General features: G+C 34.8%; 1 long non-coding RNA gene across 1 annotated transcript; it reads left to right on the forward strand.

The window, feature by feature from the left end:
* The first annotated feature begins 27160 nt into the window (after positions 1–27160).
* LOC134758264 (uncharacterized) lies at positions 27161–57762 on the forward strand. The gene is made up of 3 exons (XR_010133254.1): positions 27161–27223; positions 53402–53444; positions 57615–57762. It is a non-coding gene; the product is annotated as an uncharacterized lncRNA (long non-coding RNA).
* The last annotated feature ends 14327 nt before the right edge of the window (positions 57763–72089 follow it).

The raw sequence follows: 72089 nt of genomic DNA on the forward strand, positions 1-72089 counted from the left end.
TATGGAAGAACATGCTTGAAAAGGCTAGCAACCCTAATTATCTTATTCCATCTTGTATCTGTTAATGAACAAATAGTAGACATAAATATACATCTATTATCTATGTATATATACATATATATACACATCTATTTACCTATGTCAATGTATAATCATATAATCTACTCATCTAAAAGTAGGATTATATTCTATTCCTCTGTTCTTTGAGTTCCTTCCTGGTTTTATTAATGTTTAATTTTTAGTCACTAAAAATTTTCACTGTTCCATGCTGAAATAAAACCAGACATGATTTTGGCTTAGTAATTTCACATCAGTTACGGTTACATATTGTACCATTTCCATTGTATTCTCAGTATTAAAGCAGTTTTTAGAAGTGACAATAGTGTAATTTTTGAATATCCATTTAATTACACATATATGCCTTAATACATTTTATCCTGAATGAAAAAAAATACATTTGAATAAACACAATAGTTATGTTATCTGAGAAGCAAAGGATTCAAATATTCTTCAAAAAATAAAAACATATGAAGCGAACCTTCTTTCTTTAGTTTGTCCTTTTGACTCTGATATCTACCTGGTAAGTTTCCTAAAGCTAATGCAATCTTTAACTCTGTATTTCTTTTAGCTACAATTCTGATTTCTTCGTATTTTCTGAAAACTTGAATTCTTCCTTTTTTGTAAAGAATAAGCCTTTAAAATTCCCAACTTTCTAATTTGCAAACCAAAGGAATGAGAACTCTTCTGGAACAGCCAGAGAAATTACTTAATACCTTTAAACTTCAACAGAAAATAAAGAAGACAACAGATATCACGTTCCTTTTGGTGCCTGACAGATATTTAACTGGATAATTTCAAAGTGTTCATCTTTAGATAAACAATTCACACTCAATATTATTTTTATTAGATATCAAAATATACATAGGTGCAGAAAAAAACATAAATATGCCACAGAGGTTTCTAAAACCATGTGCTTTCTCTCTGGCTACAGGTGTCTGAATTTTTCCAAGTCTATGTTGTTACATAAATGGTTTTTAGGCTAAGTTACATATTTCTTTTGGTTATTTTTAAGAGTGAAAGTTACAAGAACTGATATTTATTGTGTGCTTATTCAGCCATGTATTGTGGTAAGTGCTCTATATGTATTATTTAATTTAATCTCTACACATTCATGTAGAGGGTACAAATATCATCCCATAGATCTTGTTTTCAAGAAAAATATTCTGGGTTATGGAAGATGTAGACATACAAAAGATTCTGTAAACGTCTTTTCTGGTTTTTTTTTTTTTTTTTCATACGGAGTCTCACTCTGTCGCCAGACTGGAGTGCAGTGGCACAATCTTGGCTCAATGCAACCTCCTCCTCCCATGTTCAAGCGATTCCCTTGCCTCAGCCTCCTGAGTAGCTGGGACTACAGGAATGCACCACCACGCCCGGCTAAGTTTTGTAATTTTTTGGTAGAGACAGGGTTTCACCATGTTGGCCAGGATGGTCTCGATCTCCTGATCTTGTGATCCACCCGCCTCGGCCTCCCAAAGTGCTGGGATTACAGGCGTGAGCCACTGCGCCTGGTCTCTGTAAATATCTTTTCTTACAAAATATTACTTCCAGATTCCAGGTGTCAAAGCATAATTTTCACAAGTTAGAATTACCAAAATACAAATATAAAATGGATGTTTCTCAAAGATTTATTAACTCATTAATGATAGAATGCATATATGTGTAATTAAATGGATATTCAAAAATTACACTATTGCCACTTCTAAAAACTGCTTTAATACTGAGAATACAATGGAAATGGTACAATATGTAACCGTAACTGATGTGAAATTACTAAGCCAAAATCATGTCTGGTTTTATTTCAGCATGGAACAGGGTAAAGTTGTTTCCGAAAGTATTTTGAGGAACTCAGAATTTATAGGGATTTTAAAGTTTAAATATAGAATTGGTTAAGGTCTGACAGAACAGTAAAAACTATATGTTGGAGATTATCTTTTTAAAATGAATATTCCTTACATCTTTATCAAACAATAAGAAGTTAATGTATAACTTTGAAAGTCTGAACTCTTTAATTAATAGTAAAATTCAAACAGAAATGCATTCCCCTACATGATTAAATAATCTTTGAGTGAGCTTAATAAACAATGTTTCCGTACTCTCCTGACCTTATTTTTTTTGTTTTTCATAATTTTTCTTTACACAATTATCAACCCTAACTCTTGGCACCTTGCTTGTGGTTCTGATGTCATTCACACCCTGAGGCTTGCTTATCCTGCAATCTTTCTATTTAAGCCTTCTTCACTTTCTGATATTCTATAATTCCCCTACAAAATATAAGTATGGGTTTTTCTTTATCATTTCTCTTTAGAACTTTCAGGGCCCTTTCAAACTGGGACATCAAATAATCTGAAAAATGTATATTCATTATTACTTTGAGTATTTATTACTCTTCATTTTTATTTCTTATGTTTTTGAAATAAATATGTTATCTAAATATTAGCACTTTGGTTTCTAATATCCCTATTTCTTAGCTTATCTTTTAATCTTTTACATTTTTTAAATTATTTCTTTTTCTGAGAAGTTTTCTTGAGCTGATCTTCCCATTTACTAATACATTTCTCATCTCTTAACCATATAACTTAATTCTACCTATTTTATTTATCTATTGTATATGATATATTCTATTTATTTAGTATTTTTTCCTACTCTTGCTGCATTTTTATATTATCTTCCCATTTCTTTTTTAGTTTATTATTTGACTGGTTTTAAATCTTGATAAATATGTTTTAATAACTCTACTTCTGACAAAACCAGTAGCGTCTTTCTCAAGTGTCTTATTTGTATCTAGGAGTTTATTTTCCCTTAGGAATAAAAGCAACTCTGTCAATGCTTATGGAGGAAAGTCAGAAATCAAGTGTCAACTCCAATACGCTAAAGGAATTTTGAGGGAAAGGTGGATGGATGAGCCCCAGAGGGGAAAACCCCAGTTATCAATAAGCCATTAATAATGGCTGACCCCATTAAACAAATCCTTAGGTAAATGGTTTCACCCTTTGACTCCCAAGAAGAATTAGCTTTAGAATTGAAGATCTCTGCAATAGATACTAATCCACCAATCAGGGAGTTTGAAGGAGAAGGTATAGGAAAGTAGCTTTCCAAATTTATTCCCCATTTTGTCAGCTCCCCATAAGCACAGGATTTCTGTGTTGTTCCGATTTTGTTCTTGAAGATACTTGTATCAGAGCTCTGAATAGTCATAGGTGAGGACAGGAACCTTTTGTTTTAATGTAGTTTCAGGAGAGAAACAGAAGCAGAGCTCCCATAGATACTTTCTATTTTTTACGGGCTGCCTTCTGCCCAATCAAAGCCACCCCCTCACTCTTACCAGTTCAAACTTCTCTCTGTCACCGCAAAATTGTCTGTATTTCCAGTTGTTTTGATTTGCTTTGTATTTTTACTTCTATGGTTAACTGTCATGTTAAATTTAAAACAATACTTTTTATTCCAATTATACTAGTTTTACTATGAAATAAACAGTATAAAGTAAAAAAATACGGTTTAAACACAAAAATTCATTATACAGTTTCTATGAAACAAAATCACAGTTCTTTTAATGGAGTTGTTCTACAATCTACACATATTTCTTTGCATTATTTTAAGTGAATTGCATGGGGGGAAAGGAAAGCCTAAATATCTTTCTATCTTGATTTTTTGAATAGTGGCTATAACCACATTATCATTTGAAAATACTCTATTTTGCAAGGTCAGGAAATGTAGCAAAAATCTTTAACATTAATTTAGAACTAGTTGAAAGGCAGCAAAATCTAGGCCTTTCATCTATTCTTGAATGATTTCTTATTCAAACTCAGCTGGAGTTCTCAGAGCAGAATGTTCTGCTTTCTTGGATCCTCAGTCAAGGAAACCTTTAACTCACTCTATTTCATAATAAATCCAGGTAGAGCCAGTTATGACAAAATACATGATGGTGTGCCCTACTTTAATAGTGGATGGCTTTCAATTCTGCTCTAATGTATGTTCTCCATTCATTGATTTATTTCAAGTAAAAACAAGTAAAACAATAAGCTAACTATATATCTCCTGAATCAATTTTAAATATATTTAAGATATTCTAAGCAATTTTAGGTTAAAAAAACCCCGTCTGCTGTTTGCGAAGACTATGAGCAACTGAGTTACATAGTTATTGTTACAAAAGGGTCATAGCTCAGCTTTTGTGTATTAATTATTTTGCCAGCTATTATTATGACTGGCCACAATGTGTGTATGTTCTTTTTTTCTTTTTTTTTCAGGTTGTAAAATATGCACAGCATGTGGTTATCTGAAAAACTGATATAAGTACTCAAGACTTTTGTAGAAAGATAATACTGTACTTTAAAGTTAAATTTTAATTGTAAGCTCCACATCTTAGAAAATGGAAGAAAGATAAATTAATAACATACTTCTACAGAATTAAATTGGGAAGTGAAATGCATTTGGTATGCGAGACGATTACTACTACCTATGGGAAGACTTGGTTATTACCATCCATAGGATGACAGTTACTGTTTATCAGGATGCTACCCTCTAGAGCTACTAGTTCATTGGGAGTACTGATGTAAATTTTTGATCTTTTCATAACAGCACTAGATGTGTTTCTTATATCAACTCTAGCAGAAGCAAAAAATTTTCCCAAAAAAAAAGATGTGAATGAAAATGGTTTGATCCACAAGTACTTCAAGTACCATTGTTCTTTTGTGTTTCAGGTTATAATGCATGTCCTTAACACACATCCTATTTTTCACATAATGTAATAACAACATTGCAGTTACATAGTGATTGGTATTATAAAATGTGCTGTGAGATAAATGCTGTTATTATGAAAATCCTATTAGCAAGTCCCTATGTACTGTACATGCAGGGCAGATTTATTAACATACCCTCTGTAGTCACTTTCCTAAAAACGGTTTTACCAGCTATGAAATACTGTGCAATAATGCCATTAATAAATGTATCTAATTGCAGTATATAAAAGTGAAACATTGAATAGCTTGAAATGGTTGCTGTGAATGGTGAGATTATTTCAAGTAGATGTACTGAGTAAAGGATAACTATGCTTCCCCTTTTTTATACTGCCACATGTCAAGTAATAGATCATTTAAGTGCATAGTCAGACAGCTGGGCTAACAAGAAAAAGTTGGTTCTTTTATAAAAAGCTGTCAGTAGATGGCAATGTGACTGTTTTATAAGGCATTTTTATTCCATATGGAACTACAAACTTGGGATCATTCACATTTGCTACCTAAATTACTGTAATTTTCCCCAAAAAAAGAGCTCCAAGAGCCCTTTTAAACTATTCTTTAAATAATTGATAGTTACAAATGAAAAGCCAAGCCTAGAATTTCCAAAGTGATCAAAGTTGTTTTAATTTTCCATTGGTCAGGGTTGAATAAAAATAATGTTACAAACTATACCATCAATAACTAGGAATTGCAGAACCTCCATTTCAAACTGAAGTACTTTTAGCAAATCCATATCATACCCTCACTTAAGCACTGCAGCCAGCTATGGCCCAGTGGTGCTGCACTATTAATACAGACCCAGAGGAATGCTGTTGCATTGAGAAAAGTTATTTTGGTATGTTTTCACTCTTTCTTTTATCCTTCCACCCTTCTCCAAATAAATAACCTTTGATGTTTCTAGTGATATGTTATGTAAATACACATGCATATATAATAACATATATTAAATATGCCTTAAAATTTAAAGCATGCTAGGCAGTCTGCATATACTTCAAAGGCCATGGCTTCTGAACTCATTGCACATTATAAAAACTAAAAAGGAATAATAAATTCTGGAGACAAATTCTAAGAATTTTAACTAATGGGAAAATTCTGAGAATGAAAAAATATGTTAAAACTCTTGAATAAATTCTCACAGAATATACTAAGATATTATTCAGTTCTACAGAATTATTTCAATGTATTGAACCTTAAACTTGTGATTCCATTTTGGGTTATGCGAGGAGTTAAGAGATATACAGTAACTCCCCCTTACGTGTGGTTTTGCTTCCTACTGCTTCAGTTACTCATGGTCAACTACAGTCTAAAAATATTAAATGAAAATTTCCAGAAATAAGGAATTCATACATTTTACTTTGCATGCCTTTCTGAGTAGTGTGATGAAATCTCGTGCTGTCCCACTCTGTCTTGCCCAGGATACGAATCAACCCTTTGTCCAGTGTAGCCACATGTGCATGCTCCCAACTCATTTGCCACTTAGTAGCCCTTTTGATGATTAGGTCTACTGTGGTGGTATTGCAGTGTTGGTGTCAAGTAACCTATATTGTACTTAATAATGGCCCCAAAGTGCAAGAGTGATGATGCTGGCAATTTGGAGTGCTGAAGAGAATATTTAAAGTGCTTCCTTTAGGTAAAAAGCTGAATTTTTTTCTTCTTTTTTTTTTCTTTTTTTTGACATGGAGCCTTGCTCTGTTGCCCAGGCTGGAGTGCAGTCGTGTGATTTTGACTCACTGCAACTGCTGCCTTCCAGGTCCAAGCGATTCTCATGCCTAGCCTCCCAAGTAGCTGGGATTACAGATGTGGAACACCACGCCCAGCTAATTTTTGCATTTTTGTTTTTTATAGAGATGGGGTTTCACCATGTTGACCAGGCTGGTCTTGCACTCCCGACCGCAGGTGATCTGCCCGCCTGAGCCTCCCAAAGTGCTGGGATTACAGGCATGAGCCACCATGCCCATCCAAAACTTCTTGACTTAATAAAGAAAGAAAGAAAGAAAAAAAAAATCCTGTGCAGAGGTTGCTAAGAACCTTGGTAATAATCTTCTATCTATAAAATTGTGAAGAAGAATAAAAAAATTTTTGCTAGTTTTGCTGTCACACTTCAAACTGCAAATGTTAAACCAAAGTGCATGATAAGTGATTAAAGATGGAACGGGCATTAAATTTGTGGGGAGAAGACATGAACAGACAACGTGTTCCAATTGGTGGCAAGGTGTTCTTCCAGAAAGCACTGAATGTACACAGACATCAGCAAAGAATTCCCTGAAATGAGTGACACCAACCTAGTTATTGGAAGTAAGGAAAGGCTACACAGATTCAGGAAGAAGAAGAGTCTAAGTACAGCACATTATTTTGACAGAGGGAGAGACCATATCACATAACTTTTATTTTACTATATTGTTATAATTGTTCTATTTTATTATTATGGTTAATCACTTATTGTGCCTAATTTATAAATTAAACTTCATTGTAGGTTTGTGTGTATAGGAAAAAACATAGTATATACAGGATTCGGTACTACAGGGGGTTTCAGGCATCCACTAGGGGGCCTTGGACTCTATCACTTGATAATGGGGATGAGTGTATTATCAGGAATGAGAGTCTATGAAGGGGCAATGTGTATAATGAGGAAACATTATTCAGTTAAGAAATGTAGGTACTAGTCATAGTTTCATCTACAAAAAGTCCATTAAATAATCTGGGTTGCCATTTTATCTGTAAGAAGAATGAAATTAACTCATAGACATCTAATATTTCTTCAGCTTTCATTAGCAACTGAAGGTCTCACCTCACTTTGATCAGTAAGGTACCTAAAAAAAAGATAAATCCTGGGGATCCTATTCAGTTCAGAATCTCTAAGACTTGATTAGATTTCTCCCCAAATGAACTACTCATCAGTTCAAATCTCAGAAATCAATAATTACAAGGGTTGGCTTCTTTTTCCCCCCATAATTCCTTAGCATAAGTCTTCTTGAATATGGTAAAGGAAAATTCATAAACTGCAAAGGATCCTTGGATCCGTAACAGAATGACTTTGACAGTGTTTAAATTAAGAATAGCATTGAAACCACATTTGCAAAATTATAACTGAGGAAATTATGTCAGTGAAAGAGATCAGACCTAACCGACCCCATCTTCCTTTTAACCTCTAAGCTTTCTGTTCATTCCTGGGTGTAGGCCAAACTGGCCTAGGGAAGGAATTTCGTTTATAGTTTAAACTCTGAAACAAAACGGATAATAGCTCTTTCCGGAAAAATCCCATCTTGCCTGGGGACCAGTCTGCCTTTGTAGGACTAACAAGTTAGCTAAAAGACTGGATATCTCACGGGTTGGGGGCCATGCAGCCCCTGGCTGCAAGAGTCTAGAACTCCCCAAATTCCTCCTAGGAGTAACATCACTATTGCAAAACCTAAGATCAGTGCTTGAGATATTTTGCAGACCCTGCATTCTGATGTAGCAGATGACACCACTCAGACTGATAATCTGGCCCAACCAGTTCTGCGATCCCACCCAGAACTCAGCAAGAACTCACTTCGACCCCCTATGATTTCATCTTCAACCCCACCAGTCAGCACTCCCCACTTTCGGAGCCCACACCCGCCGAATTATCCTTAAAAACTCTGGTCCCCAAATGCTCCAGGAGACTGATTTGAGTAATAATAAAACTCCGGTCTCCGGCATAGCTGGCTCTGCCTGAATTACTCTTTCGCCATTGCCGTTCTCCTGTCTTGATGAATCGGCTTGTTCTAGGCAGCAGGCAAGGTGAACGCCTTGGGCGGTTACAGCATCTCTTGTGGAAATAATGAATATAATTTCAAATTTACTTATATTTAAGAATTAAGGGACATAGTAAACTTGCTTTTTAAGTTTGATTTTAATAATTCTTAAAAAATCAGTGCTTCTCTTTTAATGATTTATTTTCAATAAATCTTAGTAGTTTGTATTGTTAGGACAAATGCATACTAAAAATAAGAGGTTTGATTTTTCCTGTTAGAAATGAAAGGTTTTTATCTCTTCTTTGTTTTTTCAGAGCATTTTAGCTTGAAAAAAATGTGTATTTTCTCAACTGTTTGAAATGCATATAAATCCTTTTGAAGACTACATAGGCCTTTGTTGGCCTTTCATGACCCAATAATGTCTTTCTCAAGAGCCTGGGAGCAATCTCTTTAACATACAACCATCCAGGAAGATAGCACCCCTATCTGCCAGTTTCTGCGGATGGATAGGAACCTAACTTTCATGGTGATCACCTTGCCCCAAGTTGCAAAACTACCTACTGTCATAAGAAAATGGTGTGTGTGTGTGTGTGTGTGTGTGTGTGTGTGTGTGTGTGTGTGTGTGTGTGTGTGTATGTACGTTTTCAGGTAAAGCTATTTAGCTAACACAGGCAGGCATTTTAATTACCACGTAAAGTTAAGATGGGTTATGTATGACAAATGATGTTTTCAAGTCCTCTTATTTGAGAGCTAGTTATTGTGTATCTTGAAAACATATAGGTAATGGGTTGTATCTTCTTGGATATCTATTAATAAAGAGTGAGATTTCTGTTTTTATAATCTCCTAGCAGATTGCCTGTGATGCTCATTACAGTCTAGTGTAATGTTTACATATACAACGATAAAAAGGTTTTCTTTCTCTACTACCTTTCTGCAGAGGATTTCTGAACTGGGATAAAATTTTGTTTTCAATTCTATTTCCGAAAAATATTTAACGAGAATTCAGATTTGCTTTTCTTGCTTTGGATTTTCTTCCTATCAACTCAATTCAACCTTAACTATTGCCCTGGGCAAGAATCATATTTCTATACTAGTTACCAATTCCTATTGATACAGTTGCAATTTATCCTCATGATGTTTTATTCTTTATTGAAGGTAATTGTACTCTTTGTAATATGACACTTTCTTGAAAATAAAGCAATCAAGCAAGATATAAAGAAATAAGCTAACAGGGAAATGTTAATACTTTTTAAAATAAGGAAGCAAACACTTTAGATGAATTTTCATCTAAAAAATATTTGAAGTTGTAGATGAAATGTTTTAGTTAATATGAATAGCTTTGTTTGCCGATATTTGTGGCTAAACGGGTGTTAAAAAGAAATGTAAAGCAAATATAATACTAGTCAGAATTCTATCATTCCATTTGTGAAGAAAATTATACTAACCATTAAAAAGGATTTATGCATATTTCCTATTAAAATAGAACTTTCTCTTCAAGGAAAACATGAGAAGAAAGAGACTTTTGGATTTCTTTTGGAAGTAGACATTAAAATAATTAAGATCTATATATTTTAAAGTATCTTTCTTTCAAATATCCTTGAAGTTGGTCTTTAATCAGTAGTTTCATTAGACATTTCTCCATCTGCCATCATCACATGCATATGCAAGTGAGAAAACTTGTTCTGTGAAGTGATACTTTAATATTATTTTTAAATCAAGTGTCTAGATGGAAGGTTATACATCTTCAATTCTGCAAGATTTTCTTAAACACTGACTAAAACACAAAAATATATTTTTGCTGTATAAATGACAATATTTCCACCTTGTAAAAACATAGGCAATTTTTTACTATATTAAATAGATTTTCAATGACCATAAAACATTCATAATATTTTTCTAAGTTTTATTCTTGCTGTATTTGGGGTATAAATTCTATACAGAAACATGAAAGTTCATTGACTCGCCTTTCGTTTTTTTAATAGAGTTTCGATATGAATCTTAAAGCATAGATTTGGTTTTTCAAGAAGAGGGAGTGAAAAGAATAGCATCTATAATCTGGGTATTCTTAATATCTGAACTCCACACTAGCTAGGCCTACTAAATGATTAGTGTTGAAGGTTAGATTGCACGTCATTCAAAAGACAATTTTCTCTGAACTGGCAATAATATCATAGACTGGCCTAAGACCTCAAAGTCATAAGTTATTATCAATCTGTCTTCAGAAGAGACGTTATCTTACAAAAAACCTCTGAAGTTAAAGGAAAAGAATCAACTTGCATGAAACATATATTAACTCCCTTGTTTGAGGGACAGTATACAGCAAATTTTCTATACACTTATTGTTTCTGGACAATTCCATGATGAATCGATTGTGAAACTCATTACATTTTGGAGATTGACATTTAAACTCTGATTGAGACCAAGTATATTTTCTGCATGCAATCAGACTTCATTGATGTCTATACTATTCTAAGTATTATGCCAGGTACTATTCAGATGCTAGATAAAAGACTGTTAGGTTATACCATTGAAAATAAAAGCTTCTTGACTTCTCAATATATTTATTCTGATTTACTTACTTAGATTTTTAGATGTAGCTTTTATATCATACTGAGGAGGAAATATCTGAAGGCTAAATGGAATTGTAATCCTCCAGAGTTGAAAGCATGCTAAGAAACTTTTAGTTGGTTTCTTCCTTCAGTCAGGACTACACTATCTCAGATATGCAAAAATAATTCCAAGAATATTTTTAATATACAACAATTGTTTTACGGTATAAAAACCCTGAATCTAAAAAAATGTGGCTACACAACTAAAACATTTACTGAAGAAAATATTTTATCTTAGATGAGTAGAGTTTTCTGACAGCTTTTTTGATGACATCTAGGACAGTTAAGTTATGGCCCTCAATTTCTGGCTTTCCTATTTGAATAAATACTTTTTTTCTTATGATTTTACTCTTTGGAAGATAAATATGCTTAAGTTAGCTTTAAGTACACATATATGTCAAAATAATATCTTGGTTTCTAATCATGTTCAGGTAAATATATATTGCATTTCTCAGAAATTCATTTAAGCTTTTTAGCTTGTTTTTTGTGACTTAAAGGGTCTTTTACTAAAAACACAAACAAAAAACTAGTATTTGCCCCATTAAATTTTTTTTAAAAAAACTAAAATACTCCAGAGCTTAGGTGTATAGTTTTAAGTTCTGTAAATTAAGATATTATTTGGCAGCAAACATTTTTATTTGTTCAGCTAGATCTATTTATTTTATAACCAGCACTTTTAAATTTATCATTGTTATAAGATTTCACATATTTAAAAATTATTCTTACTCTGATTTATATCCAGAACAATAATAAAATCACTCTTTTTCTGTAACATCTTCAACTAAATTTTACGTTCTGATACTATTTCTCTTTGGAGGACAACTTAGTTTTATGCGTCATCAACATGCAATAACTGGATAAATAATTGTTTATTTAGATCTAACTTACTTCCATAGAAATTGTGGCAAAATAAAGGGAAAATTGGATTGCTCAAATGAAAAAATTATTAGTAGTTTTGTGTGTTGTGAACTCCAAGAACCATTGTGGGGATTATTATTTAGATCCAGTGGTATTTGTGCCTGAGTTTGCAGTGATTTCCACAGTACTCCACAGGGTGGGTTTTTAAACAATTTTATATATTTAATTGTTTCATTTCATATGTATTTACGGTAACAGTTGGTATTTATTAGCAATGGCCAGGTCTCTGTTACGCCCAAAGTTTAAGAATACTTAAACATGGCTGTATCCTTTTTTAAAGTTGCATAAAAAGGTCCTTATATACAGGTATTTGTCCTGATAGAAAATAATTGATTAATAATGTACAAGGGGATAGTAGCAGCTGCATGGTAAACGAGGAAGTTCAGGAATAGAACACTTTAAGTTAGAGAGGAAAACTGTGGGCTTGGGAATTTCTGTGTCTAAAATGAGCATAGATTTTAAAATCTATTCATGTGTTTAAATGTCATAATATTATTGATATTCATATCTTAACCAGATATGCATTCCACAGCTAATATTTACACTATGATTTCATTATTACTTTCACAATTTATATTATTAGGTTGGTCCAAAAGTTATCGTGGTTTTAACCAAAAGAATAGCAAAATGCAATTAGTTTTGCACCAACCTAATATTCATTTTAAAGGTCATTGTATGTGGATTATAAGATATTTTTATAGCTTCCGTTCTGCATTTTGCTAATGCACGTTTATATAGGTGAACAGAAAACATTCTCTCTTACTGGTATCTAATGCTAACATATTTTAATGGTAAAATTTGAGAAAATTAAGATTTTGCACAGAACTAAGATCTTTAAAAACAATATTTTATTAAATGTATCATGAATCTACACTACAAGTACACAGTCTATCATCCACAACTCTGAAATCCAAAAAGCATCAAAATCACAAATCTTTTGGAAAACTACTTTCTTTTTTAACATAACCTACCTTTCCTGAATAAATGTATTGCTATTTATAGTGTTTATCTAGCTTAGAGTGATATGCATACATTTTGCTGCATATATATTAAGGTTTGATTACTATGTGAAGTGCTGATCCTACTGTGAGAATTACACAATACACAATATATGCATCAAATTAACCTTATAAAACTTGACAAATTTAGAATTACTAACATATCTAGCCCCAAGAGTTTTGGATATAGAACTGGGACTTGTGTTATTTAAACCAAGGTGAGATTTTAAAACCCTCTGTTCTGAAGTTGCGTATCTTAAATTATTTGTGCACTATCAATTTGCTGTGAAGGTCATATAGAAAAGCAAATATTAAGGCTGAAACGTACTTAGAACTCATGCACTTCAATACTGCCTTTTTAACACAAAAACATATGGCCAATAAAACAATTGCTTTGTTTGAAATCACACTGCCAATAAGTGAATGATGCAAGGACTGAATCCAACTCTATGTTCTATTATCACCCATTTAAACAAAATTCAGGTGAGCGCTTGTTTTGTTTTGTTTTGTTTTGTTTTTGAGACAGATTCACTCTGTCGCCCAGGATGGCGTGCAGTGGTGCAATCTCAGCTCAATGCAGCCTCCACTTCTGGGGTTCAAGAGATTATCTTGCCTCAGCCTCCTGAGTAGCTGGGATTACAGGCTTATGCCACCACACCCAGATAATTTTTTTTTTAATTTTTAATAGAGATGGGATTTTACCATGTCACTCAGGCTGGTCTTGGACTCCTGGTCTCAAGTGATCCACCCACCTCGGCTCCCAAAGTGTTGGGATTACAGCCGTGAGGCACCACACCTGGCCTGGTGAGCACTTTTATATGCCAGGCATTTCTATATGGGTGATAGTTGACACCTTAAACTCAGCATACCCAACACTTGATGTGCTTCATCTTCCCCAATTCTTAAACCTCCTCTCAGGCTCCATTCTGGTTACAGGCATCACCACCCTACCAGGCACTCATTTTTAAAACTTTCATATTGCTTGTGGTCTCTCTTCTTTCTTTGGGTCCATATCCACTCAGCTGATGAGTACACTCAATTCTATCTCCTTGTTTCTTTCCCTCATTTCTTCTCACTCTTGTTGACATTGCTTCACTTAACACAGGGCTAAGTAGTTTATTGTCTGGATTATTGCAAGAGTGTAAGAGCTGCCTCTAAGGATCCCTACCTACAATCTCTTCATTATCCTCACAGTCATCAACAACTCACATTGACACCTCAGAGAGCAAAATTCTGGCAATGGGTCATCCTTCAATGAATAAGTAGTCATTAAAATTCTACTATATGCAAAGCAACATGCCAGCTATTTTGAAGCATTCAAAGAAAGGTAAGGCAGAATTTCTCGCCTTGTCAGAATTAGCTTAGCATCACTAAATTAGACCATCTACTTTAACCAGCACTCCAATGAATGAATCAATCAATCAACAACAACAACAAATAGCTCTATAGGATGCATGCCTTGTAAAACTACGTATGTGAAAGAAAATTCTCCCATAATACCTGTGGGCTTCTTGAATGAAAATATAGTGGATATTCACAGTGTTTAATTCCCATAAACTAAGTTTACCACAGAAGTCTTTCTCAGAGAAATCGAAATGGCCCAAAAAGTTAAAAAATAATTTTAAATATTTGTATAACTAAGGGGTTGTTATCAAAGGGTAGATATCTCTAGTGTTTTGATTTTTGATATATTGTAATGTACCTAAAAATCTCAGTGTAAAGAAAGAAAGATGAATGGAAATAAGCTTCCATTGCTAATAATAATTATTACTATTATAAAACATAAAATTCTATCTCAGCAGTGGGCAGGAGAAACTGGGCAGACTACATTGCAGTTAGAAAATACTTTCCTTTATGGCTTTTATAAAAAATACAAAAAATAACAAATGATGGTGAAGGTGTAGATAAAAGGGAATCCTGTACACCATTGGTGAGAATGTACATTAGTGCAGCCACAATGGAATACAGTATGGAGGTCTGTAAATACATTTAAAGTAGAACTATCATGTGACCCAGCAATCCATCTGCTGAATATATACAAAAGGATATTAAATCAGCACCTTGTAAAGACATCTCGTAAAGACACCTTGTAAAGCCAAGATAAGAAAACAAACTAAGTGCCCATCAAGGAATAAATGGATAAAGAAAATGTTATGTAAATAACAGAATATTATTCTGCCTTAAAAAAGGAAATCCTCCCATTTTTAACAGCATGCATGAACCTAGAAGACTTTTTTATAAGTGAAATAAGCCAGACACAAAGGAAAGGATGAAAGAAAAAATGATACATGATCTCGCTTACATATGGAATTAAAAAAAAAGAGAAAGGTTGAATACATAGAAGCAGAGAGTAAAGTAGTGGTTGGGAGGTGGTGAAAGGCAGCGAGAAATAGGAAGACATAGGTTAAAAGCTATGAAGTTGCAGTTATGGTGGTAAATATGTCTAGAGACCTAATGTACAACATGAGGACCATAATTAATATATACTATTATGTGCTGGTAATTTGGTAAGAGAGTAGATTTTAGGTACTCCACTGTAAGAAGGGTAACTGTATGAGATGATTAATATATTAATTTGCCTGACTGTAGTAATCACTTCATTATGTATGTGTATGTTAAGAATATCAAAAGACGATGTTATACACCTTAAATGTATACAATACAGAAAGAATTTTTTTAATGAGTTGTCATAGTCCTATTTCTGAGAATTATATTTTTCCTTTAGAAATCTGTGTACACATGCACATGTGTTTACTTGCTTTGTGTTAAGTCCTAGTTAACTTACAGTCAAAAAGAATGAACCTGCATATCTACATTTTTTGGCAGAGAAAATTCAGAGAGCTAGACTTGAAGGGCTTAAGTTGAATAACAGAATAAGCTGCAGCATATACATTCATGCCTAAGGGTGAGCTTGAACTGCAACAACCCTAGGGGTTTCTTTAAAGACAGGTAAAGATTCAATGCGAAGGAATTTTGAAGAAGGAGGCAGTATTTCCATAGGTGGCATAGCTAAAGACATTACAAAGGGCTAGAAATTAATGTATATGTAAGTGCATCTGTTTTAAAGATCTACTTTTTTCCCTTTCAGTTGTTCCCCAAGACAGTCATATTAATAGCCATTAATATGAACATTATGTTCATTAGCATAAAACATTGCCATTCCATGTTTTATTTCTCTTTTGGTAGCTAAACAATTCAGTAAGTCTGATGCAGTCACACAGTCTTTGGGTTTTTACATTTTGGGGAATAAATGAGCAGTGACCCCCTGCAAAGATTGAGACAATAAGAAAGATAAGATTACATAACAGAAAGAAAAGTCATACCTGGGAATGCCTGCTTATTTCTCTTGTCCTGTGGAGGAAGTTCAGAGTCTACACTTTTAATGAATACTGTGCAATATAGCGTTATGATGACTACAGCATTGAGAATAACAATAGTACCTACTTCATAATTATTGCAAAATTACATTCAATTAACACATGTAAATTCCTTAGAACATTTCTAGCATATAGTGAATATTACAACACTAATTATCATTTTAAGTTACAATAATAATATCATTCTCTAATGAGGATTAAATATAATTTAGTGATGCCTGAAAATTACTTAGCCCATTACAAGTGATTTCTTCTTTTTCTTTTTCTTCTTCTCCTTCTCCTCCTCCCCCTTTTCTTCCACCTGTTCCTCCTGTGCCTCCATCTCTTTCTCCTGATCTTTCTTTTTCTCCTTCTTCCTTTATCAGCTATAAAGCACAGTTTAAAAGAGGGAATTAAAATTGGTCCCGTTATGTGAATATAGGAAGATTTAATCTTCATTTGTATCTAAAGTGTCTATCTTCCAGTACTGTGGCCTCATAGTGCCCTTGATCCATATTCTTTGAGTGATGAGAGAGTCAGAGGGATTAAGCACCATCCATGTGTTAAAGTATATCACAAATTGAAAGAAAAATAAATTATTTTACGGTTTTATATGCACAAGACACTGTGGAGGCACATTTTATGGTATGATCCAGTTCAGTTATTCCAGATGTGTCCCTTACTTACAACTCTAGTAACCATGTGAAATAAAAGGGAGATGTGTTTAGTTTAATGCAAATCTACTGTATATTATGAGCATTACTACTACATTTAAACAATTTCACGAAATTGTGTACTACTGTAATTGTAAATATTACATGTCTTGCTAAAGTTGAAAGAAAAAATATCTAAGCCTGAAGAGATTAAATAACTTTTTCCTAAGATCTAGAATCTGACACTACCAAAGAAAATTAAATAAGATGGGAGAGCAAATTAAAAGTATCTGCAGGGAAAAATACTTTTCTTAGTGTGGCTTTAATTTTTTTGGAATAGGGTCAGGTAAAATATTTTCCTTTAATATATGTGTAACTGAAAAGCTTAGCAACTTAGCCTCAAACTGCATTTTCAAACTTTTTTTTCCTTTCGCCTTTCCACCTACCGCTAACCCAGTTTCAAGATGTAGCTCTGAGATAAACCGTACAACCCTGAAATGTTTTCTTTCCCTTCCCTTTTCCACTTTATGTTCCCATGACTTATGCACATTTATTTACCTAGATTTTTTTTTAAGCACACACCATACTCACTTATATAGTCATCTATTTCCTTAGAAGCTTCAAGGGTCAGATCCTGATATGGACCAGACAGTGCTGAATTCTCTCTCCAACAAAAGATTACTTCAATGCGGGAACCAACTCCCAGCTGAAGATTGATTGCAAGATTAGCTATGATTGGCTGGGCACTGTGACTCACGCTTGTGATCCCAGCACTGTGGGAGCCTGAGGCAGGTGGATCACCTGAGGTCAGGAGTTTGAGACCAGCCTGGCCAACATGGTGAAACCTTCTCTCTGCTAAATATAAAAAATTAGCCGAGCCTGGTGGTTCATGCCTGTAATCCCAGCTACTCGGGGGGCTGAGACAGGATGATTGCTTGAACCCAGGAGGCGGAGGTTGCAGTGAGCCGAGATCACGCCACTGTACTCCAGCCTGGGTCTATCTCAACAACAACAACAACAACAACAAAATAAAAAAAATAAATAAATGAAAGATTGACTATAATTAATTTATAACCTGGTTGGACCCATGATGGTGCCAGCCCTTTCACCAGATGGAACAATAACTCAAGATGAGCCATCTGAGCGAGTCACACCACTTGGCACCTCGTAGTACCGACCTGCGACCCTTTCTCTAAAAACCTCTGCATTCCCTCTACAAGTTGAAGAATGGAGTTGTTTTCTGCTCTTCCCCTTGCTAGCACAAATAAAAAGTCTTGCTCTCTCTCTTTTTTTTTTTTTATCACATCTATTATTATTTTGGCTTCTTTCTAAAAGTGGTGAGCAGTCAGACTCTTTGGCTGGTTACATACGGATTTTCATTTTGGAGTTTCAGGCTCATTCAAAACTACAGAAATTTACAAGTAACAAAGAGAGAGGAAATCCATAAATATCTTGATAATTAAAGCTTTATGAAATAAACTCAAGAAAAATATAATTTTAGACCTTCCAAGCTAACTTAACAAGTTTAATTTATTATACTTTTTTGACTCTCAAGCGAACTGTTATAAATAGAGTAAGAGGTCAAAGAAAAATATTGCTAAAAAATTCTTATTCCCCTTCTTGCATCCCCTACCTTGATTAATGTCACTACCATCTACCTGCGCAATGGGGACCAGAAATATGGACGCTCTTTTCATTTCTCTTAAGTATCTTGGAAAATGCCTTTTTGAAATAGGTACTCAATAATATTTTTGAAATGAATGAGCAAATGAATGAATAGAAAGCTACTGAGAATTTACTGTTTTAATTAAAAACTAGAGAAGAAGAGTCTATCACTTTTTAAAATTGTCCTAAAAATTTTGGAATAAAAAGATCCCCAAGAAAATACTTTCTTCTTCAGTTGAGCAAGTATATGAGGTAATCTGTACAAACCAATGGATACTGTCTACACTGCATTCTAAGCTCCCTTCTCCTTCTCTTTATAATGCTTCACTCAGCAAAGTATTGTGATACCAAGATGAATGTAATGACATTTTGTGACATATTGTCAATAAAAATGCATTCTCTGTTGAAGCGACACTATACAAGAACAGTTTAGAGGAAGAGGTACAGACACTTCAAACAAGCAAAAGAAATATAACATATGGCAGTGAGAATATTTGTAACCTTATGTAGGGTAAGAAAATATTTTTTCTATTCTCTATTCCTTTCTTCCTTGTACTAGAACTACACTTACTAAATTATGTAAGTCTTCATATAACTCTTTGAAAGCAAAATCTTAAATATTTTAACAAAATCCATTCAGCTACAATCAACTCTTCTATTTTATTGTTTAATTAGAAGGTACTTCTGACACATGTAATCCAAAGCTCTCATTAAGTACTAGCAATAAAAGCTTTAATGTCAATCATGTAGAAACAATGTGAATTTGACAAATTCTTTTAAACTATCACATAAACATATTAAAAACACAATTTCACGACCAAGAAATTTAAATAAGATGAAACAATTTTTATTTATGTAAACAGAGAAACTACATTAAAAATTAAACACCACCCAAATCATTGTTAACAATGTACTTCGCTTACACATGAACTAAAAGATTACATATTTGTTTTTTTATACCAAGTGTTTATTCATAGAAATAATTTGTTCCTGTCATTTAAAACCCTCAATCAAGTTTTACAATATTTTCTTTACCTAAAGTTTAATTTAAATTGATAAAAATAGTGTATCTAAAAGGAAAACATGGTTAGCAGTAGAATTCAAATTTTAATAAATACTTTTGGCTCTTATTGAAAAATATCATGGAATAAAATAATTTATATCAAATGAGCAATAGCTTCCCACATGTATTTAGTTTATCAATTACATTTGTAGCCCAATAATCCAATCTTGAGTCACTTTGCTAATATATGTATATAATTTAAGGAATTTAAATTATTTCCCTAGTTGCCATTTCAAGATCTGTTACTTTCATGAGTTACGAGATGATTTATTTACAAGAATAAAAAAATGATTAGTCATGGTATGTTATTATATTGTTAAAGTCCTAATTTTAAGCCATTAACTTATATTCTTTTGAAAACTTTCAACATCCATAAAATAGTTCAGATTTAAATGAAAAGAAGATTTTTCTATAGATGGAGCACCTCTGTTTTCAAAAGTTGCCTTCTTCAGACTTAATACTACATTTCCATTCTCTAACACCACATTGTTTTAAGTAGAAAAGCAAATGAAAGCTATTATTTTTAATAATTTAGATTGACTCAGTTTGGGAGTTACTGCTTATAATCCAATCAAATGCTTTGAGATTATTTTAACATTTAGTTTTAAAAGCTAAATGCGTAACTCCCCGCTTCCCTGATATTTGGCTTGCAAAACATAGAGACAATGGAGTAAAATTTTGATAAATGACATGAAAATCAAATTCTGGTTTGTTGTGTAAGAAAAGCATATGTTGAGATTTGGTTTGAGAATTTGGATAATTTCAAATAGTGACTAACATTAAACATGGAACTGTGATTTGTAGCTATAACCATCAGTGCCCATTCTTGTGTACAAAACATTTCAGAGCATATATTCTGTTTTTAAGTAACTTGGTTCATTGTAATCTAAAAATGAAGAAATGCAATCACAATTTCCCAAGATCCAGGAATAGTTTAGGTGCTGGGAACATTACTTCCTCAAAATCATTACCTAATGTGATCATCTATTTACTATATCACATTCAAACAAGTAAAAATAAAAATAAAGATCAATCCTAATAAAAAAAAAACCTTGCTTTGTATTTCTCATAGAAATACAAGTGACTATGGAATCAGCACTGTGGAATTCATGTTACTATTTATTTTTATTTCCCCAAAATTTTGACCTCTGTCCTCAAATTCCTAATACAGTGGAGAAATGGAAATTTCAGGTAGTTTCAGTTTCTCCAGAACATATCTCCTGGCTGCTATTTGGTTTTACTGTAATCTACAACTAAGGTTTTCATGTTGATCTTTCCATTATCCTTATTTTGGCTTTCTAATCTCACAGAATTAGCATCAAAGATTGGTGAAACATTGTTGGTGACATCTTGTCAAGAAATATTGTGGACTGCTTCTAAGGTTTTTATGGTTTTAGGTCTTACGTTTAAGCCTTTAATCCACCTTGAGTTAAATTTTTGCATAAGGCGTAAGGAAGGGGTCCAGTTTCAGTTTTCTGCATATAGCTAGCCAGTTTTCCCAACACCATTTATTAAATAAGGAATATTTTCCCCGTTGCTTGTTTTTGTCAGGTTTGTCAAAGATCAGATGGCTGTAGATGTATGGCACTATTTCTGAGGCCTCTGTTCTGTTCCATTGGTCTATATATCTGTTTTGGTACCAGTACCATGCTGTTTTGGTTACTGTAGCCTTGTAGCATAGTTTGAAGTCAGGTAGCGTGATGCCTCCAGATTTGTTCTTTCGGCTTAGAATTGTCTTGACTATATAGGCTCTTTTTTGATTCCATATAAATTTAAAGTAGATTTTTCTAATTCTGTGAAGAAAGTCAATGGTAGCTTGATGGGAATAGCATTGAATCTATCAATTGCTTTGGGCATTATGGCCATTTTCACGATATTGATTCTTCCCATGATGAACATGGAATGTTTCTCCATTTGTTTGTGTCCTTTCTTATTTCCCTGAGCTGTGGTTTGTAGTTCTCCTTGAAGAGGTCTTCACATCCCTGTAAGTTGTATTCCTAGGTATCTTATTCTCTTTGTAGCAATCACAAATGGGAGTTCACTCATGATTTGGCTCTCTGTTTGTCTATTATTGTTGTATAGGAATGCTTGTGATTTTTGCACATTGATTTTGTATCCTGAGACTTTGCTGAAGTTGCTTATCAGCCTAAGGAGATTTTGGGCTGAGACGATGGGGTTTTATAAATATACAATCATGTCATCTTCAAACAGAGATAATTTGACTTCCTCTTTTCCTATTTGAATACCCTTTGTTTCTTTCTCTTGTCTGATTTCCCTGGCCAGAACGTTCAATACTATATTGAATAGGAGTGGTGAGAGAGAATATTCTTGTCTTGTGTCAGTTTTCAAAGGGAATGCTTCCAGCTTTTGCCCATTCAGTATGATATTGGCTGTGGGTTTGTCATAAATAGCTCTTGTTATTTTGAGATACATTCCATCAATACCTAGTTTACTGAGTGTTTTTAGCATGAAAGTCTGTTGAATTTTATTGAAGGCCTTTTCTGCCTCTATTGAGATAATTATGTGGTTTTTGTCATTGACTCTGTTTATGTGATGGATTACGTTTATTGATTTGCACATGTTGAACCAGCCTTGCATCCCAAGGATGAAGCTAACTTGATTGTGGTGGATAAGCTTTTTAATGTGCTGCTGGATTCTGTTGCCAGTATTTTATTAAGGATTTTTGCAGTGATGTTCATCAGGAATATTGGCCTGAAATTTTCTTTTTTTGTTGTGTCTCTCCCAGGTTTTGGTATCAGGATAATGCTGGCCTCATAAAATGAATAAGGGAGGAGTCTCTCTTTTTCTATTGTTTTGAATAATTTCAAAAGGAATGGTACCATCTCCCCTTTGTACCTCTTGTAGAATATGGCTGTGAATCCATCTGCTCCTGGGCTTCTTTTGGTTGGTAGGCTATTAATTACTGCCTCAATTTCCGAACTTGTTATTGGTCTATTCAGAGATTTGACTTCTTCCTGGTTTAGTCTTGGGAGGATGCATGTGTCCAGGAATTTATCCATTTCTTCTAGATTGTCTAGTTTATTTGCGAAGAAGTGCTTATAATATTCTCTGATGGTAGTTTGTATTTCTGTGGGATCAGTGGTGATATCCCTTTTATTATTTTTATTGTGTCTATTTGATTCTTCTCTCCTTTCTTCTTTATTAGTCTGGCTAGTGGCCTATGTATTTTGTTAATGTTTTTTAAAAAATCAGCTCCTGGATTCATTGATTTTTTGAAGGGTTTTTTAGTTCTCTATCTCCTTCAGTTCTGCTCTGATCTTAGTTATATTTTCTCTTCTGCTAGCTTTTGAATTTGTTTGCTCTTGCTTCTTTAGTTCTTTTAGTTGTGATTTTAGGGTGTCAATTTTAGATTTTTCCTGCTTTCTCATGTGGGCATTTAGTGCTATAAATTTCCCTGTAAGCAGTGCTTTATCTGTGTCCCGGAGATTCTGGTACAGCGTGTCTTTGTTCTCATTGGTTTCAAAGAATTTATTTATTTCTGCCTTAATTTTATTATTTACCCAGTAGTCATTCAGGATCAGGTTGTTCATATTCCCTGTAGTTGTGCTGTTTTGAATGAGTTTCTTAATCCTGAGTTCTATTTGATTGCACTGTGGTCTGAGAGACTGTTTGTTATGATTTCCATTCATTTGCATTTGCTGAGGAGTGCTTTACTTCCAATTATGTGGTTGATTTTAGAATAAGTGCTATGTGGTGCTGAGAAGAATGTATATTATGTTGGTTTGTAGTGGAGAGTTCTGTGGATGTCTATTAGGTCTGCTTGGTCTGGAGCTGAGTTCAAGTCCTGAATATCCTTGTTAATTTTCTTTCTCGTTGATCTGTCTAATATCGGCAATGCAGTGTTAAACTCTCCCACTATTATTATGTGGGACTCTAAGTCTCTTTGTAGGTCTCTAAGAACTTGTTTTATAAACCTAGGTGCTCCTGTATTGGGTGCATATATATTTGGCATAGTTAACTCTTCTTGTTTCATTGATCCCTACACCATTATGTAGTGCCTTTCTTTGTCTTTTTTAGATCTTTGTTGGTTTAAATTCTGTTTTATAAGAGACTAAGATGGCAACCCCTGCTTTTTTTTTTGCTTTCCATTTGCTTGGTAAATATTCCTGCATTCCTTTATTTTGAGCCTATGTGTGTCTTTGCACTTGAGATCTGTCTCCTGAATACAGCACACAGAGGGGGCATGACTCGTTATCCAATTTGGCAGTCTGTTCTTTTAATTGGGGCATTTAGCCGATTTATATTTAAGGTTAATATTGTTATGTGTGAATTTGATCCTGTCATTACGATGCTAGCTGGTTATTTTGCCCATTAGTTGATGCAGTTTCTTCATAGTGTCCATGTCTTTACAGATTGATATGTTTTTACAGTGGCTGGTACTGGTTTTTCCTTTTCATACTTAGTGCTTCCTTCAGGAGCTCTTATAAAGCAGGCCTGGTGTTGACAAAATCCCTCAACATTTGCTTGTCTGTAAAGAATTTTATTTCTCCTTCGCTTATGAAGCTTAGTTTGGCTGGATATGAAATTCTGGGTTGAAAATTCTTTTCTTTAAGAATGTTGAATATTGGCCCCTACTCTCTTCGGGCTTGTAAGGTTTCTGCAGAGAGATCTGCTGTTAGTCTGATGGACTTCCCTTTGTGAGTAACCCGACCTTTCTCTCTGGCTGCCCTTAACATATTTTTCTTCATTTCAACCTTGGTGAATCTGACGATTATGTGTCTTTGGGTTGCTCTTCTCGAGGAGTATCTTTGTGGTGTTCTCTGTATTTCCTGAATTTGATTGTTGGCCTGCCTTGCTAGGTCGGGGATGTTCTCCTGGATAATATCCTAAAGTGTGTTTTCCAACTTGGTTCCATTCTCCCTGTCACTTTTAAGTACACCAATCAAATGTAGGTTTGGTCTTTACATGTAGTCTTATATTTCTTGGAAGCTTTGTTCATTCCTTTTTATTCTTTTTTCTCTAATCTTGTCTTCACCTTTTATTTCATTAAGTTGATCTTCAATCTCTGATATCCTTTCTTCTGCTTGATCTTCGACTACTGATACTTGTGTATGCTTCATGAAGTTCTTGTGTTGTGTTTTTCAGCTCCATCAAGTCATTTATGTTCTTCTTTAAACTGGTTATTCTAGTTAGCATTTCCTGTAACATTTATCAAGGCCCGGCTCTTTGCTTCCTTTCCTTAGGTTAGAACATGCTCCTTTAGCTCGGAGGAGTTTGTTATTATCCACCTTCTGAAGCCTACTTCTGTCAATTCATGAAACTCATTTTCCATCCATTTTTGTTCCCTTGCTGGTAAGGAGTTGTGATCCTTTGTAGGAGAAGAGGCATTCTGGTTTTTGGAATTTTCAGCCTTTTTTGTTGGCTTTTCCTCATCTTTGTGGATTTATCTACCTTTGATCTTTGATGTTGGTGATGTCCAGATAGGGTTTTTGCATGGGTGTCTTTTCTGTTGATGTTGATGCTATTGCTTTCTGTTTGTTAGTTTTCTTTCTAACAGTCAGGCCCCTCTTCTGCAGGTGTGCTGGAGTTTGCTGGAGGTCCACTCCAGACCCTGTTTGCCTGGGTATCACCAGCAGAGGTTGCAGAATGGCAAAGATTGCTGCCTGCTCTTTTCCCTGGGAGCTTCGTCCCAGAGGGGAACCCGCCAGATGCCAGCTGGAGCTCTCCTTTATGAGGTGTCTGTCTACCCCTGCTGGGAGGTGTCTCCCAGTCAGGAGGCATAGGTGTCAGTGACCCACCTGAGGAGTCAGTCTATCCCTTAGCAGAGCTCAAGTGCTGTGCTTGGTGATCCACTGCTCTCTTCAGAGCTGACAGGCAGGAACGTTTAAGTCTGCTGAAGCTGCGCCCACAGCCGCGCCTTCCCCCAGGTGATCTGTCTCAGGGAGATGGAAGTTTCATCTATAAGCCCCTGACTGGGGCTGGTGCTTTTCTTTCAGAGATGCCCTGCCCAGAGAGGAGGAATCTAGAGAGGCAGTCTGGCTACAGCAGCTTTGTCATGCTGTGGAGGGTTCTACTCAGTTCGAACTTCCTGGCGGCTTTCTTTACACTGTGAGGGGAAAACTGCCTACTCAAGCCTCAGTAATGGCAGACACCCCTTCCCCCACCAGGTTGGAGCATTCTAGGTTGACTTCAGACTTCTGTGCTGGCAGTGAGAATTCCAAACCAGTGGTTCTTAACTTGTTGGGCTCCATCAGGGTGGGATCTGCTGAGCGAGACCACTCGGCTCCCTGGCTTTGGCCCTCTTTCTAGGGGAGTAAATCGTTCTGTCTCACTGGTGTTCCAGGGCAACTGGTGTACAAAAAAAAAAAAAAAAAAAAGAAAGAAAGAAAGAAAAAAGAAACTCCTGCAGCTAGCTCGGTGTCTGCCAAAATGGCTGCCTAGTTTTATGCTTGAAACCCAGGCCCTGGTAGTGTATGCACCTGAGGGAATCTCCTGGTCTGCAGGTTGTGAAAACCTTGGAAAAAGCATAGCATCTGGGCCAGATAGCACTGTCTCTAATGGCACAGTCCCTCATGGCTTCCCCTGGCTAGTGGAGGGAATTCCCAGAGCACTTGCACTTCCCAGGTGAAGCAACACCCTACCCTGCTCCTGCTTGCCCTCCGTGGGCTGCACCCACTGTCTAACCAATCCCAATGAGACAAACTGGGTACCTCAGTTGGAAATGCAGAAATTACCCACCTTCTGCATTGGTCTCACTGGAAGCTGTAGACTGGGTCTGTTCCTATTCAGTCATTTTGCCAGCCGCTTGATTATTTCAATTTCTTCAACCAATTCATATAGCCTCCAATGCAAATACACTATGTTTTTGTTTATAAGCAACTTAGAATATGTTATCATATTAATCTCTTAAACTTGTGGCGTATAAATAAGGTAAGGCTGACTGCACTTGACAAACAATTTAACAGCCTAGCTTAAGACATTTAACTGGGAATTGATAGAACTTGGATTCAACCTTACCTTATACTTTCAAGCCTAGTCTTATTTGTATTACTTTACAGTTACTAAAAATACTTGGGGATATGTATATTTTTTATGGAAAAGTAATTGATTATATCCTTTGACAACTTTAATTATTCTCCCTCAATCAACTATTTCATACACTAAGTCAAGCAACAATTTTGGTTAAACTATTTGACACATGATTGACTATTAATCAGTTAAGCTGGTGGCTTGTAGACGCAGTTGTAGCAGTGTTAAACAGTCAAAAGCAGTCTTGAATCCAATTGAGGCTCCTTCATCTGCTTGTATAATACTAGATAATTTCTTACTAAAATATAGTTTATTATAATTATGATATTACAGTTATTATTATGTGTTTGAGGGAAATAATTTCATTGTATATTTTTTATATTTGTATATTTCTTCAGGTTTTTTCTTCATAATACCTATGTCATCTAGTAGCATAATGTAAGGCAGAATCCTTCAAAGGTAAGGAGAGAATCCTTCACTGAGTTGCGTTAAAAATGTTCATGGCAGAGATATGGTTTATCATTTTGGGCTGTCCTTGGTAAAAACTATGTTATTATAGTCATCATCACAGCATTAAACACGAACTCTGCAGTCCCAAGGTATATCATTCAGTGTGATGTGGTGGATAAACCCCTGCACTATAGGTAAGAGCTGGATGGGGTCTCAGCTCTGGCACTAAAAAATTATGGGGGAATCTTAGCTTCTCAGTCTCTAAAACATGCTTCCTGAAAAGTGTGGAGTTTCATCACCTAAAAATTATCGTCTACTTCAACTGTTCTTTCACTGTAGACTTGTTTGCTTGAGTAAAATCTATTGATTTTATGTAAACATGACAAAGGCTCCCTGTTTATTGTTTAAAAACAAGTAAAACAAAAGTTAGTCCTAATCCTTGTATTGAGAATTTGGGTCCAATCCTAATTAGTTCCTGTGTTTTATGTTCATTAGAATATACGCTTGTATTGGTAGTAGTATAAAGGACTGCTGTTAGTTTGGTGCAAAAGTAATTGCAGTTTTTTCCATTAAAAATAATGACAAAACACAGTTATTCATAATTTACTTTCTTTGTATTTCTTTTCATTAACTTTAACATAATATTTCCATGATAAAAAACTATATAGTAGCAAAGTAAAGGTCTCATATTTCACTTTGATGTAAGTAAATATGTGGAACTCTATATATATCATAGTAATTTAGAATAAAGGTATCATATTAGATTTTTCACAAGCAAAATAGTTGTAGTACCACTGCAGAACAGTGTTGGCAGTTTAATGCAAATACTAACTTTTGTTTTATTAATTTTAATAAGACATAGAAACAGCATTAATAATTTAAAAACATATTATATTGCTTATGAAACTATTTAAGCACTTTCAAATTGTAATAGGACTTTTAGCAGAGCGCTGACCAAGAAATCATCCTCTAAATATTTCTAAGAAAAAAATAACAAATAACAAAAAAACTCATAGTATTACCAAAATTTTGCAAAAATATTTACTGATTTTACTGGTATGTAAAAATTTTTGCATATCAATCTATTAAATATTAAGAGTATTGAATTTAGTTTACTGTATTATTTTAGTTATTTCTACTAAGTCAGTATTTAGAGAGCATTAATCCATGTGCATATTAGAGAGATTGGGGGATGTCCGAGGACCAAAATAAAGAAAAAAAAAGTGAATGAAGTTTCACTTCTCCTCTTGCCTGTGAAATGTGGTGTCTGAGGAAGAATGAAGATATTCTTACTGTCCATACTCATCATTTTTCCGATGGTTGGTATTTTTACAGAGAATGTCATCCTAAGTCTTGAATTATGGTTTCAAAACTATGTCTAAGTAGCACTTACCCTAGATATCCCAAATGCCTAGCTTAATACGCCATAACGTCTCTTCACCATCTTTCCTGAGCTGCTCTTTTTTCATACTTCCTCAAGACAGGCTTTTATTCATGGCATTTCTTCAGCTTAGAGCGTATTTTGCCCCCAGTATACCCCGAAAGCACAATTTAATAATTTTTTCTTTCAAAAGTTTTCCCCCAATATCATGGCCCCGTCTTTTTCTTCCATTCTCTGATGTACCCTCCTACACAGGAGATAAATATTATATAATTGTCATGTTTATGGTAGACTCACCCTTAATGTAAGTTCCATGAGGGCATGGATTTCATCTCATTTGCCAGCATTCAGAACAGTTTTTGATACTGATTGAATATTTTTTAAATAAATAAATGTTTGTCTCTTTTTTTGTTCTGGAGAGATACTTTCTTTTACATGTGGTTATTATGCTTAGATGCGTAGGGAAATACTAGGTGGTTAACCTAAGTTAACCAGAAATAAGTTTTCTGGAGAGTATTTAAGTTTATGAAACATGTATTTCCACAATATGCTTCTAGAAAAGGGAAGAAAGAAAGGAAGGAAGGAAGGAAGGAAGGAAGGAAAAGACAGAAGGAGGGAGGGAGGAAGGGAAGGGAAAGGAAAAAAGGAAGAAGAAGGCACACTCAAAATTACAGAAGCACCACAAATTACATTGTAGTTCTGAAAAGACAGTTATCTAACTTCGAATTATCTCTTTGAAATTCACTAAACTGAAAATGCACGCTTAATATACCCACATAATACCTTGAGTATACAGACGGAATGCTTGGTGTAACATTTATTCTTTTTTTCCTCTTAGATTTCACACCCTTGAAAAAAAAAACAAAACCCTAGGAACAAGTGCTAAGTCATTTGATTTACTTCAAATTTCTTTGCTTTAGGATTATAAATCAGACTCTTATTGTCACTTTAATGCAGAAAGGATTCTTTTGTGTTCGTAATATAGATCAAGATGTGATTTAAGTCGAATCTTGTCAAGGTAACTCCTTTTTAAACTATGAGAAGAGACTTGGCTGTAGCCCAAAACTAATGGGACTCATATTTTATAATAAAAAGCAATATGTTAGTAATAGAGGCTTTGCTGCTTCTTGCTGTCTCCACAAGCACAAATTCTTGTCAGTTTTCACAGCTAATGCATTTTTTGTCCAGTCATAAGCACTTTTAAAAAGTCTCTACTTAATATTGTGGAAGACAGAAATTCTAATTTTCCAAAGGAAGCAGTGAAAATAGAGATCTTAGCCTGGAGGAATAAGATACAAGATGCTTGACTATCAAAAGAATCCCATTTTGAAAAGACAGACCATCAGAAAGTAGTGTGAATATAAAACTGAACAAATCTTCAAATTGAACATAAAGGGGGTGTCACACTTCCAGTATCTTTCCTCTTCCCCACATTTTAGAAAGGATCTTTCAACTGATCAAATGTAAAAGATGACAGGAAGTAATTTATATTGTTCACATCTACTATTTAATGACTTCTTTGAGAAATGAAAGCTAATTTCACTTGTGTTTGCAATATACTGCAGACGCTTGTCACACATTGCATATAGCTCTTGTAAGGGTACTTGTCTGTAGTGTCGAGTTAAATATTGATGTAAAATTATAGCAAAAGTTTCAGGACAACTAGTTACTTAAACTTTTAAACCCTGTGACTTCCAATCTGAAAAAGCCAAGGGTATATTGCATAGAAAAAAATACCAGTGTGAGCAATGACTAGTCAAGTGGGAAAAATTAACTTAGAAATTGCTGATTATATTAATAAGTCATCTTCCTAGAAAACAAGTCAGTTTTACTTATTAGATTAACAAATTTTATAAAAATAAAAGACTAATTTAATTTAAAACATTGACTTATGGATATTTAACTGATTCTTCAACTATTACATTGTATGTAAGATTTCCAAAGCTAACATTTGCCTAAAATGATACTTCCTAGATCTTCAAAGAGTTTCAACATTTCAAGGACATTCATATGATATTTTAATATTTACTTTTCAATTATGCAAATGTACTATGCTCCCACTGTTATGCCTTACTTCATGTTTTTTTCCCCTTTGTGGAGGTGTAAAAAATGGAGGAGAATACTATTCTTTGATGTCAGTGTGGCTGTCTTCAAGAAGTATTATCGGTGGCTTAGTAGCTGGGACCTTTCTTCTTTACTCCTGAGTGCCCCGGAATAAATTTATTACGTCACAGATAGATTCCTTTTTATTTTTCTCCTTGAAACTTGTGATAATAGTTCTCCTTATTTATATGATCCAATTCCAAGTAGCAAGTAAGCCGCCTTGAATATTGTAATCATTTATCTCATCTTTTTTTATTCTTCACAAATTGGTTTGCACAGTAATAGAAGTATTTTTTATAACTTTTTCGTATGAAATCACTGAAGTTCACAAAATTTAAGTAAATGGTAAAGTCAGGATGTAAATGTAGGTCTTGTAACTCTATTATCCTTTTCTCCTCTCCCAAGATTACTTCACATTAATTTTTAAGGCAAAGTTACCAACTTTTTTAGGATCATAAACTTAATAACTATAGTATCTCTAAGTATTAGCAAGAGGAGTAAAGATGAGTCTTAAAGAAAGAAAGTTAATTCCTACAAAAATGTACACATGTGCCTTCTTATTTTCTTATTATGAGAACTATTGTGCCCAATAAAACACTTCAATACAACCTGAAACTTTGTTTCAGATTTTCTTTTTTTTTTCTTTTTTTTGATAATTTTATATTCTCTTCTATTATTATTATTATTATTATTTTATTATACTTTAAGTTTTAGGGTACATGTGCACATTGTGCAGGTTAGTTACATATGTATACATGTGCCATGCTGGTGCGCTGCACCCACTAACTCGTCATCTAGCATTAGGTATATCTCCCAATGCTATCCCTCCCCCCTCCTCCCACCCCACAACAGTCCCCAGAGTGTGATATTCCCCTTCCTGTGTCCATGTGATCTCATTGTTCAATTCCCACCTATGAGTGAGAATATGCGGTGTTTGGTTTTTTGTTCTTGCGATAGTTTACTGAGAATGATGGTTTCCAATTTCATCCATGTCCCTACAAAGGACATGAACTCATCATTTTTTATGGCTGCATAGTATTCCATGGTGTATATGTGCCACATTTTCTTAATCCAGTCTATCATTGTTGGACATTTGGGTTGGTTCCAAGTCTTTGCTACTGTGAATAATGCCGCAATAAACATACGTGTGCATGTGTCTTTATAGCAGCATGATTTATAGTCCTTTGGGTATATACCCAGTAATGGGATGGTTGGGTCAAATAGTATTTCTAGTTCTAGATCCCTGAGGAATCGCCACACTGACTTCCACAATGGTTGAACTAGTTTACAGTCCCACCAACAGTGTAAAAGTGTTCCTATTTCTCCACATCCTCTCCAGCACCTGTTGTTTCCTGACTTTTTAATGATTGCCATTCTAACTGGTGTGAGATGATATCTCTTTGTGGTTTTGATTTGCATTTCTCTGATGGCCGGTGATGGTGAGCATTTTTTCATGTGTTTTTTGGCTGCATAAATGTCTTCTTTTGAGAAGTGTCTGTTCATGTCCTTCGCCCATTTTTTGATGGGGTTGTTTGTTTTTTTCTTGTAAATTTGTTTGAGTTCATTGTAGATTCTGGATATTAGCCCTTTGTCAGATGAGTAGGTTGCGAGAATTTTCTCCCATGTTGTAGGTTGCCTGTTCACTCTGATGGTAGTTTCTTTTGCAGTGCAGAAGCTCTTTAGTTTAATTAGATCCCATTTGTCAATTTTGTCTTTTGTTGCCATTGCTTTTGGTGTTTTGGACATGAAGTCCTTGCCCACGCCTATGTCCTGAATGGTAATGCCTAGGTTTTCTTCTAGGGTTTTTATGGTTTTAGGTCTAATGTTTAAATCTTTAATCCATCTTGAATTGATTTTTGTATAAGGTGTAAGGAAGGGATCCAGTTTCAGCTTTCTACATATGGCTAGCCAGTTTTCCCAGCACCATTTATTAAATAGGGAATCCTTTCCCCATTGCTTGTTTTTCTCAGGTTTGTCAAAGATCAGATAGTTCTAGGTATGTGGCGTTATTTCTGAGGGCTCTGTTCTGTTCCATTGATCTATATCTCTGTTTTGGTACCAGTACCATGCTGTTTTGGTTACTGTAGCCTTGTAGTGTAGTTTGAAGTCAGGTAGTGTGATGCCTCCAGCTTTGTTCTTTTGGCTTAGGATTGACTTGGCGATGCGGGCTCTTTTTTGGTTCCATATGAACTTTAAAGTAGTTTTTTCCAATTCTGTGAAGAAAGTCATTGGTAGCTTGATGGGGATGGCATTGAATCTGTAAATGACCTTGGGCAGTATGGCCATTTTCACGATATTGATTCTTCCTACCCATGAGCATGGAATGTTCTTCCATTTGTTTGTATCCTCTTTTATTTCCTTGAGCAGTGGTTTGTAGTTCTCCTTGAAGAGGTCCTTCACATCCCTTGTAAGTTGGATTCCTAGGTATTTTATTCTCTTTGAAGCAATTGTGAATGGGAGTTCACTCATGATTTGGCTCTCTGTTTGTCTGTTGTTGGTGTATAAGAATGCTTGTGATTTTTGTACATTGATTTTGTATCCTGAGACTTTGCTGAAGTTGCTTATCAGCTTAAGGAGATTTTGGGCTGAGACGATGGGGTTTTCTAGATAAACAATCATGTCGTCTGCAAACAGGGACAGTTTGACTTCCTCTTTTCCTAATTGAATACCCTTTATTTCCTTCTGCTGCCTGATTGCCCTGGCCAGAACTTCCAACACTATGTTGAATAGGAGAGAGGGCATCCCTGTCTTGTGCCAGTTTTCAAAGGGAATGCTTCCAGTTTTTGCCCATTCAGTATGATATTGGCTGTGGGTTTGTCATAGATAGCTCTTATTATTTTGAGATACGTCCCATCAATACCTAATTTATTAGGTATTGATGAGTTTTTAGCATGAAGGGTTGTTGAATTTTGTCAAAGGCTTTTTCTGCATCTATTGAGATAATCATGTGGTTTTTGTCTTTGGCTCTGTTTATATGCTGGATTACATTTATTGATTTGCGTATATTGAACCAGCCTTGCATCCCAGGGATGAAGCCCACTTGATCATGGTGGATAAGCTTTTTGATGTGCTGCTGGATTCGGTTTGCCAGTATTTTATTGAGGATTTTTGCATCAATGTTCATCAAGGATATTGGTCTAAAATTCTCTTTTTTGGTTGTGTGTCTGCCCGGCTTTGGTATCAGAATGATGCTGGCCTCATAAAATGAGTTGGGGAGGATTCCCTCTTTTTCTATTGATTGGAATAGTTTCAGAAGGAATGGTACCAGTTCCTCCTTGTACCTCTGGTAGAATTCGGCTGTGAATCCATCTGGTCCTGGACTCTTTTTGGTTGGTAAACTATTGATTATTGCCACAATTTCAGCTCCTGTTATTGGTCTATTCAGAGATTCAACTTCTTCCTGGTTTAGTCTTGGGAGAGTGTATGTGTCGAGGAATGTATCCATTTCTTCTAGATTTTCTAGTTTATTTGCGTAGAGGTGTTTGTAGTATTCTCTGATGGTAGTTTGTATTTCTGTGAGATCGGTGGTGATATCCCCTTTATCATTTTTTATTGTGTCTATTTGATTCTTCTCTCTTTTTTTCTTTATTAGTCTTGCTAGTGGTTTATCAATTTTGTTGATCCTTTCAAAAAACCAGCTCCTGGATTCATTGATTTTTTGAGGGGTTTTTTGTGTCTCTATTTCCTTCAGTTCTGCTCTGATTTTAGTTATTTCTTGCCTTCTGCTAGCTTTTGAATGTGTTTGCTCTTGCTTTTCTTGTTCTTTTAATTGTGATGTTAGGGTGTCAATTTTGGATCTTTCCTGCTTTCTCTTGTGGGCATTTAGTGCTATAAATTTCCCTCTACACACTGCTTTGAATGCATCCCAGAGATTCTGGTATGTTGTGTCTTTGTTCTCATTGGTTTCAAAGAACATCTTTATTTCTGCCTTCATTTCGTTATGTACCCAGTAGTCATTCAGGAGCAGGTTGTTCAGTTTCCATGTAGTTGAGCGGCTTTGAGTGAGATTTTTAATCCTGAGTTCTAGTTTGATTGCACTGTGGTCTGAGAGATAGTTTGTTATAATTTCTGTTCTTTTACATTTGCTGAGGAGAGCTTTACTTCCAAGTATGTGGTCAATTTTGGAATAGGTGTGGTGTGGTGCTGAAAAAAATGTATATTCTGTTGATTTGGGGTGGAGAGTTCTGTAGATGTCTATTAGGTCCGCTTGGTGCAGAGCTGAGTTCAATTCCTGAGTATCCTTGTTGACTTTCTGTCTCGTTGATCTGTCTAATGTTGACAGTGGGGTGTTAAAGTCTCCCATTATTAATGTGTGGGAGTCTAAGTCTCTTTGTAGGTCACTCAGGACTTGCTTTATGAATCTGGGTGCTCCTGTATTGGGTGCATATATATTTAGGATAGTTAGCTCCTCTTGTTGAATTGATCCCTTTACCATTATGTAATGGCCTTGTTTGTCTCTTTTGATCTTTGTTGGTTTAAAGTCTGTTTTATCAGAGACTAGGATTGCAACCCCTGCCTTTTTTTGTTTTCCATTTGCTTGGTAGATCTTCCTCCATCCTTTTATTTTGAGCCTATGTGTGTCTCTGCACGTGAGATGGGTTTCCTGAATACAGCACACTGATGGGTCTTGACTCTTTATCCAATTTGCCAGTCTGTGTCTTTTAATTGGAGAATTTAGTCCATTTACATTTAAAGTTAATATTGTTATGTGTGAATTTGATCCTGTCATTATGATGTTAGCTGGTGATTTTGCTCGTTAGTTGATGCAGTTTCTTCCTAGTCTCGATGGTCTTTACATTTTGGCATGATTTTGCAGCGGCTGGTACCGGTTGTTCCTTTCCATGTTTAGCGCTTCCTTCAGGAGCTCTTTTAGGGCAGGCCTGGTGGTGACAAAATCTCTCAGCATTTGCTTGTCTGTAAAGTATTTTATTTCTCCTTCACTTATGAAGCTTAGTTTGGCTGGATATGAAATTCTGGGTTGAAAATTCTTTTCTTTAAGAATGTTGAATATTGGCCCCCACTCTCTTCTGGCTTGTAGGGTTTCTGCCGAGAAATCCGCTGTTAGTCTGATGGGCTTCCCTTTGAGGGTAACCCGACCTTTCTCTCTGGCTGCCCTTAACATTTTTTCCTTCATTTCAACTTTGGTGAATCTGACAATTATGTGTCTTGGAGTTGCTCTTCTCGAGGAGTATCTTTGTGGCGTTCTCTGTATTTCCTGAATCTGAACGTTGGCCTGCCTTTCTAGATTGGGGAAGTTCTCCTGGATAATATCCTGCAGAGTGTTTTCCAACTTGGTTCCATTCTCCGCATCACTTTCAGGTACACCAATCAGACGTAGATTTGGTCTTTTCACATAGTCCCATATTTCTTGGAGGCTTTGGTCATTTCTTTTTATTCTTTTTTCTCTAAACTTCCCTTCTCGCTTCATTTCATTCATTTCATCTTCCATTTCTGATACCCTTTCTTCCAGTTGATCGCATCGGCTCCTGAGGCTTCTGCATTCTTCACGTAGTTCTCGAGCCTTGGTTTTCAGCTCCATCAGCTCCTTTAAGCACTTCTCTGTATTGGTTATTCTAGTTATACATTTTTCTAAATTTTTTTCAAGGTTTTCAACTTCTTTGCCTTTGGTTTGAATGTCCTCCCGTAGCTCAGAGTAATTTGATCGTCTGAAGCCTTCTTCTCTCAGCTTGTCAAAATCATTCTCCATCCAGCTTTGTTCCTTGCTGGTGAGGAACTGCATTCCTTTGGAGGAGGAGAGGTGCTCTGCGTTTTAGAGTTTCCAGTTTTTCTGTTCTGTTTTTTCCCCATCTTTGTGATTTTATCTACTTTTGGTCTTTGATGATGGTGATGTACAGATGGGTTCTTGGTGTGGATGTCCTTTCTGTTTGTTAGTTTTCCTTCTAACAGACAGGACCCTCAGCTGCAGGTCTGTTGGAATACCCTGCCGTGTGAGGTGTCAGTGTGCCCCTGCTGGGGGTGCCTCCCAGTTAGGCTGCTCAGGGGTCAGGGGTCAGGGACCCACTTGAGGAGGCAGTCTGCCCGTTCTCAGATCTCCAGCTGTGTGCTGGGAGAACCACTGTTCTCTTCAAAGCTGTCAGACAGGGACATTTAAGTCTGCAGAGGTTACTGCTGTCTTTTTGTTTGTCTGTGCCCTGCCCCCAGAGGTGGAGCCTACAGAGGCAGGCAAGCCTCCTTGAGCTGTGGTGGGCTCCACCCAGTTGGAGCTTCCCAGCTGCTTTGTTTACCTAAGCAAGCCTGGGCAATGGCGGGCGCCCCTCCCCCAGCCTCGCTGCCGCCTTGCAGTTTGATCTCAGACTGCCGCGCTAGCAATCAGCGAGATTCCGTGGGCGTAGGACCCTCCGAGCCAGGTGTGGGATATAGTCTCGTGGTGCGCCGTTTTTTAAGCCGGTCTGAAAAGCGCAATATTCGGGTGGGAATGACCCGATTTTCCAGGTGCGTACGTCACCCCTTTCTTTGACTCGGAAAGGGAACTCCCTGACCCCTTGCACTTCCCAGGTGAGGCAATGCCTCGCCCTGCTTCGGCTCACGCACGGTGCGCACACCCACTGGCCTGTGCCCACTGTCTGGCACTCCCTAGTGAGATGAACCCGGTACCTCAGATGGAAATGCAGAAATCACCGGTCTTCTGCGTCGCTCACGCTGGGAGCTGTAGACCGGAGCTGTTCCTATTCGGCCATCTTGGCTCCTCCCCTCTTGTTTCAGATTTTCACCTGAACTTTTCTTGAGCATCTCTAGACAGTCATATGCAGAATAACAACTGGGTTTTAGGTAAATAATTTTTAATATATTATCTAATAAGGGACATTTAGTGTCATTAACTAGACAGTCTGTTACTAGGACACATAATCATTTTTATAGTCCTAGAATGTTATATTCAATGTCTTCTTTAGGGCATTTTTATTTTAATTAACTTATTTATATTACTAAGTAATTTTATATTATTTGTTATATTTTATAATTCTTCAAACTTTTAAATTAGCTGATTTTGCCTTTGAAACAAGTAATTATTATTTAAAAATCATTACTTTTTTTGTTGATCCTAGTTATATGCTAATAATGGAGAAGTATGTGAATAACTTTGTATAAGCCCTTTGTTTAGTAAAGTGAAAGAATATCATTCACTTAATTCTGTGTCTTGATTTAACTTTTCTTAATGTGTACTTGTTGTCCATTAATATTCTCCCTAAGTAATCTCATCCACTGTCATTGATTCAACTGCCAAAGATAGGATGAGAACCCTTGAATTTTTATCTTCAATCTAGAACTTGTCTTGAACTACAAATTATATGTCTAATGCCTTACTAGATGGTTCTACTTTGATGTCTTAAACACAATTTAAACTAATGGTTTCATAACCCTCCCCCACCTTCCCAACTATCCTTCCTCTGCTGTTTTAAAACATATTAAATGATAATGATATACACCAAGTTGTTGAAGCCAGCAGTTTTGGAATCATCCTTGACTCTTCTCTTTTCCTTACTCTTCCTTCAACAAATGTTATTATTTTATGTTAATAAAAAATTTAACTTACTAGTTACTCACCAAATGTTAATGATCCACACCCTCTCCATCATTTTGTCAACTTGTTTTCACCTCCGTTGCCGTTGCTGTAAGCCAGACACCCACTGCCCTTTACTGCCCAAACTAGGGATAGAGCCCCTTGGCCTTCTTTATAGTTCAGATCCAATCTTTCTTTAATCTACACTTTTCCCTGTTACAGAGTCATTGTTTAGAAATGCAAGTCTAATTACACCTTCACCTTACCAAAAACCCTTTAATAATTTCCCTTTGCCATTTTTTAGGTGTACCAAGTTCTTAGTATGGAAAAAAAAATATCCTACAAAATTTTGTCTCTACACATGTTGAAGTTCATCTCTCACTCCTCTCTACTCTCTTACTTATGCTTCAAGCAAATGGAATTACTTTTTTTCATACTGAGACATTAAAACAGGAAATCCTTCTTCCTAGGACTCCTGTTCACCACCACTACCTCTACACATAGGTAGGTTTACATCATCCTTTGTGTATTAACTAAGATCTCACTTTTTTTTTGGTGAATCTCCCCTGAGTAGATAGGATGCCTCAGTTAATAATTTCTCTGTATCTCCCTTCATGACATTCATCAAAATTGTAATTATTTGTTTATTGTCTTGATATTTCTCTCTAGGATTTAAATTTCATGGAGGAATAGACTATTTTATTCCCTCTGCTAAATTCTTTGTTTCTGTCAGAGGAACAAAGAATGCATGCAAGAAGCAATTGAGTAATTGAATACCGTTTTGATCCTTGATAATTTGTCCACTATACTATCCATTTCTTGAACCATAAAGCCATCTGCTTTGTGGACAAATATACATTAACCTATTTATATCCAAGTTCTTTACCTTGGGGTAATTAGTATTCGTCCTTTGATCCTGCCATTCTGTCAACTGTAAATAGTGATTTTCACAAATTGGGGACCCTTCTCAAGTAAGCAAATTGTATTTCCTCAATAGTTAAACTAAGCCTTTAACAATTATTTGCCAAATATTTTTAAAATTTTTAAAAATAAATTGAACGGGACATGCAAATCTAGAACTTAAAGATTTTAGAAACCAAATTACAAACTTTTTAATCTCATAAATTGAAGTTATACCTTTATAACCCACACTAATTCCACTTATTTTTTTTTTACGACAGCAGATCCATGTAAGACACTTGCATCCAAGACAAGTCAGAATGATTACATATGAAAGTTTTAATTGCACTGTATGGGGATATTGCTGAAGAATTCATATTTTCTTATTATGGGATTATGATTTGATATTTTCTGTGAGCTTGTCAAATATATTCTGCATTCTAATCTCCATTCTGTTACCATGCTACAATCTACTGCTATTTATAAATCATTTGGAATTCTTTGTTTGCCATGTAATGTTCAGAAAGGGGAGTGTCACTGACCAGTTCCTTTCAAAAAGGTGTGCAATATTGCCACTTATTACCATTACCATCATGGACTGTGTAACACATGCAATGGATCTGAGCTCATAACTGCTTTAATTCTGATAAAGCAAGAGGCCACAGAGAGGAAGGATTCTTCACCAGATTAAGTTTTAAGCAGTACTAACTTAAAAGAGTAATAATGCCTAGGAACTCTCAACTTCAAAGTACTTACGGATTTACTTGAAATGATGGATATTTTAAAATTTTCTAATCAGAAAGTGTTAGAGAAGATGTGGAGAAAGGAGAACCTCACACCCTGTTGGTGGGAATTTAAATTAGTACAGCCATTATGGAAATAGTATGGAGGGCCCTCAAAAAATTAAAAATAGAAAAACCATATGATCCAGCAATCCAACTACTGGGTAGATATCGAAAGGGGACAAAATCAGCATCTCAAAGGTATACCCATGTTCACTACGTCACTATTCACAACAGCCGAGATACAAAAACAATCTAAATGTCCTTCCACATATGAAGGGATAAAGAAAATGTGGTGTGTATACACAGAGTGGGATAATATTCAGCCACAAAAGAAGGAAATCCTGCCATTTGTGTTAACATATGATATAGTTTGGCTGTACCCCCACCCGAATCTCATCTTGAATTGTAGTTTCTATAATCCCCACATGTCATGGGAGGGACCCAATGGGAAGTGATCGGATCATGGGGAAGGTTTCCCCCATGCTGTTCTTGTGATAGTGAGTGAGTGAGATCTGATGGTTTTATAAGCATCTGGCATCTTCCCTGCTGGCACTTCTCTCTCCTGCCACTGTGTGAAGACGAACATGTTTACTTTTCCTTCCACCATGATTCTAAGTTTCCTGAGGCCTCTCCAGCCATGTGGAACTGTGAGTCAATTAAACGTCTTTTCTTTATAAATTATCCAGTCTTGGGTATTTCTTCATAGCGGTGTGAGAATGGACTAATATAACATGTATGAATAGGAAGGATGTTATGTTAAATGTTATATTAAACAAGCCAGGGACAGAAAACAAATATAGTCATGTACCACATAATCTTTTAGTCAATGGTGGACACATATGGGATGAGTTCCCATAAGATGAAAATGAAGCTGAAAAATCTCTATTCCTTAGTGACTTCATAGTCACCACCCTAACATTGTAGTGCAGCACATTATTCTCATATTTGTGGTGATGCTGGTGTAAACAAACCTGCTGGGCTACCAGCAGTATAAACAGTAGCACATATAGTTATGTGCAATACATAATATAATAAAGATAAATGACTATATTACTGGTTTATATATTTAATATACTATTCTTTTTATCAATATTTTAGAGCATACTCCTTCTACATATTAAAAGAATAGCAAACTGTAAAACAGGCTTAGGCAGGTCCTTCAGGAGGAATTCCAGAAGAAGGCATTGTTATCCTAGGAGATGACAACCACGTTCATGTTATTTCCTTTAAAGACCTTCCAGTAGGACAGGTTATACTGGTGGAAGACAGTGATAATGATTCTGCCCCTGTGTAGGCCTAAGTTAATGGGTGCGTTTGTTTCTTAGTTTTTGACAAAAAAAAATTGAAAAGTAAAATAAATAAATAAATAATATGAAAAAGCATATAGACTAAAAATATAAAGAAGGAAAATATTTTTACTGCTGTACAATGTATTTGTGTCTTAAGGTGTTATTACAAGAATCAAATTTTTTTAAAAAAAATAACAGTTTCTAAAGTGGAAATAAATGTTACAATAAATTGGGAGGCTGAGGCAGGCGGATCACAAGGTCAGGAGATCAAGACCATCCTGGCTAACACAGTGAAACCCTGTCTCTACTAAAAATACAAAAAATTAGCCAGGCGTGGTGGCAGGTGCCTGTAGTCCCAGCTACTTGGGAGGCTGAGGCAGGAGAATGGCATGAAACTGGGAGGCCGAGCTTGCAGTGAGCCGAGATCACGCCACTGCACTCCAGCCTGGGCGACAGAGCGAGACTCCATCTCAAAACAAAAAAAAACAAAAAACAAACAAACAAAAAAGTTACAGCAAATTAAGGTTAATTATTTAAGAAAGAAAATATTTTTTATCAATTCAGTGTAGCCTAGGTGTACAGTGTTTGCGTTTGCAAAGTGTTGTATAATAATGTTCTAGGCCTTCATATTCACGCGCCACTCACTCACTGACTTATCCAGAGCAACAACAGTCCTGAAAACTTCATTCATGATAAATACCCTATGTAGTTAGGCCATTTTTTAAATGTTTTATATCATATTTTATTGGGCCTTTTCTATGTTTAGATACACAGATACTTACACTGTTACAATTCTTTACAGTCTTCAGTACAGTAGCATTCTATACAGATTTGCAGCCCAGGAACAGTAGGCCATTCTATACAGCTTAGGAGCGTAGTAAGCTATATCATCTAGATTTGTGTAAGTAGATGATAATGTTTGTATAACAAGGAAATCATCTAAGGACACATTTCTTAGAATATAACCCTGTTGTTAAGCAATGCATGACTGTACCGTACTCATATGTGGAATCTAAAAATGTTGAATTCAGAAGTAGAGAGTAGAATTATGATTACCAGGGACTGGAGGTTATCGGGGTTTGGGGAGATGTAGATCAAAGTTTACATAGTTTCAGTTAGAGAAGAGGACTAAATTCAAGAGCTCTATTGTACAACATGGTAACTATAGTTAATGACAATGTATTATATTCTTAAAAATTGATAAGACAGTAGCCTTTAAGTGTTTGTTTACCACAAAAGAAGTATGTGAGGTAATACATATGTAAATTAGCTTTAGTCATTTTACCATGTATATGTATTTCAAAACATATTCTACACGATATATACAATTTTTATTTGTCAAATAAAAAATAAATTGAAATAAAAAAGAAAATGCATCAATACAGCAAAGCTTGCTAACTTGCCCTAGTACCTATTCTTACACCACCCCTTTCCAATCTTGTTTTAGCATGATCCATGGGAATCCAGGTGGAGACTATATTTCCTGGCTTTCCTTGTCTGTTCACATGTTACTAAGTTCTCACTAATAGAAAATAAGCAACTGCCTTTATGGTAGAACAATCTGTATTCCTTTGGGTATATACCCAGCAATGGGATTGCAAGGTAGCATGGTAGTTCTATTTTAAGTTCTTTGAGAAATATCTAAACTGCTTTCTACAGTGGCTGAACCAATTTACATTCTCACCAGCAGTGTATAAATGTTCCCTTTCTCAGAAATCTCACAAGCATCTGTCATTTTGACATTTTAGTAATAGCCATTCTGATTGGTGTCAGATGATATCTCACTGAGATTTTGATTTGCATTTATCTAATAATTAGTGATGTTGAGCATTTTGTTCCCTATACTTGTTGGTCATATGAATGTCTTCTCTTGAGAAGTATCTGCTTATGTCTTCTGCCCATTTTTAAATAGGGTTGTCTGTTTTTAGCTTGATAATTTGTTTAAGATCCTCATAGATTCTGGATATTAGACCTTTGTCAGGTGCATAGTATGCAAATATTTTTCTCCCATTCTGTAGGTTGTTTATTTACTCTGTTGATAATTTATTTTGCTGTGTGGAAGCTCTTCAGTTGAATTAGGTCCCACTTGTCAATTTTTGTTTTTTGTTAAAATTGCTTTTGGAGTTTTTGTCATAACATCTTTGCAAGGCCTTTGACCAGAATAGTATTTCTTAGGTTTTCTTCAAGAGTTTTTATAGTTTTAGGTTTTACATTTTCTGTTGATAATTTCTTTTGCTGTGTGGAAGCTCTTCAGTTGAATTAGGTTCCACTTGTCAATTTTCGTTTTTGTTAATATTGCTTTGGGAGGCTTTGTCATAACATCTTTGCAAGGCCTTTGACCAGAATAGTATTTCCTAAGTTTTTTTGAGAGCTTTTATAGTTTTAGGTTTTACATTTAAGTCTTTAACCTACTTTGAGTTGACTTTTGTGTATAGTGTAAGGAAGGCGTACAGAGTCAATCTTCTTAATGTGGCTAGCCAGTTATCCCAGCACCATTTGTTCAAAATGGAGTCCTGTGAGAGATCGGTCAGGGTGGTAGGAGAACTTGTAAGAAAAAAGGAAAGATGTGAACCTTCTTGGAAGGCCGGGAGGTTTTGCAAAAGCTTCGAAAGAGGATTTGGCTGAAGGCAGCCAGATTCTCTTATTGGGAGCCTGAAAGCAAAGGGTAGATAACAAGGGACTGTAAAGGAACTTATCTGGATAAATTTGTTTATTCTGGTCTCCAGAAACCAACCTGTGATCAATCGCATGCAGGACTGCTCTCTACTCAGGGGTCGACACTGTTAATTACCCAAAAACTGTGTTTGCTCCAGGCCTTTGTCATTAAATCTCTACTAAATAAATGCAAGCATCACTGCCATGGGGAGCTGCTAACTCTCTTCAGCCCCCAGTGCCGGCAGTCCCCTAGCCTGCTCTTTCACTGGATACCTGTGTCTGAGTACTGCTTTCATCTGTCGCTCGGCCAGAGTCTGCAGGACAGACTTGGCAGAGTCCTTTCCCCATTGCTTGTTACTGTCAGCTTTGTTGAAGATCAGATGGTTATAGTTGTGCAGCTTTATTTCTCAGTTCTCTATTATGTTCGATTGGTCCATGTGTCTGTTTTTCTACCTGTACCATGCTGTTGTGGTTTTTGTAGCCTTGTAGTATAGTTTGAAGTCAGGCAGTGTGATTCCTCTAGCTTTGTTCTTTTTGCTTAGGATTGCTTTGACTATTTGGGCTTTTTTGTTCTTGTTACATATGAATTTTAGCATAGTTTTTTTTTTTATTTCTGTGAAAAATGTCATTGGCACTTTGAAAGAAATATCACTGAATCCATGAATTGTTTTGGGCAGTATGGCCATTTTAACAACATGAATTCTTCCTGTCTATGACAATGAAATGTTTTTCCATTTGTTTGTGTTGTCTCTAATTTCTTTCAACAATGTCTTACAATTCTTGTTGTAGAGATCTTTCACTCCCTGGTTAGCTGTATTCCCAAGTACTTTTTCTTTTTGTGGCTGTTGTGAATGTGATTACATCCTTGATTCGGCTCTCAGCTTGGATGTTATTGGTGTATAGAAATGTTACCTTTTTAGTACATTAATTTTGTATCCTGAAGCTTTATTGAAGTTGTTCATATAAATCATTCTACCAAAAAGACACATGCATGCATATATTCATCAAAGCACTGTTCATAATAGCAAAGACATGAAATCAACCTAGATGCCCATTAATGGTGGACTAGATAAAGAAAATGTGGTACACATACACCATAAAATACTAGGAAGCCATGAAAAAAGTCAAAATCATGTCCTTTGCAGCAACGTGGATGAAGTTGGAAGCCATTATCCTAAGCAAATTAACACAGTGACAGAAAACCAAATACTGCATATTCCATTTTGTAAGCTGGAGCTAAACATCTATTATACATGGACACAAAGAAGGGAACAATAGACATAAGATCCTACTTGATGGTAGAGGGTCGGTGGAGAGTGAGGATTGAAAAACTACCTGTTGGGTAATATGCTCATTACTTGGGTGACAAAATAATCTGTACACCAGAACCCCACAGCATTAGTTTACTTGTGTTAACAAATGTGAATATGTGCCCCTTGAACCTAAAAGTTGGAAACAAAAATCAAACAAGCAGAAAAGAGAATCAGTATTAAAAAAATCATCTCAGAGAATTATTATATGAATTTTAAAGTTCTGCTTAGTATTTAAAAATATAAGCAGCTGCCAAACAGACAAATCCGATGCCAACTCCTTAACAGACTATTGCTTCCTCTTTATTTCTTCTCTTTCTCCTTTCTTGGGGTTGTTAGAATAAGAAGCTTCAAACAACTAGATGGGAACAATGGGGTTATAGAGTAAAAACAGTCAAAAGAAACCTGGGTCCTTAAAACATTTATGCAGATGACAAACCTAAACTGGCACTGAAACATAAGGAGAATACAATTTGAAGGGTGCATGTATTTTTGTATCTATTTCATAAAAATTATTAAAAATACAATTAAAATATAAATGCTCATCATATATATGCATATACATTTAAAATCTGCTGATACTAGTTTAGTTAATATGTTTTGTGTTCAATGAAAGGTGAAAGAAATCCTTGCAATTGTAACAAAAATACGTGATGCAATTAGGAAGAAAAACAGATATAATTATTTAAAAATTAATTCCAAATTTATTTTTCTTTTTTGGTAGAAAATGTTTTAATATAAACTATTCTGTTGTAGAAAACATAAATAGATTAAAAATTACTAAGTGTAAATATGTGTTGACTGTTCTCTCTTTACACAGTGTTGTGTAGCTATTTTCTACATGCCTAGGCTTAATGAAGTAACCTTTAATCTCTTTCTAGACTTTGATTAAAACTTTTATTAAAGGCATGAAGATGATCTAGGTGCTTAGTAACATTAATGCAAATTTCAGTAGTAAATCCAGATCTGCAAATAAGAAAATAAGCAGTATTAGTATCATAAATATATACAGGACTTACCTAATTTCTTTCTCTTAATATTTTTAAAATTTCTTAGTGGTTGATCCATATTGATTTCTGCATAACATTTGCTATGCAGAAATTACTATGATATTCATAGTAATAGTTATTTAATTAAAATGTCTTTATCCCAAAAATGTTACACAGTGTCCTGGGCTTTTTGCTTTTAATCTCCTATTCATTATTTATATGTGACTAAAGAGTCTGTGGATAAACCTCCCATCAGTTGTTTTGAGAGCATCACGAAGTCATACACAAGAACTGATATTACTTTAAGGGTCTTACTAATTTCAGAGCACTTCTTAAGATATGTTATGTTTGCAACTTTAAAAGGCAAAATATCAATTCTAATTTCATAGAGGCTAATAAAAGCATAATACTCTAAATTTTGTTTTCCAAATTAGTATCATTACCAGAAAGTCAGAATGCCCACAAGATGGGCTGTGACAACTTGATTGTGTTCAGACACTTCCCAAATTAGGTGCCATGTTTGAAAATTTGGCCAAGTGAGATTGACACAAGCTTCTCAGGGAACAGTGAGAAAAACAGAAGGCAGATCAAATTTGGGCCTGCCGATCCTCGACAGGCTTGCTTTAACTTTCTCTCCCTGAAGTTCTTTGTCTTATATTGCCTCTTCACTGAAATTGTGACACGAAGGTTATGACAAGCATGTGAAAATAGCTAGTGACTTATTAATGTCTGCTATGACTTGAGTGTCATAAAGCAGCACAGTGTGGCTTCAGTGATCGCCTTTCTTTCCTTCCATATACTGCAGCCAATCTCTTGAGCTGTCCAGAAGTGTCATATTCCTTCAGTGAAATAAGATCTGTGCATTAATATGCTTTTCTACCTCCAAGCTCATAGTTACTTGTCACATTAATATTTTGCTTAAACCAACTTTCCCTGAAATATAAGAATGCAAATTACTCAATTCTTGAAACCCTACTGCAAGCTTTTTCCCAACATTCAATTTACACATATATTGAAGTAATGGACATTCTTAACAAACAGCAGTTTTCATTTATTTATTTTCAGCCAAATGGAATTGAAAAGGCAATATTGAAATGGATTTTTTTATGACGTGGATCTTAATGGTTAACCTCTTCAACAATACTAAATTATGAACCCTTCAAAAAAATCTCTCTCTTTTCAGTTTTGGGACACAAGTGTCTTTATTTTTCTACCCTTGGTTGTTTTGCTTTGTTTTAATATGACTGTCATTTATACTGCTTAAACTTGAGTACAGATATGCAAAGAGCATCTTTATAGAGCTACAGTTTATGTTGTTTTTGCTTTCTCCAGATATTTAGAAGATGTTATTGGCAATAATAATGATGATAATACAGACTTTGGGGAGGGAGTCTGTCATTGCACACAATGATGGTTTTAAATTTAGAAATGGGAAGAAAACTTTGAGGTCCGACATTCCTAGAGCAAAAAATTCTTTTTTATTTTTGAAGGAAATACAAAATAGTTATTATTACTTTTAGTAGCAAAACCCACACATACTTGTACACCAACCTAATAATAAATAACTTCTTCCATACAACTTTTTCTTTATTCTTATGTTTTTGCTCTTTATCATTCTTTCAAAAGTATATCATCTGCCTCATAAGAGTGTGTATATTTTTGATTCTCATTATTCTTTCTGAAATACTTTTTTTCCAATACTGCTGCTTTTTAATCTCTATGTTCCTATTATGGATTTAGGGCTTAACTGCAAAAGAGACATCAAGCTTACATTTCACTCAAGTTACAGTAAAACAAATTGAACATATAATATTTCAATGTATAGTTATTGATGAAAGAAGTAATAACATTTACATTTATTGCTGTTTCCTCTGCAGAAGGCATTATCCTGAGTATTTTATATATACTGTTTCTGGTTAGCCTCTCAGGAAGTCCTAACAGAGGTTTTAATATTTCAGTTTTACAGATGAAGAAACTGACTTTTTCACAGATCTAATAATTGCTTAGTGCACTAAGTGACTAATTAATAGGAGGCTAGCATTCTAATTTTATAGATTAATACATAATTTGTGATTATGTTTATGCTTGCTGGGCACTCATGTGATAAATAAGCAAATGAAGACTTTAATCTTCCCTTAAAGTCTGCCATACCATGAAATTCTGATGACTACTTATTCTAAAGCAAGGTAATAAAAAGAATTTGACTTCTTGTCTCTGTAAAGTTTTATATTTTAACTGACTATATCAGTGTCTTCTAAACAAATAGTATATATGAAGCATATTAAGTTTATACCATCAAAGATCTCTTGAAATGCTGATCAAAATATACCTCCACCAACTTTATATTCTATGAACTTTCACATGTGCGCACACACACACGCACACACACAACTGTGTAATATGAGGAAACCACAGCTCTGAGAGATTGGGTCGCTTAACTGTGAAGTCTAAGTCTCTTGGATTATTGTTTCCTGTATACATATAATTTTCATTTGAAACTTGAAGCAATACCTACACCCCTTTGTGTGAGATGTAGCTAAGTAGTAATCTTGTTCAAGTTTTTATTTTCCAGAACGAATTAATACCCGTAAAAATAACATGAATTGCTCAAAGCTGGGATGTCATCTTATTGTGCCACCAACTATCTGTGTGATCTTTTGAAAACACCTTCAATTCTCCAAACTTCAGTTTATAATCTGTCAAATGAGGGGTTTCTTATAAACTTTCTGTTCTTCTGCAGTGTCATCGTTTATAGCATATTATGTTTCAAAACCGGTAGTGTCAGAGCCAAAAGAATAACAGAACTCATGTTTCCATTTACATAATTCTAATCACTCGTGTTCTTCGTTTGAATTTGTGTATATGCAGTACTGAAAGAGGCTGGCTCATCACAGTTGTAGGTGAACACAATTTAGGTGCAGATGTCTCTGTAAACACAGAGTTGTAGTGGGACAGTCCTGTGAAAACCACTGGACTTCTAAGTCCAATCTTCTAACACTTTTGTGGTGGTGAACCTCAGATTAATATCTTATCTGCAAACTGAAATGTTAGCACATTATTTAGTGTGGTGCTTAATGGTAGTATTTAATTAAAACAGAATTGCAGAAGAGTAATCAGCATTTAACTGTTCCTAAAATGTGTGCTTTGCTTTGAATATGAATTGAGTCCCTTTGTCCTCTGTATAAAATCCATTCCACAAAGTGAACGTTCACCTTCTGTTTGGCACTTTATTGTGGTTTATTTGAGGCATACCATAACATATGAAAACCCATTCTTTCTTTTTCTTTTCTTTAAATCTGTGACATATGCCAATATCCTGCTGGCTAGCCACCAAAGTACTGTGTTATGTACGGAGTTTCTTAGTCAACTGAATAAGGCACTGGAGACAAAACATCTGCATTGAGTGACCTTGAACAAGTCTCTGCTTACCTCATTACATAACTCTTATTCAAATAAAACTGTACACACACACACACACAGACACACACACAGACACACACACACACACACACAGTCTTTATTCTGTACATGGGACATAGGAAGAATGCAATAAATGTTAGCTATGGTTTTCCTTATGAAGGAGCTTGCACAAAAACTAGTTTATCTCTGTGGATGTTTCCATTATTGAGACAAATATTAAATACTGTTATAGTTAACACAAGATAAACTATCTTTGAAATGGAATATGAACCTAAAAGTTTTATGCCAGGAAATTAAACACTTTTCAAAAAAAGGGCATAAACATTAGGAGGCATATAAAAGTTACTCTCCTGCTATCTCATAGATTGTTCATATTTTTCAATAAGATGTTAGAGTTGTCAAAGTCAAGTAAAATATAGAGATAAATCTCTAAAATTGAAATATTTTGTTTAGGGAGAAATAATTACAATTTGGGGCATACATACAAACCAGGTGGTCTTTGGTATGTCTGAAGGACAAAGAGAAGATTAGACATTTTACAAAAAAGGGGAAATGTTATTTATTACTCTTTGAGAAATTGTCTTGGCACTAGCAAGGTTTTGAGGAGCCAGCAAGCTCTCATTGGTAAGTGATGGTGGTGGACAGAACTGCACCAGCTGGTTAGAGTTGCAGCTGGTTGTTTCATTAGCTATTGGTTAAAACTGGTTTCAGGTTACAGCGGGCAGTTTCAGCAGCTAGGTTTATAGAATTACATATTTGAAGTGATGTTTTGTGCCCTGATGCTTTTCACCAGTGGCTTCTCAACTATTTTTATTTATTTTTATATTATTAATTATTTATTTATTGTTTTTTTTTTTTTTTTGAGATGGAGTCTCACTCTGTCACCCAGGCTGGACTGCAGTGGTGCAATCTCTGTTCACTGCAACGTCCGTCTCCTAGGCTCAAGCAACCCTCCTGCCTCAGCTTCCTGAGTAGCTGGAACTACAGACATGTGCTACCACGCCCAGCTAATTTTTTTGTATTTTTGGTAGAGACGGGGTTTCACCTTATTGCCCAGGCTGGTTTTCAACTCCTGACCTCAAGTCAAGTGATCCACCCGCCTCAGCCATCCAATATGCTGGGATTACAGGCGTGAGCCACTGCACCCAGCCTCAACTCTCTTTTTAGTTGAGTATGACAAGAATAAACCAAATTGTATGATCAACTTTCACAATGTTAAGGTATATACAACAAGGACTCCCTACACCACTGATTTCCAACCATTTTAACATCAAGATTCACCTTCCTTAGTGAACTCAACCATCAGTGTATTTGTCAAAGCATTTGCTATGCGATGATCATGCATCCATATTTTAGATAAATGTGAGATTTCTATTGATTTGGAAATATTAAAAATATTACTATATTTGGGCATTTTTATGATTTTCTAGAATTATTTCTTTGAAACAGTGTGCTAAAGTTTGCATTTTCTTATGCTTGTGTATTGCTGTACAATACATAAAATGTTTAAGTGAATGACTCATATAATCCCACAGACAGCAAAGAATACTTTGCTGTACTCTTTTAAAATTTGATGTAACTACCGCTCATTAAGAGACATGAAGTGATTCATTCTAGTTCTGCTAGTAATTGTTAGAACAAAGCCTAATACTTTCTGGCTTCAAATTCTCTGTGTATTTTAGCTATATCTTTCTGCCTTCTAAAGGGATCTAGAAAGTAAATGAAATGCCTAACAGCTACTTAGAAGTTCAGAATGTTTATAAGACAAAAACAGGGACTTTGATTTATGACTCAATTCTTTGACAGTTCTTTATTTGAATTTTAAATGATCACTATTCTATTGTCAGATAACATATACAATGAGAACTCTCAGTTCAGTTAGCCAGATGGTGCAGCCAGGAGACAGAGGGAAGACCCAAGTAGATTAAGTATGGAGCTAGAGGCGGGCATATGATTAGAATGCAAAGCCTCCATCCTCCATCCATGCTTCTGATGTTGGGTTGCTCTCTCCAAATGTTTTACGCAGTTGCCAAAAAATCTGCATGAAAATAATATTCATTTGTGCTTGCAGCATTCATTACTTACCCTAAATTTTCTCTGAATATCAAATACATGCCCAAGTGAGATGAGATATAAAAGCAGCAGGCAATGCAATCCAATTATCCAAGGAATATTGCTAGTCCTCAGCATAGAAGTAGTATGGCTGAACCTCAAAGCTCCTAAACGTGGATTCTCTAATAGTTTATATATGGAGTTGGTTAGTCATTAGCTTTATAGAACCTAATGGGTTACCTAAAACAAAGGTTGCTTTAAAAAAGTTATACACATTTGTACTTTGAACACAGACCTTGTCCATCTTAGTCTAAACGTCTCCATTGTAATAATTCTTCCTTCACTTGTCTTACAGTTCCCTGTGCACGACCTCACATTTAATCACTTACACATTCTTTCTTTTTATACTTCTATATCTTGTTTCCTTTCTCTATAATTCTACTCGACTACATTTATTTCTTAAGTGACAGCATGCCTCAGCATATTTTTCTTTGTTTACTGATTTATTTATTCAGCTGAGCTACAGGGTGTCAGTGAACTGACTACAAGATGACATGTAATGCTGGCAGGCAAGGCATGGGAAAAATCAAGGGAATTTGGGCAGGCATTCCAGATTGTCCAATTGAGGAAATCTGTGTTCCCTAATCAATATTTTTTTTGCTTCAAAATTGTTCCTGGATTTATACTTACTGACACTATCCAGAGCTGTATATTTCCATCTGTGCTTATAATTGCAATTTTGATTTTTTATTTGGATTATAAACCTATCCCAGCTGGATTTTCTTGCCTGGCTTCATCTCTGTATGGCAGAAATGAGATCTATTTAATATTATAAGCATATTGCAGTTTAAAAAGTACTTCTGCATTCTACCCTAGGGCAGGTGGTTTCATTTGCATTTTAAAAATAAGGAATTAGAGGTTATTGATTACAATTTGCCATGAAGTACAAGCCAATTTGATTTGAGTCTATGTAATGCGAATCTCCATCTTTCCTCAACAGGTAGTTTAAGGTTATTGAGAGGATAGCTTTTAAAAATTATTGACATTCAATTTTGTTTTTAACAATAATCTTCTTCACTCGGTATCCATTTTCTGGGCACCTTGTTAGTGCCAAGCTCTGTGGCAGCTGTTGAGTAAATACATGTGTTCAAGATGCTCTTGCTGCCAGTAACAACTTAGTTTATAGTTTAATAGTAACTAGAGCCATTTTCCAAATGGTCCAGTTCTGCTGGGTGTATGTAAGAATTTCACTTCCTATCTTCCTTGTCTTTGTCTAATGTGTGTGACTAGTTCTGTCCAATAAGTTTTAAGGACAAGTGTCACCTTAGGTTGAGTATTTGTCGTTACGTGATTAGTCAGCATCTTTTTCTCTCCACCACTGAAATGCTCCAGGTGGGGCTATTCTGTCAGCCTGATTCTGAGAGTGAAGACAATGACAATACAAAGAGCCTACAGTGTATACCTGGTGGGCATTTAGTGTGAGAAGGGATGATGTTATGTGTCACTCTATTACTAAAATACAGAAAATTATTGGTTATTGCAATATAAAACTTATAATGACTGATATAAAAAGACTTCAAATTAAATTCTAGGCTTTATTTCAACAGTTCATTATAACTGAAAGAATATATTATATGTATTATATATAAGATAACTGTATATTATATATGTACATCTAATATGTGTAATATAAAATATATGTGTATATATATTTAATATTTTATATGTTAAATCAAATAACACAGGCGTCTGAGTTTGATGTAATCTATTAAATCTCTTCTCAGGTTGACTCCTAGAGATGGAAGAGCTGTAAGCAGAGACAGAAAAGTATGTTTTCACACAAACTCTTTGGCTCATTAGCAGATGACAGCAATGAGCCAATAAAATATATTTTTCTCCTTTGAGTACTTTATATACTACTTATCCTTGCCACTTAACACCATCATTAATTTTAAAGTAGAATGTGTTTATTAAAATGTCTTTATTGATTTAGGTGAAAAATATAATTTCTCTCAGTCCTCCAAAAATTAGATCCATTTTCACATAATTCATAAGGCAAATATTGATGAACAAAGCAAACATTATTTTATAAAAAACATTAATCATGTAAAATGTATTTCAAATCAATAAGTAGGAAAGAAAAATAGTGTCTAAGAAAATATTTTGGGTAAAATGACTAACATAAAATAAAGTAAACCTTGTGACCACCACCTCTCTCACCATATATGTAGGCTGAGAAAGTATTTTTCTATGTCTCACTCTTGTTCCATCTTTTCTGCAAACTTATAGGTAATAAAAATAGACAACTCTTGGAAACACATGCTTCCTCTTCAATGGGGACAAAGTTTTAGGAATGCCAAAAGAAGAGGTTAGAAGAGCAATTAGAAGACAAGCGTGAATAAGTGAATCTTTAAAATGCATCTAAAATTTTGATACTGATGCTTGAGTCTCACTCAAATTCTGAGTCACAATAGACTTGGACTATAATATCTAGACCATCTAGATGCTTTAAAGTAGGAAGTTTTTTTTTTAATTACTGAGAAAACTGTTATTTGCAAAAATGAACACTTGTTCTTCTTGGAACTATTGTGAAAAAATGGAGTTACTTTTGTACATGTCTGGCAGGCCCCTGCTAGGTACTGTTGTATTAGGGTTCTGCAAACAAACAGCCAATAAAAGATGTATGTGTGTGTGTGTGTGTGTGTGTGCGCGTGTGTGTGTATGAAATATGTATATACACACATATACATATACACACATGATACTGGCTCACGTGTTTGTGGGAGCTAAGTCCCACCATCAGCTATCTGCAAGCTGAAGATCCAGTGAAACCAGTGGTGAAGTTTGAAGCCTGAGAGCCAGAGAGCCAATGATGTAGAGAGTCTGAAGGCTAGAAGCACTGAAGGCAGGAGATTGATGTCCCACTTCAAGCATTAAGGTAGAAAGTGAATTCAACCTTCCTCCTCCTTTTTGTTCTATTCAGGTCCTTACTGGACTGGATGATGCTTATCAGTCCACCAATTCACTGGCTGATCTCTTCTGGAAACACCCTCATAGAAACACCCAGAAATAATGTTTAACCAGCTGTCTGGGCATCCTCAGGCCCAGTCAAGTTGATGTATAAAATTAACCATCATAGCTGTATAGGAACTATTTCATTTAATTCTCAAAGTTATCCTAAAAATTGATTCCATTCCTTCCATTGTTTGATGTCTCCCAGCTAATAAATAGAGGACTACAATTCCCTGTCATTTCTGCCTGATTACAAAAGCTGTTCACTTTCTACCCGGAAGGCCCAAATAACAATGATTTGTTATCAAAATAGCACATCCATCGTTTAACTACTGAGAACTGAACTTGTCCTTGAATGGAAATTTTCCAGTTTTTAAAAAAGATTCAAGATTAGAAATCTACAAAAGGTTTTTGTCTTCATCATACATATATTTTATAAGCAATACATCTAACAAAATAATTGAGCTAATATCAGCAATAGTCGCCAATAGGTGATTTTAAGTCACCGAGCAGATGAGTAGTAATGTGCATTGTGCCCCTGTCAGCTGAGCTATAAATGATTGTGAGGTACTCCTAAACTCCATAAAGTCAGAAAGAAAACTCATATAGGATCCCATTTTTGCAAAACACCCAGCCCTTCTTTTGCATTAAAGCAAGAGACTCTAGGGAACCTTACACATTAATATCCATATCAGTAAGGAGAATAAAAATGATTTGGCTAGCAGCATAAAAAATTGGGAACATCTGAAAGATTCATAGTTCTGCCCTGTCAACTGAAAAGCATCCAACTCATTTTCCTTCATGCTATGAATGAAAGTAACTGCAGTGGAGGCTATTCCTGTAGCTGTCACTAAATAACTTGCCCCATGGTGTAACCAAGGGATGAGACAGGATGTCATACTTCAAAATGGAATTAAAATAAAATAAGATAAAAATATAAATTAAAAAAGGGCCCTTTTATCTACTGTGAAATTTGAAGTACTTGAGTTTTATCCCCAGATGGCTTTTAAATCAACCTAGTGAATTCTAATTTATTAGTAACAGAAATAGTATTTGGCTTAAGATTTCAATACTCTGCCTTAATCCCTACCAGATTTTTCTGTACTCATGCTGTGGAGCTGTACTCTGGAGCAGGAAGTGACAAGTGAAGACAACCTCCCTCCCTGCCTTTTCTGGTCTGAGTAACATTGTCATTAAAATTGGCAAATAAATTAAGATACCAAGACAAAAAAATACCCAATTATTTTAGCCAACACATTTTGCTACTTTATCTTTTAATATGAACATATAATATTTTTAAAAGACAAAATCATATAGAAATTAGTTTAAATAATTAGAATCTTTTTCATTTTAATAAAGCAAGTTTCTCAGAAATGAAATATCCAGTCATTTTTCACAATATTTTTCTAAAATCACTAATTGCCCTCCAACATAATGGAATTTTATGTCATTGACATTCTCATGAGATTCTTATAATATAAACCCATGCATATGATGTTACAATGTCAAACAAAATAAGCTAGCAAGTCTATGGAGGTATATGTCAATGATGCAAATATTTCTATGTGTAGAAGTAGTAATATGTCAAGATGATGGCAAATAATATCAGGGATTTCTCTGGATACTATTTTCTGGAACAAAAACAGTGCAAAAAAATGAATGTCGTTGCAATTCTTTTGAGACAATGATCTGGTTATCATGGCTATAATAAAAGAAAGGTTGCTAGTGTTTGTGATCATCTGAATTATTTCTTAGTATTTGAGGAAATGATACTTTTATATACCCCATTGTAAAGCACCTAAGAGCTTTCAGTGCCTTAAAAAGAAAATTTTGGTCTTATAACATGGTCCAAATCAAGAGGAAGGGAGGCATTTCAGGGATTTTAACGTCAAGAGAGTTTACATTGTTTTATACTGTGTTGGAATTTGATTACTGCTTGTTGAAGTCATCATCAATATCCTAGACTTCCATGCTTGTTAACAGGGGTCTTTTGACTTTGGCAAAATCTGTATTTGACATACTCAGATAAGTTCATAAAACTTCCAAAGTATGATTTTTTTAAATGAGGTGTGACTTTAATCCGATAAGTGGAGGAAAGGAAAAAAAAAGGTCATCTGTGATTGAGTTAATTCTTTAAGTGTATTCAAGGTAATGCCACAAGGAGAGTAATTTGACCTTACTGGGTAAAGCAATTTATTATAGTATAAATAAAGATATTTTTGGTCCCACTCATTTAAGTTTCTGCGCATGGATAGAGTCCAAATAAAACATTGAAATTCATGATTCTGAATTATGTGAGCTATTTAATCATTATTGCTGGAGAACCAGACACAAGAAGTAATTTTCAGCAACAAAGTTATTAGAGTGATGGTAAAGAGTCCAAGAGAGCCCATCCTGGAACACCACTTGAAGAAATAATCCAAATAATACCATAGCCCCTCAGGAGGAAGAGGAGCTTATGTACACAAACACATGTGTCTAACCTTTCAAACAGTTCAAAGTGCTTTCAAGCATGTTTTATGATAATATTCTTATGACAGACATAAGGGCAAGGACTATTCTGATTTTGCATGGGGAAATGAACACAAGCTCTAGCCATCATAGTTATTTGTGATTATTTATCTAAGTCGAAACATGTGGAGTTTACTTGTGTCTAAAATTTTGTCTAAAGTATCCCAGTTTTCACTTACTTTAGAATAATTCAAATATTCATATAAAATCAGACTATTTCTCCTGGATAGTCTACTTCTTTCATAACCCTATATTTCTTCACATATCAAATTGAAATTAATTCTAGCTTTTTAAATGCCATCATTTAGATTTTTTCTTATAAAATTCCATTTCAGGTATGGGGTCTGTTGCAATCAGACCCAATGTAGATTTATATTTATAAGCCAATGTAGATTTATTTTTATTCAACATTTATTATGTTCCAGGTAATCTTATTTCTTGCAATAATCTGAGCTTATGAACCCTGTTTTATAGGTATGAAATCGGAGACTTGGAGATGATATATAAATTTCCAACATAAAGCAGGAATTGAGGATGTTCCAGGTACACTTCAAGTATGTGTTCAGTTTCAAAACCTGTGGCCTTCAAGGAGGTTCCTTGCTCTTACAGGCCTACCATCCATCCACCCATCGATCCAGAACACAATCTTTTTAGTGAGAAAATAATTTATTCAATTTGCCATTAGTAATTGCACTTTTGATAGAGAGTAACAAAATAAATGATTACTTGGATTTCTGTCTTATTTTTACCAGTTATTTTTACTGGTAAACCAGGTTGTATATTTTGGACAAGGATGAAGCAAAATAGGAAGTGTTACATCTTCTGTAGGATTTTCATATTTAACAATTAACCAACACATACATTCATGCAAACAGGTCGATCATTAGGTTTAACATGTGGGGTTATTTCTCATGCTACCTCATTTTTTTCCCTTAGGTTTTTATCGAACTGGAGGTTTAGCCTGTATATTATGTATTTGTAAATGAAATTTCTTTTCTGATAAAACTATATTAACCTCTATTACATTGGCACTTTGCCTTAATGTAATGTCAGTCTATTTATTGTTTAGAATAAAATTATAATCATCTTCATTTCCAACACGTTCTGATACTTGACAGAAAATTCTTTTAGACTACAGCACTGAGTAATTTTAAGACAAAAATTGTTCATAAACATAATTTTAACATGTGTTAGTCTACTTTTTGTTTCCCATAAATAAATCTCCAAGTAGAGAAGTTTACGTAGAAATGTTTTTGTGAAAATGGGAGATGCTGCAAGAACTATTATTTTTTGAGATGATCCTCTATAGAATTTTTATAAAAGCTTATCAGAAATAAAAAGCATATATTAACATAGAATGTAAGTAAGAATTCTATTTTCAAAGAAATTACTAAAATTTTATAGTCATGTTTGATTTACACAAAGTCAAAGAAAAACTGAAGACACTACCTTGGAACTCCCCTTGAAATTTTAAAGTAGACTCTATCTATTCCGAGGCTCCATTCTGAATGTTAAATGTCAAAAATCTATCAAACAACTGGGTATACTTTCATTATATTTGATAAAACATTATTTGCTCATTGAAATGGTGTGCTTCTGTTAATTAGTGTTACTCTGTAATTAGTATTACTGCCATGTGTTGCACCTGTTATTCTTTGAAATGACACTTCTTTAAAAATCTCCCTTAAAATTTTGAGGAGTACCAATAATCATCTCTTCACCTACATATTTCCTATTGATAGTTTCTGTTCATATTCCTATCCATGAATCCTGGCACTTATCTAAAATTTTAATCTTCAGAACAACCATTTTCAGCAAATACCATGAACCAACCCCCGTCTTCGTGCCTTGATCTCTAAATAGCCTTCTTCCCTTTCTGGAAGGCTTCCTGTTGTGGTTTCTGAGCTCTTCTTGACTTCTCAACTTGCCTGTTCTCTTTGCTTAGGAAACACATTTTACTTAAGCCAGTTCTAGGACTGGGGCTGAGTGAAAAATAAAAATATCGACTCTTTGTTCAAAAATTATTCATAATTTCATGATGGCAGCAGCAGAGCCAAGTGTGGAACCTTTGTAAGTGTGAGGCCTTGTGCAATGCGTAGGTCTCTGCCCATGAAACAGGTCCTGGTTGATGTTATTTGTTGTTATGCTTCAGCACTCCTCTTACTTTTTTGGTACATCCTTTCCCTGGCTGTATCTTTCAATACCACTATCAGATTTCCTTTTCCATTTTTTCCCAACAGTGTAGCCGCAGAAGCTTGAGCTGCAGAGACTCTTACCTGTTCTCTTCCTGTTTTCCTGAAAGAAAGGTCAAAAAGAGCAAATATTTGTGATTTTTTTTTGAGACAGGATGTCACTCCAGTTGTCCAGGCTGGAGTACACTGGTGCAATCTTGGCTCACTGCAGCCTTGACTTCCTGTTCTCAGGTGATCCTGCCACCTCAGCCTCCCAAGTAGCTGGGACTACGGGCATGTGCCACCATGCCAGGCTAATTTTTATATTTTTAGTGAAGACGTGGTCTCACCATGTTGCCCAGGCTGGTCTCAAACTCCTGGGTTCAAGTGACACACTGACCTAGGCCTCCCATGTGCTGGATTTACACACATGAGCCACCATGCCCAACTGTGAATGTCTCTTAAAATATTTTTATTACAAAGCATCTTGCAAGAAATTATTGTATTAAATCTGAGTTGATAATTGAATTAAGATAAGAATCATACTATCAAATATTATAGCATGACTTAGTTTTGTTGATGTGATAGGTGCCAATCTACTTAAAGTATGTATATATCCAATGTTGGTTACATTCATTTGAAAATTAATTTATTTGATAACAGTGTCTGTGACAGTGATGGCAGAGGTTCCAGAGACAATTGTTTAAAATCAGTGTGCCAAAATATTAATTTTTATCATCATTAACAGGGTGACTCTCTTCCTTAGGTGTGGCATCGTTTTCAGAATTAAAGAGGGTATATAACCTGCTTCTACCACATCTGATCTCTATCCTGGTATCTTCTGGGAATCATCTTCTTCACTATCTTTTTTCTTTCTACTTCTCAGTCTTTCTAGGTTTTGCTTTTCATGTTTCTAAGCTAACAGTGATTAATCTGATAACCCATCAGATGGAAAAAAAATAGAGAAGATACTTACTCTACTAAATCATCAATTCTTATTTTCTCCATGAGATAAATGTACTTGTTTCATTTTTAGTTTTTATGGGTTTTTCAGCTTACTCTGCAAATGAGGCAATGACTTCTAGTTTACTGGCTCTGTCAAAGTGATGCTTTCAATGAAATTACTAATTTAATTCCAGGTGAATTAAAAAGATTTGGTAACTAGTTGTGGTGGATATGTGGAATATATCTAGACATTTCCCCCAAAGTAAAGTTATATACTTAGTTGGCTTATTCATTTTTGCATAGGCCCAATACTGTGTCTACCAGGGCTGGTGACACAGAATATAAAAATCTCGTGATTCTGGCCAGGCATGGTGGCTCATGCCTGTAATCCACATATTTTGGGAGGCCGAGGCGGGCGAATCATGAGGCCAGGAGTTTGAGACCATCCTGGCTAACACGGTGAAACCCCGTCTCTACTAAAAATACAAAAAATTAGCTGGGCACGATGGTGGGAGCCTGCAATCCCAGCTACTCCAGAGGCTGAGGCAGGAGAATTGCTTGAACCCGGGAGGCGGAGGTTGCAGTGAGCTGAGCTCATGCCACTGCACTCCAGTCTGGGCGACAGAGTAAGACTCAGTCTCAAAAACAAACAACCAACAAACAGACAAACAAACAAAAAACTAGTGATTCTTCACGCTATCTTTTATGCAAGGAGAATGTCAGTGACAGCTTGTTCTAGCACTGACAAAAACGTATTTATTCTATATTTCCACTTACAATGAGTTTTAGGCCTTATTCACTCAGAATTCTTAGTTCTTTCCAACAATTATCCTATCTTTAACAAAAAAGACCTGATTAAAACAATGTAATACTTCAACTATAAGGCAACACACATAGAAATAGAGTAAGATATCAGCAATTGGCGTAGAAAGTCATGATGAAATCTACAGAAATTTAGGTGTAGAACAGTTCATTAAATGTTAAAATGTACTTAGCAAATATCCATGCTTAATTGTAGGTCAATATAGATATAAACTATTAATGTTGGCTCCTGATACTTCATGATTATGTCAATAATATCACTTTTAATTACTGTTGGCCTCACCTTTTTTAATACTATTTTCTCGTAAAATGTAAACCCTTAATGGGAGAGCAACAGCCTCCTATTTATCACAAGTAATAATTGCACATTATCAATTATAATAATCTGTTGCAAATTGTGCTAATTTAAACTTTTATAGGTTATGTTTTCAAAAGTGTTTGTGATTATTTTTCTTTAGTTATTTTAGAACACTCTGCACACCTTCCATGTAGAATTAAAAAATAAATAAACTGAAATTTTTCAAATCTGACACTTATTTTAAATGAAAGTATGTGTGTTTTGGCCTAAATTACTTTAGGCCAAACTGTTAATTACTTTAACAGTTGTCTCACTTCTTCATTTGTTGTACTATTGTATATAAACAAATATAATGCGAATTTTATGAACATTCTAACATTTGTTTGGTGGTACACTTGAATTTGCATGAGAAAAAATATTTGTATTTTGTGAAACATTAAATATTTGAAAAAATTTATGTGAGATATGAGTGCTAAAGCTATGTTTATATGGTAAAGTTTATATATATCCTTTGGTGGATGCTGAAGTTAAATATTTCTTTAAAATATATAAATTAAAATTCATATTTAAAGGATGATAAATTTAAAAGTAATGAATATGAGAGTGAGGAGCTATAGCTAAACTACAAATAATACGAAAAATGTTAATTATTGCATCTGAACTTAGTTTTGAATTTCCCAAACTTAAATCTACTTAGAAACAATTGATCACAGGGAATAGCACATTTTTATGTTTTTTAAAAATTGTTTAATCTGTTTGGAACCCAATAAGTATACACGTCTGAAGACTAAAGACAGCTATGGAGATTTTCAAATAAAAATGTTTTGCCTACATTTAACTTTATTGACCTATTATGCTTGAGTACTTTATTCATAGCCAGACTTGCATGAGTACTTATTAGTAGCCCAACTAAGAATTAAGCTAAACTTATTAGATGATTTTATAACCCCTTACGTCTGATTAAATTGTATCATTTAATATGTATTTGCTGAAATTTAAGTCATCCTAATGAAGCAAATGTTGATAAGGAATACTATTTCTCCCATAGTTTTAAGATGTTTTCATTTTTTGGTGAGAATACCTTAGCTTTCCAAACCATTTTCTCTTAGTAAAACCCGTTATAGATGATACACCTTATAACTAATTTGAACTGTCTTTAATGATTCAAAAGCAAATTTTATAAAGCTCTTAAATTTTTATTCTGCTTTAAACATTTTAATAAATCACTGCTCTTATCCTTAAAAGAAACCACATGGTAGATGTTACTAAGAAAAATTAAATTGAAATGTCTCCAATGCACAATTTACATTTAAGGATTGAGTAAAGATGGGGTTTCATAGTTATAATTTATTGAATAGCCCTAAATATAACATTAGGAAAAAATCTAGTTACTTGTGAAATTATGTCTTCACAGTAGCTGCTGTTATATTTATATTGTGAATGATAGAGCTAAGAGGTGGTGAAAAATATTTATAATGGTAGATCATCAGGATAAAATAGGGACAATATGGCTTAATCACTTTATTTATTTTTTTTTTGGAATGTACTTAATGGAAAGGATGAATGACTGCCTTACTTCAAAATTAAATTCTATTGCCTTGAGTGAGGGATTTGAGTATTAGCATAACATTCTATTTATGTGAGTTATGCTATAGTTTTTGTCATTTTTTACATTACAGTGCAAGTAATGCTACTGATTTATGGTTGCATTTTTAAAGGGCAATGCTATACTGAAACCAGAGACTGAAGGAAGCTGAAAGTCATATTTGTCAAAAACTCAGCCTTGACATAGTTTATGATCATTGACTATTTGCCCTGTATATAGGGCTTTATTTAAGAGTAAGCTAATCTAGCAAGAACAAATATGACTGATGTTTGCCTATTTATTATTTTTCAGTGTTTCATTTTTTGGTTAGATGGCTATAAGATGCAAGCTATATAAAGTTATGCAGAAGTTAAAGAATGCATAGTGCTTTCCGTTTTCATTATTCTCCTTTGAAAAGAATTACTTTGCAAATATTCAGCTTGGGTTCTACCAGCATCCACTATAATCAGAGTAATTTTTAATATCAAATAAATTATGAATACTCTCTTCACTTATGCAATTGAGATGTTAAATGGTTGTGTGAAGATTTGAATGTTATTGTCTGGTATATAAGGAAATTATCGCCAATGTGAAAAACATTTCTGCTTATAAATTATGAGGGCTTGATAACTTGAAACTTTTATAAGTAAGATTATTTCTAAGTTGAACTATAGGAATTTCAACCTAACCAACAACTTCTTATTAAGCTGAATATCTGAAAACATAGGGAGCAAACTTATATATTGCCATTCAAAGGCTTTAAATTATAAACATATTTTCATTCTGGGTTAAAATTAATTTTTTAATTTTATCTCTTAGACTCACAGATGATAGGAATAATAGCTATCTTTGCTTTAGTTTTTCAGTCAATGGGTATCAGTACATTTTAATTCTGATTGGAAACTTTAATGTAAACAACAATAAAATATTATTTTGATATATCTACAAATAAAAAAATTGATGTTGCATACACCACGATGTAGTTACCCCAGGTATAGTCGGAGCAAGCAGAAACAGTAAGTGACTTGAATGTTAAGTCAGTAGGTGAGGAGGCAGAAAAACCATCCCTTAAAGTGCAGTACTAGGCAAATGAGACTCAATGATTATAGCGTCCAGTTAGGCTGATTGGACTGGCTGCGGTAAATTACACAACTAGAGTTGTCATTCCATGGAGGTGTTATGCCATAGTTTGGATCAAGAATGAAAATAAACTAAGATATACTTTCCAATTTGATAGGTACACTAGATAATGTGCTCCAATCTGGAAAAAAACAAATGATTTTCTGTTACTGCAGGAAAATTCAAGTGGTCAGTGTTTCTAGTTTCCAAAACATAACAATACTAAGGATAAAAAATACTGAATTAGTAAAGCTTAATCTATAATTACTACTTACAGTAAGCAAGGAAGACATTTTATCACAACTGACCTGGCTAATAGAGTGGGCTGGAAGGAAGGAAGCCTATTTATTTGAGACACCATGTGAAAACTTTGAAACACAAAGGGGAAAAGGCAGTTTCATTGAGAATAAAATATTCATGCTGATAACTTACATAAAACAAAAGATGGAGTGTTTTCTGCAGGGAAATTACTTTCTTTGATGAGCTCCATTTATGCATGATGGAGTTTTAAATTTTTGAAAACCCCCTTGGTTATTTTTTCTTCCTTTCAATTCTGGTGGTTTTAATTTCAGGCATAAACAGATGTAAAATTTTCTTGCTAAAAGCTTCTTACACTGTTTAAAGTCGGATTTATGACATAGGCAAAAATAAAATGCCGTCTTACAATGACAGTGAGTAGGAAATCAATAGTTAAGGCATCAGTCTCATGAATTGCACAATGAGCAGTGGCTCCATTTGTTTTGATACTGCCCAATGATAAAATATATCTTCATTTACTTCGCTCATTTTTAACATTGTTTTGATTGAAGCATATTCTTGAGGGATGCTGAGTATTATATCTGCTAACTAGCAGCTTGGGTTCTGGAAGCAATTCTATTTGAGTGAAATCTATTATATAATGACTTTGTTGAGTGGCCTGCAAGCTGCATGTTAAGGTTCAAATCTTTACTTCTTGAGGATAGAAAGCTATTGGTTTATCTGATAATTTAATATGGGAGGCATTTTAGAAGCTGCACTGGCTAGCAAGGATTTGTATCTTATGTATTGCCTATCACCCTAATCAAAAGAGAAGGAAAAGATAGAATATACCTCATCTCTAGAGACTTAGGTTCCAATGGTAGAACATCAGAGTAGAAAGGAAAATAAATGTGTTGATGCTTCTTTGATTGAGCATCACAGAGTCAACATGCAATCTGACACTGCTTAAAAGGGGTTGCTAGTATCAGACTCATAAAGGGCTGGAAAAAGAATGGGCAGGAGAAGAATGTTTACAAGTTGATGTACATCAGCAAGGTTTTCACAGTGTCTGTTTGCAGGAAACTAATCCACTAAGGGCAAATCTTTATGGAAATGTATGTTGCAAAATAACTATAAACAAAGCTCTATATTATTACCAAGTATGATAAATAGATACCTGTGCTGGCTGAATGTGTATTAGAATAGAGCACTCTAAATTTGCTACATTGAAATAGGTCACAAACCTCTTGCAGTGACCCAATTTTGCACTCCTGGGCAGCAAGAATCTAGCTAATAGAATCAGGACTATGCTTTCACTCCTTATGATCTAGCAAAATCTAGTGATTGCAAGATGTTTTAGAAGCCCAGAAAATGCACACGTACAAACACACACATGTTTAAACCCTCATTAATTATATACTTACATAATTTTTACACGGATTCATAAAAGAAAAATGTGCAAGAAATGAAAGATTTTAGAATGCTTCTGCCTCTAAATTTGAGACAGTGGCTTTGCCACACTGCTGTTCATTTGATAAATATTCATTGATTGTTACTCCCTGGAGATCCAGAAACGAATGTAACCCCCTTATACTCTTAAGAATCTCATAGCTAGCTGAGGTAGAGGATAAGTCAATCAGCATTTTTATAACTTAAAATGATAAGTCTAAAGGACAAGTTGTTACATGAGTGTACTTTACTCAGTCTAATAAGTAATAGGAGGTTTTGGAGATGGTGATGTGGAGTCAAATTCTGAAAAGTAAATGAATGGGAGTCTGTGTGGGTGTAGGCGCATAAGGTTGACAAGACATTGAGACCTGAGAAAACTTGATTTTAAAGATAAGACGACATGCAAACAGTTTCATGCTCCTGCCACAAGGCAGCTGGAAAGATGGAGAGTGTGCAGGCTTGGGAACCACAGCTGGGATAGGGTCTGATCTCTGTTCAACCAATGTTTGGTGGTTTTTTCAAGCATTTAACTTCTAATTGCATTTCTATATTAGCAAAATGTATTTAATAATGTCTTATATTTTAGGTTCATTGTGAAAATATGTTTTATACATGGCATATTCAATCAATATTACTTAAAGAGGTTATAATTATCAAAAAATGACCTTAACCAGATGTTCCCAAAATGGAATTACTTCAGGAATTTTCAAAAATGCCAAAGACTGGATCTTGCCCCTCAAGATTCCGATTTAACTAAACAAAGTCAGATTTCAGGCTGAAAGAGAATACAGAAAAATCTGAAAAATAATGGTCAGTCATGAAAAAGGAAATAATTGGAAAAATGTTGTCTTTACCTAAGAAGGCTATGAATATGCTAAGAAATAGGTTTTATTTATTCCATAGAACAGAAAGACCGCCATTAACAGGTGTAGTTGAGTAACATTTCCAGGCTGCACCCACTTCAAAATCGTTGATTTTAGGGGCTAAATAGCAAAAGTAAAGTTTCTATGTTCGGAAAGTCTATTCTGATATGAAGTGCAACAAGTCAATGCCTTATATTATGATAGAAAAAGTTGTAAGTTGTATTTCCTTGGACTGCCATGGAAGGAGCATGGAAGAGGTGGCAAGGCAATCTAATTTTGAGGATAAAGAGTCTTAGAGCATTTTAAAGTAACAACGTTTAGTCTATCTAATTAATATGCATCTCAAAGAGACGGAGGCCCTGCTTTGAAGATCTGAAATGCAGCAAAAGCTATCCTGCCTAAGCCTTTAACCATGGGTTTGATGACTAGAAACGATATTTTTAACCATGTTAGGAGAAAAAGAAATAGGCTGAATTACAGCAGAAAGAATTTAAATACATAGTAGAGCAAATGACGATCACCATTTGAATATTAAAACAACTTACTTTATTTTTGTCCTATCATAAATTAGCCCTGATATTCTATCCTGGTTACCAAGGAAGAAATTGTGTGGCAGAACCATATTCTCTAATGTTAAGGATGATAGAAAACTGAGAAGAAGCCAAGTTCATCTTAATGAATTAAGATTTTAAAGGTCTGAAGTTTTATTTTTTCATGAAAAACAATAATGCTGATAGTTTGATTATGTAAATAAAGTATAAAATATTACACTTTTGTAATTGATATTAAGGACCTACATATAAATGAATTATTTTACACATATATTGTTTTTCCCACGAAAATACTTCGGGCTGATTGGATAATAATTAACCACATTTATTTTCTCCCCATGAAAGTCTTTTAATATTATAGAAATATTTCCCTATGAAGTATATAATTGTTGAAATATTTCCCACCTAAAATTATCTTAATTACTTTGTGCCACTCTTGGGGTAGAAATATGTGAAATTGCATCACTTTCAAAAAAGATTTCTTTAAAGATCTTCTTTAATTTGCTCATCTTCACAAACTTTTCACAGACTTGTACATTTGTCTATGCGTGCTGTTTATTTTTTTTGTTTGGCTTTGTTTGGCTTTGGTTTTAAGGATTTTTTTTTTTTTTTTTTTGCACTCAGCATTTACACAAAATCCCATTACAATCTGACATTTGCTTCAACCATTCAAATAGACGGGGGGTGTGGGGGGTTGTTGCTGTTGTTGTTTATTACACAAACTATTTTCAGGTAAACAAATCCAGTGACCATGTTTCAGTCTTCATCTTATTTGACTTCTCATCTCATTGTGGAAATTTGCATTTCCCTGATCATTAGAGGAGTTGAGAATTTTTCATATACCTGTTGGCTATTTGAATGTCTTCTTTTAAGCAATGTCTATTCTATCCTTAATTCTTACCTTTCCTTTACCCCATATTCCTACTCTTTCTGTAAGACCCATTGTTTCTGCTTCCTAACTATATTTCAAATAAGTCAGTTACTCCCCACTTTTACTGGCCTCTTTCTTGAACACATGACCACTGTCTTATGTCTGGTCTCCTCCAGGAGCCTTCTTGTTAATATCCCACTTATATGATTCTAGTGGGTACCTAACCCATGATATTTTTTATCATTGCATTTTGTGTGTATTCTTTGTAGCAACTACCATGAATTTTTATATGAATATTTATGTTAAATTCCATGGGTATATTTTCTTGTTTATTATCTCTCTAAGCAGATAAACTGTAAGAAGATAGACTTGTGCCTTTTACTCCATCAGTGGATATAAGCATTTTTAACAGTGACTGTTATACATTAGGAGGTCAATAAATATTGTTTTTAATAAGCGACTGACTTGCTTAAAGACCACAAAAGTAGTGCTGTGGCTACCACCCCCCCACACACACAAAATCTATTTCTAAGAAAAAAATTATATATATATGCATATATATTCATCAATCGAATAGGTATCATATTATATTTAGCAACACATCTATAGAAGAGGCAAGTTTGCTTAGGGGAGTAATAGACCATGTTGATTTTATATTGATTTATATTGATTTTAAGACTTAGTTTTTGATCAGCTTTTGTTATTCTTTGTAGTGATGGTGGCGGTGGCTTTTTTCCTATTACAAAAAAAAACAAAACCTAGCAATTCACTTAAATCATTCCGGTGACTCAAGAGCTATCTCAAAGTGCGCTAATCATTTACTTCATAATTTATTGTCAAATGTTAGTGTACACCATTTTATACACAAAAAAACTAATTATTTTAATGTGGATTTTAAATAGAAACTTAGAAACAATACTGAGATTAGACTGTAGATTAACTGTATAAGCACTGTCATTATATGTTCAGCAATTGGGAGAAGCTACTGAATGCATGAATTCGGCTTTAGTTAGTACCAACATAATAAAATGGCTATAGCATATGGCATGAAAAAGGCCACTTAAGTACGGATTTGGTAAAGTGATAAGGAAAGGGGCAAGACTATAGGATTTTACAGATAACTCATCTGATGAGAAAATAAGGCAAAAAGTTGGCAGTAAAAGAGAGAACAGTAATGGGGTGATAGACAGATGGAGAACCAAATACAGCAAGAGAGGTGAAGGAGAGTTCTCCGTGTTTGAAGGCAGATAAAAAGAAAGTCACTGAAGAGGAAAAATTAAATTTGGCAGAGAGTGAGGAAAACATAAGAATCATATCACTCAGAAGCTTCAGTGTCTTCTCTAGTTCTGTATAATAATTTGGATATCAAAAAATATTTTTACACAGTTGTATTATATGACCCTTACACAAACTATTTAAGTATGAGTGAAGTAAGACAGGTGGTTCTATTCCCATTTCACAGATTAGAAAACAGAAGCTCAGTTCCTAGCGTCATGCAGCAGGTAAATAACATAAGGGAGAACAGAAGTATTCTGATTTCTACAGTTTTATACTTTCCACTACACTATGTTGACAGTGTGGTATTAATCTTTAAACAGGAGGAGATTGAAATCTGCTGTGAGAAAGGAAGCATTTAAGGCAATGATCCAAAATGAGTCTCTTTTGCCACCCACACACTTGAATTATTACTACAGCCTAAGTAAATTTCAGTAAACCAGGAGTGTTGAAAGAGATGGCTATCATGAAGGGGTAGGGGTAGCATTCATTTTTTCATTCTTTTTTTTTTTATAGTGTTCTGTATGTAAACCTTATACCAATTGTTGGAAATACATTGGTGAGCAAAAATAGTCATAGTCCAAACCTTCCTGAAGCCCATTTTCTAGTGAAAAAAAGTAGGCTTTTTGTCAAACAACAAAATTAAATTTTTAAGTGCAAACTCAAATGTAAAGGCAAAGTACACAATGCTATGAAATAATTTTAAATGAGTCTCATAGAGCTGAGAAGGCCAGGAGATACTTGCTTACCTAGAAGGATGGCAATTGATTTAAATTCTAAAGAAGGAATAAGAGTGAAGTATCTGAGAAGATTTAGGGCAGGCACAGAGCCTGCAAGGAAGACATATATGAAGAAATGAAAGAATTTGGTATGACCAAAAAAATTTGGTGTACTAATGTTCCTGTGCCCTGAATTAAAACCAACATAGTAGAATTTTCTCTTCATTTTAAATAGTTATGTAGTGAAATTGAGTCAGACAATTCTGATTCAATATTTTTTCCAAGTGATGACTATCCAAAAACCAAAGTATGACAAATTTAGTTCATTGATCTTATTGATTTTTAGTTGAGATTCGTGAATCAGGTAGCATCTCATATAAAAATAGAGAGGTGCTATGTTGGACATAGGCGAACAGTTGGGTTTCGTAAGGTAGGAACAAGAAAGTCAGAAGAGCAAATTGGTTAATACCAGGTACTTCAGGTTATTTTACTCGTAAGAGTTAAAGCAGGGACTTCCTTATTATTTCAGCGGAAGTTGACTGAGTTCTTTCCAATTGGTTGTTGAAGCTCCTGTTTTCAGACAAAAACTTGTCTGTCCGAGGATTTTCCTACTTCCTTACAGTTCAGTTCGCTCTGCTTTAGTTTGGTCTATTGGGATCTAGTGTAGGAGCTCAGTCCAAAACAATGGCCTTCTACAAATTTTAATTAACATGACTCAAAAATAGAGAATAAAATGATTGCTTTAAAGTAATAATTTCTGGGAGGATGTGTGTGTGTGTATGTGTGTGTGTATGTGTGTGTGTGTATTCTTGCAAAGGTCTTAAACAGTGTTTTGCACATGAAAAACCATCATAAAATAATAATCAGTTAATTCTTTCAGCATGTATTTATTGAAAACCTAGGAAGTACAATGTGTGCAAGCACTCCACTGGAGGCTCTTATCAGCTTTTTATCCTCTAGTATTTGACCAAAGAATGGCCAGGATGCAGTTAAAAAGAATACTTCTTGCTTTGAAAAAGCCAATTCCATATGTGTTTACATATTTATATTTTCTAGATTTCTAATCTTCTTTTTTTGCCATAGCCTCAGGTAGGACAGGAAAACCATTCTTGCAGTGCTATAGTGATATACTCTCCAATATGGTAGTCATCTGCCACATGTAGCTATAGAGTATTTGGAATGTGGCTAGTACAACTAAAACTTGATCTTTTATTTCATTGGGTTTTAATTTAAATAGCTGCATATGGCTAGTATCACCTGCATAGTGCCACTTCAGAGGGATTCAGAAAAAGACTTTTAAGTTCCCACTGCAACGTACTTTTGATACATTTGGCATGAACTTGCTATTTCTTGTATCTTGTGGCCTGGATGTAATTGAAAGAGATGTTTTTTTGGTATAAGGGAAAACTTATCTTGAGAAAAAAATGTAGGTGTGAACAAAAGCTCATTTTCCCAACTCTCTTGGGGAATAAAAAGTGAACATGTTGATATCAAAAAGTCTGCCAAAACACGCAGATGGAATTTCACAGGAATTGATTTTTTCAAGAACCCAAAAGAGTTAAAATAAACAATTTTCTTTATGTTTATTATTTGAGAGACAGCCACTCACAAAAATATAAAAACCATAAAAATAAAGGAAATAAAATTACTTGTGTTATAAACATTTAGAAAAATCTGGTGGTGATTTGAAGAAGATAGGTGGAAGATTAATCTGAGGTCAGCCAACTTATTTCTCTGAATTATATCCAATATTTAGAGTTTCTGTGAGACACCCTTTTTTCTAAAATATTTACTTTTGAATATGAATGCATGCAATTGAATTTGTTGATTCAAAAAGTAGAAAAGTAAATAAAGTTAAGAGTATATTTTTCTTCCATGTTTATACCACAGCTTTCTAGTAACACTGCTTGGTGATAACTACTGCCTCTTTTTATTTTTATTTATTTTGCAATATTTTGGAGCTATTTTATTTACTCTTCTAACATATTTACTGGGTGCCTATTTATTATAAGACAGGCAATGTTCTAAGCACTGGTTTATTGCG

The sequence above is a fragment of the Gorilla gorilla genome, chromosome 3 (assembly GCF_029281585.2).
Source record: "Gorilla gorilla gorilla isolate KB3781 chromosome 3, NHGRI_mGorGor1-v2.1_pri, whole genome shotgun sequence".
Classification (NCBI taxonomy): Eukaryota; Metazoa; Chordata; class Mammalia; order Primates; family Hominidae; genus Gorilla; species Gorilla gorilla.